Source organism: Saimiri boliviensis, chromosome 14 (assembly GCF_048565385.1).
Source record: "Saimiri boliviensis isolate mSaiBol1 chromosome 14, mSaiBol1.pri, whole genome shotgun sequence".
Classification (NCBI taxonomy): domain Eukaryota; kingdom Metazoa; phylum Chordata; class Mammalia; order Primates; family Cebidae; genus Saimiri; species Saimiri boliviensis.
In genome coordinates, this window is record NC_133462.1 from 45223362 (window position 1) to 45276703 (window position 53342).

Here is a 53342-nt window from a genome sequence, read left to right on the forward strand (position 1 = left end):
GGGAAGGCGGGTTGGGGGGACCAGGCTACAAAGGCCCTGTCTCCATGGGGCTGCTGATTCCGTTCATCAAGAACCCCCAGGAGGCCGGGTGCGGTGGCTCACGCCTGTAACCAAGCACTTTGGGAGGCCGAGGCGGGAGGATCACGAGGTCAGGAGTTTGAGACCAGCCTGGCCAACATGGTGAAACCCCCTCTCTACTAAAAATACAAAAATTAGTCGGCCGTGGTGGTGGGCACCTGTATTCCCCACTACTCGGGAGGTTGGGGCAGGAGAATCAATTGAACCAAGGAGGCGGAGGTTGCAGTGAGCTGAGACCGTGCCATTGCACTCCAGCCTGGGCAACAGAGAGAGACTCCGTCTCAAAACAAAACAAAACAAAATGAAAAAGAGCCCCGGGGATCTGAGACCCCACCCCGTGTCGCTGTCGCCCGTTTTTCCAGATAAGCAAACCGAGGCTCAGAGAACAATGTCTTCATAAATGGTGGGTGGCAGAGAGAGCATGGGAACCTGGGTTTATGTGACTTCTGCAGCTGTGGCCTCACGCAGGGACCCAGGTGAACCTCTCTGCCTCGGTTTCCCCTCCTGGCCACAGAGCTTCTAGAGCCGCAGCCGCAGGCTTGATGGATGATGCTAATAACAGCCGTGGGGGCTCGGGGACTAAGGTACCACCGTCATTAACACGTGGGCTGGGAGGGGAGTGGATATTGCAGACCATAACCGTAGCGCCTGGTGGGTGGGCGGAGGGGGCCGACAGCGGTTCGAGGGGCTGGCCCCCTCCTCATCGCAAGATCATAACAGGCTCCGTTTTTTTGTTTTGTTTTGTTTTGTTTTTTTGAGACGGAGTTTCGCTCTTGTTACCCAGGCTGGAGTGCAATGGTGCGATCTCGGCTCACCGCAACCTCCGCCTCCTGGGTTCAGGCAATTCTCCTGCCTCAGCCTCCTGAGTAGCTGGGATTACAGGCACACGCCACCATGCCCAGCTAATTTTTTGTATTTTTAGTAGAGACGGGGTTTCCCATGTTGACCAGGATGGTCTGGATCTCTTGACCTCGTGATCCACCCGCCTCGGCCTCCCAAAGTGCTGGGATTACAGGCTTGAGCCACAGGCTCTGGTTTTTGATGCTTAGAGGGCCACAAGGCCGCACAGCACTGGAACTGCCCACTCAGGGGCCCCCAGCTCTTCCTCAGCCAGGCTCAGGCGACTGGCAGGAGTCTGGAGTGGTCAGGCCGCCTCCCCTCCGACATCCAATGGACGCTAATGGGGTCCCGGCTGCGGGACCCAGGGCCTGGGCACCCCCGTACTCTGGCCTCATCTTACTTAGCTGCAAAATGGGTCTCAGACTGGGCGTGGTGACTCACGCCTGTAATCCCGGAACTTTGGGAGGCCGAGGCGGGAGGATCACTTGAGCTCAGGAGTTGGAGGCCAGCCTGGGCAACATGGAGAAACACATCTTTACAAAAATAAATGAATAAATAAAAAAAAATGAGCCGTGTGTGGCAGCTCACACGTGCAGTCTCAGCTACTCAGGAGGCTGAGGTGGGAAAATCGCCTGAGGCCGGGAGTTCAACCACCACTCTGGCAACACAGCAAGACCTCATCTCTACAAAAATTTAAAAAGTTAGGCTGCATGCCTGTGGTCCCAGCTGCTCGGAGGCTGAGATGGGAGGATTGCTTGAGGCTGGGAGGTCGATGCTGAGGTGGCCATGAGCGCACCATTGCACTCCAGCTTGGGCAACAGAGGGACACCCTGGCCTCAGAAAAAAAAAAAAGAAAAACAAATCACAGAAGCCCCAGGGGGCAGCCAGGTGGGGGCAGAGAAAGCCCAGTGAGTGATAAACTGGCCCCATGCCTCCCTCCTCTCTCCTGCCATCCATACTCCCTTTGGAGCGTGAGCTGGGGAGAGACAGGGATGGGGAACACTGTTGAAAGATGCTCACAGATTGTCTCTAGAAGCTTCTCACATGCTTGGGAGACAGACCCAGAAGGGACACCCCACAGCCTCTGCTGGGAGCCAGGACTTGAACCCGGGGCACAGCTGTAAGCCCCAAACCCTGGCGGGGCGGTGGAAGCTGGGGGAGAGGCCAGCTGGGGAGCACACAGCCTGGTGGAGTAGCGGGGGGGGGCTGTCCCTAATGACCCCCAGAAAGAAGAGTCCCCAGCCTCGTTCTCCCTGGGCTGCCCCACATGCAATTCCAGACCTGGTGGGGCTCACGCTGGGTCACACCAGTGACCCGCGGGGCCAGGGAGCAGCCTCAGTTTCCCCCTCCGCACTGGGAAGGGTGTCTCCTGCGGCTCAGCGCCCCTCCCCTCAACCCTTCGTTCACTAGGGGAAGTCAGGAGCTGTCGGGTGGGCAGGCCCCTGGGAGGCCTGGGCAGGGTCTCTCCCTCTCTCGGGCTGTCGAGGGAGGGGTCTGGTCTGAGATGTTCCAGCTTCAAGCCCAGAGCAGATGACTCTGTAGTTCTAGCCTCAGAAGCCACCGTCCAAGCCCCAGAATGTGCAGGGACCGACGAACGGGGAGTGGCTGGCTGTGGTTTCTGCTCCCCCAGGCGACCCTGCAGGAGGGCCCCGAGCTTGCCAGGCCTGGTGTCCCACGCCTGCGATCCCAGCATTTTAGGAAGCCAAGGCAGGAGGATCCCTTGAACCCAGGAGTTTGAGACCAGCCTGAATTTGAGACCAGCCCAGGCAATATCGCAAGACTCCAGCTCTACAAATAATCAAAAATTAGTCAGGTACGGTGGGGCGCACCTGTGGTTCTAGCTACTTGGGAGGCTGAGGCAGGAGGATCGCTTGAGCCCAAGAAGTCAAGACTGCAGTGAGCCAGAATCACGTCACTGCATTCCAGCCTGGACAACAGAACAAGACCCTGTCTCAAAAAGAAGAGCCTGGAGCTTCTGGCGCCTCCCAGGCAGCCTCAGGCTCCACAGCACCCCCCACTGAGTCCACCCCCATTCCCAGCCTCCAGTCCCGCCCCAAAGCCTCCCGTGGCTACCCCGCCCACCTCCTTGGCCCAACCCTGAGGATGCCCCTAACTTAGGCCCCTGACCACCCCTCACCCCACCTTCAATAAAGGCTGGGTGGGCTAGGCATGGGGGTTCACACCTTATTTATCCCAGCACTTTGGGAGGCTGAGGAGGGCGGATCATGAGGTCAGGAGATGGAGGCCATCCTGGCCAACACAGAAAAACCCCGTCTCTACTGAAAATACAAAAAACTAGCTGGGTGTGTTGGTGGGTCCCAGCTACTCGGGAGGCTGAGACCCAAGAATCACTTGAACCCGGCAGGGGGCTCAGAGGTTGCAGTGAGCCAAGATTGCGCCATTGCACTCCAGCCTGGGCAACAGAGTGAGACTCTATCTCAAAATAAATAAATATATACATACATAAAATAAATGCTGAAAAGAAAAGAAGAAAAAGCAAGGAGAAAGGTTGGGTGCACGCTTACATCAGGAGTCGGGAGGCCTCCTGCGGGAAGACCCTATAAAGAGGTGGGGTTCGGCCGGGCGTGGTGGCTCACTCCTGGAATCCCAGCTCTTTGGGAGGCTGAGGTGGGCGGATCACCCGAGATCGGGAGACGGAGACCATCCTGGTTAATACAGCGAAACCCCGTCTCTACTAAAATTAGAAAAAGTTAGCTGGGCGTGGTGGCGCATACCTGTAATCCCAGCTACTCGGGAGGCTGAGGCAGGAGAATGGCTTGAACCCGGCGGAGGATGCAGGGAGCAGAGATCGCGCCACTGCACTCCAGCCTGGGGCGACAAGAGTGAAACTCCGTCTCAAAAAATAATGACAATAATAAAAGCGGTGGGGAGACCCTGGAGGAGACTCAGGAAGTGTGTGCCAGGCAGAGGCACTGCCAGGGCAAAGAAGGAGCACCTGTGAGGGAGAAGAGTTCTGGGGAAGAAGCAGGTGTCCGGGGCAGGTTGAGGGAACGGAGGACAGAGTGTGGCCTCTTCAAATTGTGTTGAGGGCTTTTCTTCTTCTTTTTTATTATTTATTATTATTATTATTATTTTAAGAGATGGGGTTTCACCGTGTTGGCTAGGCTGGTCTCAAACTCCTGACCTCGTGATCCACTCACCTCGGCCTCCCAAAGTACTAGGATTACAGGCGTGAGCCACCACACCCAGCCTATTTTGTTTTTTTATATATTTTCATTATTTGTGTGTGGGAGGGGCGTCTCTTATCACTGCCACGTGACTGTTGCAAGGTAGGGTGATCTCCGTTCGGTCTCTTTTTTTTTTTTTTTTTTTTGAGACGGAGTCTCGATTTGTCTCCCAGGCTGCAGTGCAGTGACTTGATTTCGGCTCACTGCAGCCTCTGCCTCCTGGGTTCAGGCGATTCTCCTGCCTCAGCCTTCTGAGTAGCTGGGACTACAGGTGCCCGCCACCACGCCTGGCCAATTTTTGTACTTTTTAGTAGAGACAGAATTTCACCATATTGGCCAGGCTGGTCTTGAACTCCTGACCTCGTGATCCACCCACCTCGGCCTCCCAAAGTGCTGGGATTACAGGCCTGAGCTCCCGTGCCTGCCTTTTGTTTGAGACAGGATCTAGGCTGTTACCCAGGCTAGAGTGCAGTGGCGTGATCATGGCTCACTGCAGCCTCGACTTCTGGGCTCAAAGGATCTTCCCACCTGGGCCTTCCGAGTAGTTGGGACCACAGGTACAAGCCAGCATGCTAATTTTTAAATTTTTATTTTGCCAAGATGGGGATTTCACTGTGCTGCCCAGGCTGGTCTTAAACCCCTGGGCCACAGCAATCCACATGCGTCAGGCTTCAAAAGTGCTGGGATTACAGGCAGGAGCCACCGTGCCCAGCCTCCATTCAGTGTTGAGGGTGAAAAATGAGACCCCACTTCTTCTCTTTCCTTTTTTTTTTTTTTTTTGTTTCGAAGTTTCGCTCTTGTTACCCAGGCTGGAGTGCAATGGCGCGATCTCGGCTCACCGCAACCTCTGCCTCCTGGGTTCAGGCAATTCTCCTGCCTCAGCCTCCTGAGTAGCTGGGATTACAGGCACGCGCCACCATGCCCAGCTAGTTTTTTGTATTTTTAATAGAGACGGGGTTTCACCATGTTGACCAGGATGGTCTTGATCACTCGACCTCGTGATCCACCCGCCTCGGCCTCCCAAAGTGCTGGGATTACAGGCGTGAGCCACCGCGCCCGGCTTCTCTTTCCTTTTCTTTTCTTTGAGACGGAGTTTCGCTCTTGTTGCCCAGGCTGGAGTGCACTGGTACGACCTTAGCTCACCGAAACCTCCAACTCTCCGGTTTAAGCAATTCTCCTGCCTCAGCCTCCTAAGTAGCCGGGATTACAGGTGTGTGCCACGACGCCAGGCTAATTTTGTATTTTTAGTAGCGATGGGGTTTCTCCATGTTGGTCAGGCTGGTCTTGAACTCCTGACCAGAGGGTGGGGACCAATGGGTTTTTTCCTCAAATGCAGGTATAGACAGGGACACCAAGGCTCAGGGGTGAGGGCTGGGGGCTGTGTCCTCCAAACCGAGATGGCCAAGGTCTGGGGGAGGCACAGCCCTGCCCCGGGGAATTGCGGAGGTGGGGGCCTGGCATGGCTCCACCCCTGTCCGCACTCAGGGTTTTGGGCGCCTCAGGCCTCCTTTCCCCTGCCAGCCTCCTCCCACCCCCTGCCAGCCTCCTCCCACCCCCTGCCAGCCTCCTCCCACCCCCTGCCCGAGGCGGTACTGAGGCGGCAGTAATGGCCGGCAGGAGGGAGATGGCTTCTCTCAGGAACCTCGGGGCGGAAAGGGCTCTGCACGGGCCCTGAATACCGATGGCTCTCCAGGGCTGGTGGGAGCTGGCGTTGGGTCTTGCTGGGGCTGGGGTTGGGGCCCAGGGGTCATTGGCTTGCCCAGGGAGCCCCCACACCCAGCAGGGACATCCCAGCACAGCCCCTGGAGCAAGGGGCCAGTCTGCACCTTGAGGCGGCCACTGGGCCAGGAACCCGGGTCTGACTAGGGTCTGTCGAGGGAGCAGAGGCAAGCTCCTGAGAGGCTGGGGCCCAAAACCCATGTGTCTGGGGGCACGGGTGCCCAAGAACTATGCGTGCTTGCGTGCTCATGCGTTTGTGTGTGGCCAGTGACACGGTCCCAGGAGACTCGCTGCTCTGGGCCCGGTGCTGGTTCCGGTGATGACCAGGACAGAACGGCCCCTGCCCTTAGGGGCTACAGCCTGGGGAGGAGACTGGCAAGGAAAGAGTCACAAAGGGCACCACGGCGGACTGCGCATGGCCGGAAGCTCAGGCGACATCTGAGCTGAGTCCGAAGGGGCTGCAGCGTGCAATAGAGGCTCCCCAGGCTGGGAACAGCACGTGCAAAGGCCCGGAGGCAGCAGCTCAGCCATGCTTCCTGTGTTTACACAAAGTCACCTTTGAGGCTGGGCGCGGGGGCTCACATCTGCATTCCCAGCACTTTCAGAGGCTGAGGCAGATGGATCACTTAAGACAGGAGTTTGAGACCAGCCTGGCCAACATGGAGAAACACTATCTCTACCAACAAAACAAAAATTAGCCGGGCGCGGTGGCTTAAGCCTGTAATCCCAGCACTTTGGGAGGCCGAGGCGGGTGGATCACGAGGTCGAGAGATCGAGAACATCCTGGTCAACATGGTGAAACTCCGTCTCTACTAAAAGTGCAAAAAATTAGCAGGGCATGGTGGCACGTGCCTGTAATCCCAGCTACTTAGTAGGAGGCTGAGACAGGAGAATTGCCTGAGCTCAGGAGGCGGAGGTTGCGGTGAGCCGAGATCGCGCCATTGCACTCCAGCCTGGGTAACAAGAGCGAAATTCTGCCTCAAAAAAAAAAAAAAAAAAAAAATTAGCTGGGTGAGTTGGCACACACCTGTAATCCCAGTTACTCAGAAGGCTGAGGCAGGAGGATCGCTTGAGCCCAGGAGGCGGTAGAGGTTTTGGGGAGCCAAGATCCAGTCTGGGCGACAGAGCGAGACCCCATCTCCAAAAAACACAAAAACAAAACCCAAAAAACAAAGTCACCTTTTGCATTGAAACTTTGTTTCATAAATAAGAAAGCTGTTACAATATGCCTGCGGTGCCAGCTACTCTGAGGCTGCAGGAGGCAAATCGCTTGAGCTGGGGAGCCAGAGGCTTCAGTGAGCCGTGATGGCACCAGTGTACTCCAGCCTGGGCGACACCGCGAGACCCCAGCTCTAATAAATAAATACATAAATAACACACAGTTAAAAAACAAATCTGAAAAAAAAGTGTTGTGGCTGGGCGGGGTGGTTCACTTCTGTAATCCCAAGAACTTTGGCTTTTACATTGTTCTTCTTTTTTTGAGACAGTCTCTGAAAATGGGGAGACTTCAGAGGGTAAGCTACCATGTTAGCAAACCCACACTCTGGGAGGCCAGGGTGGGAGGATCGCTTGAGCCCAAGAGTTTGAGACCAGCCAGATAATACAGCAAGACCTCACCTCTATAAAAAAACACAGTAACAAATATGGAGTTTCACGGAGTTTCGCTCTTGTTACCCAGGCTGGAGTGCAATGGCGCGATCTCGGCTCACTGCAACCTCCGCCTCCTGGGTTCAGGCAATTCTCCTGCCTCAGCCTCCTGAGTAGCTGGGATTACAGGCACGTGCCACCATGCCCAGCTAATTTTTTTTTTTTTTTGTATTTTTAGTAGAGACGGGGTTTCACCATGTTGACCAGGATGGTCTTGATCTCTCGACCTCGTGATCCACCCGCCTCGGCCTCCCAAAGTGCTGGGATTACAGGCTTGAGCCACCACGCCCGGCCTAATTTTTTGTATTTTTAGTAGAGACGGGGTTTCACCTTGTTGACCAGGATGGTCTCGATCTCTTGACCTCGTGATCCACCCACCTCGGCCTCCCAAAGTGCTGAGATTACAGGCTTGAGCCACCACGCCTGGCCATATTTTTTAATTGTCATAATAGCTAAGGGCTGGGTGTGGTGGCTCACGCCTGTAATCCCAGCACTTTGGGAGGCCAAGGCAGGCAGATCACCTGAGGTTGAGAGTTTGAGACCACCCTGACCAACATGGAGAAACCCCGATTCTACTAAAAATACAAACATTAGCTGGGCATGGTGGTGCGCGCCCGTAGTCCCAGCTACTCGGGAGGCTGAGGCAGGAGAATTGCCTGAACCCAGGAGGCAGAGGTTGTGGTGAGCTGAGATCGCGCCACTGCACTCCAGCCTGGGTAACAAGAGCGAAACTCCGTCTCAAAAAAAAAAAAAATTGTCATAATAGCTAAAAAGTGGAGGCTACCTGAGCGTCCACGGACAGATGACTGGACAAACAGCGTAGTCCCTCCACGCTCCAGAACACGACTCAGCCATGAAAAGGAATAAGGCTCAGACACAGGCCACGGTGTGGATGCATCCTGTGGACGTCACGCTCCATGAGAGACGCCACATACAAAAGGCCACACAGGGAGCGACTCCATTTCTATGAAACGTCCAGGACAGACCCATCCACACAGACAGGAGGGGAAGCGTCGGTGCCGGGGGGTTGGGGAGGGGATGAGGAGTGACGGCTGATGGGGACGAGGCTTCCTTTGGGGCTGATGGAATGTTCTGGAATCAGACCAAGCTGATGGCTGTGCGCGTCTCTGAATGCACTAAAATCCATGCAATCGCACTTAAAATGGATAGACACTATTGTGTGTCTGTCACAGCGTCACAGTCAGCCACTGGGATGCCTCCTGTGATCCGATTTCATTCTGTCCCTGGTCCCCTCCGTCCCTGTGGTCACCTTGCAATGTTTGGGTTGGGCGTCTCGGGGTGAGTGGGCTGGGGGGACCCTCACCCCTCTCTGAGCCTTGGGGTCCTCTGTGGTAGGGGGGACGATGGGGCCTCCCCCACGGTGCTCAGCACGGTGGCCGGCCGACCCTCTGTGCGTCCACCCGGCGCTGGGCAGGGGCGGGCTGGGGCATACACAGGGGTCTTTGTGCCTGGCCTGCCTCATTAGGAGGCGGCCCCTGTCACCAGGCCCAGTGCAGCTGCATTAATTAGCTGGGAGCACTCCCGCTTGGCTAATTGTGCTGGAAACGCCGTCGACAGCACGGGTGGGATGTGGCTGCCATCGTCCAGACGCAAAGACCTCAATCCCCCTGGGCCAGGTCACCTGCTGGGTCACCCCCAGTTTTTCTGTGCCTCAGTTTCTTCAATCGGGGCAGGCCTGGCGTGACGGCCCCTGGGACCCCAGAACTTACCGATGTGCCTTTTGCAAGGTGAAAAGGTTAGGAGATGGCAGAGCCTCTGCCCTGGCCTGGGGCAGGTGGGGAAACTGAGTCACACATGAAGGCAGAGCTCGCCAGTGGAGGTTTCACAAGATTCAATTGAATCCTGAGGCCCAGGAATTCCACCTGCTCAGCCAGTGGCATCTCTGGAGCCAGCCACACACAAGCCCTGTCTCCTCCCTCCATCTTCCCAGCGGCCCCTCCCAGCTGTAGGTGGGCCAGCCCTCCTTCCCAGAGAGGGACACAGAGGCCCACAGATGGCTATGAAGGATACAGGCCCCACAAAAGGCTCGATTCTCCTGCCTCAGCATCTTGAGTAGCTGGGCTGACAGATCTGTGCCTGACCTGGCTTTTTTTTTTTTTTTTTTTTGGATTTTTAGGAGAGACAGCGTTTCACCATGTTGGCCAGGCTGGTTTCAAACTCCTGACCTCAAGCGATCCGCCCGCCTCAGCCTCCCAAAGTGCTGGAACCACAGGCGTGAACCACCTCCAAATTAGGAATTCTAAACTCTTTCACGTAGGGGCAAGGCCCCCACAGACAGACACACACATTTGAGGTTTACGCTCATTTTATTATAAAAAAATACAGAATCCAAAGTTGATTGTGATGGGAAGAGGGGAGGCCCGGTTGCCAGCTCCAGGCCTGGCAACGCGGCCCGCCCCGCCGACCCCCTACAAAAGCCCTCTGCCCACCCCCACCACCAGGCGTGCCTGAGCCGCGGGCTGGCGGCCGTACACAATATATATTTATATATACTATATATAAAACACAGAGTCAGGAAAGGCGGGTAGAAATATGAAATCCGTATAAATGTGTTGCTTCCTTCATTAAAGTGTCTTCGGGGAGGGGGTGGTGGTGGTTGTTTTTTTTTGGTAGTGGTTTCCTCCCTTTTGTCCTTTTTTCTTTTTCTTAGAAACATTATCAGGTCACAGAGTCGAGGGAGGGGCTCTGACAGACGAAACGAGCTTATTGCAAAGTGCAGCTTCTACTCTAAAAGTCCACCCCACCCCCCCCACCAAAATAAAAGACCCCCTATGAAGGGCAGAAAAAAACATAGACGGTCCAGTCCATCCTCAGGAATACATGAAAAATAAGATCACAGTATGCACTTGCTGGCTCTATTTACAGGAATCGAAGGTCTTCTCAGCCTCAGGGAGGACCGTGAGAGGTGGGAGGGATGGGAAGGGGGGTGTTTGACTCGGTGAAAGCGGTTTCTAAGACGTGGGGGGCTGTGATTCCGAGGGGCGCTGGGGTAAAACAGTGGCCAGGAGGAAATTACCAGCAGGACGGGGGCGGGCGATGGGGTGTGAGGTCCCCCCAGCCACAATCAGGGGCCCTCACCATGCACCCCTTCCGGCTCAGACTCACCCAACCTGGAGCGACTGGGGGCTCCGTGGTGGGCTGCAGCCAGAGCCCTGTAAGTGGGGTGCAGGGCAGAGAGGAGCAGCTGTGTCCCTCATCCCGTGTTCCAAGTTCCGAGTTCCCCTCCCCCAGGCTGGGGCACAGGGCCCTCGCACCCCTGAACGGCAGGCAGGGAATAAATTAAATTAAAAACTCAAGTGTTTTTGATCCAACCATGAAAAATACACTAAAAAAAAAAAAAAAAAATCGCCAAGAGGTTCCCAGGTTCTCCGTCGTCCCAGAAGAGATGGCTTGGCCCGGGGCTGCAGTGACACCCCAGCCCCTCGGGCCTCGGGGGGGCTCTTGGTCATCCCCTCCCTGAGGGCTGGTCCTGGGGCGGGTGGCCGGCCCCTGCCCGGCGGGGGCAGCACCAGTCGAGGGAGAAGCAGTGTCTCTATTTGGTCTCGGAGGCTGGGGCCAGAGGGCCAGTCTGGAGGGCCGAGGTCAGGCGGTCCAGGAGGGGCCGTCCAGCAGGGCCGGCGTCCTGCGGGGCCGGGACTAGGAGCCCAGGAGGGTCCAGAGCACAGGGACGGTGCTGAGGAAGAGGCGGCAGCCGCCCAGGCTGCTGCACGAGTTATTGCTGGTGAAGATGGGCTCAGGAGCCTCGTACAGGGTCTCATCTGGGGGTGGTAGAGACAGCTCGGTCAGCGGCAGCCCAGCCTCGGGGTGCACATCTGCACAAGGGGCTCAGCACCCAACCCGGCAGGCCCTCCGCTCCCTTCTGCTGGCACCCCCGATGCCCACTCTCCAGGGAATGGCACGTGGCCTTGAGTGGGGACCTGGCTGAGGAATTCAACCTTCACTCTTTTGTTTTTTTGAGACGGAGTTTCGCTCTTGTTACCCAGGCTGGAGTGCAATGGCGCGATCTTGGCTCACCACAACCTCCGCCTCCCGGGTTCAGGCAATTCTCCTGCCTCAGCCTCCTGAGTAGCTGGGATTACAGGCACGCGCCACCATGCCCAGCTAATTTTTTGTATTTTTAGTAGAGACGGGGTTTCACCATGTTGACCAGGATGGTCTCGATCTCTTGACCTCATGATCCACCCGCCTCGGCCTCCTAAAGTGCTGGGATTACAGGCTTGAGCCACCGCGCCTGGCCTCTACCTTCACTCTTAACTTTGACTTTGTTTGTATTATTTTGTTTTCTTTCCTCTCTCTCTTTTTAGACGCAGCCTTGCTGCATTGCCCAGGGTGGAGTGCACTGACATGAACTTGGCTCACCACAGCCTCTACTTCCTGGATTCAAGCAATTCTCCTGCCTCAGCCTCCTGCGTAGCTGGGATTACAGGCACCCACTACCGTGCCCAGCTAATTTTTGTATTTTTAGTAGAGACGGGGTTTTGCCACGTTGGTCAGGCTGGTCTCGAACTCCTGACCTCAGGTGATCCACCCGCCTCAGCCTCCCAAAGTGCTGGGATGACAGGCGTGAGCCACCGTGCCGGGTCTGTTTTGTGTTTTAGAGATGGAGTCTTACTCTGTCGCCCAGGCTGGAGTGCAGTGGCTGCATCTTGGCTCCCTGCAGCCTCAGCCTCCTGGGCTCGAGCAATTCTCCCACCGCAGCCTCCCAGTGTGCTGGGACAACAGGTGTAAGCCACTGCGTTCAGTCAACCTTCACTCTCAAAGGTCTGACATGTTTGCAAGACAGGGAAACTGAGGCTGGGGCAGGGCAGGGCAAGATGGGGAAACTCAATGCGCCCCGTCCCAGCTCTTCTGAACACTCACTGGTTCTGTGGGTTTAGGACACAGGGTGGGGGCTGGGATCCTGCCCGTGCCCCTGAGCACTTACTGGTCGGCCGCACATACACCTTCAGTCGCAGGCAGGGCCGGTCCACAGCATTGGGAGGCGTGGCAGCTAGAAGAGAGGGGATGGGATGAGTGGGAAAGTGGCTCTTGGTACCTGAGACCCCCTGGAGCTGTACGCCCTTCTCTACCTTGGTGAATCAACTGGACCCCAGGTGGAAAGCCACCCATAAAACTCCTAATGGTACATCAAAGCCCCAGACACAATGCCCTCTGTTTCCCAGCAGTCTCCTGGACATTCCCCCTACCCTTACCCCTCCCTCTGCCCAATTCAGACCCCAGAGCCTAGGGGTGTCTGCATTTTTGTTCTGCTGTGCCTCACCTGAGGACAGCACAGGGCAAGCTCAGAAAATGAATAAAAATATATTTGGTTTCAACCGATCAGCAAAGAGGTGACTTATTAATAGTCAAATGATTGACCTGGGTTCGAATCCCTGCCCTCTGAGAACCCACAGACCAGTCACTCCCTCTGTCTCTGGTCCTTGCCTGGCAACACAGCAGAGTCTCTGGGAAAGAGTTTTTTTTTCTTTTCTTTTTCTTTTTTTTTTTTTTTTGAGACGGAGTTTCGCTCTTGTCACCCAGGCTGGAGTGCAATGGCACGATCTCGGCTCACCGCAACCTCCGCCTCCTGGGTTCAGGCAATTCTCCTGCCTCAGCCTCCTGCGTAGCTGGGATTACAGGCATGTGCCACCATGCCCAGCTAATTTTTTGTATTTTTAGTAGAAACGGGGTTTCACCATGTTGACCAGGATGGTCTCGATCTCTTGACCTCGTGATCCACCCGCCTCGGCCTCCCAAAGTGCAGGCTTGAGCCACCGCGCCCGGCCTTCTATTTTTTTTTTTTTTTTTTTTTTGCATGTGATGGAACGTTGTTGCCCAGGCTAGAGTACAGTGGCACGATCTCAGTTCACTGCAACCTCTGCCTCCTGGATTAAAATGATTCTCCTAACTCAGCCTCCCCAGTAGCTGGGATTACAGATGTGTGCCGCCATGCCCAGCTGATTTTTGTATTTTTAGTAGAGACAGGGTTTCACCATGTTGACCAGGCTGGTTTTGAACTCCTGACCTCAGGTGATCTGCCCGACTCAGCCTCCCAAAGTGCTGGGATGACAGGCGTGAGCCACCTCACCAGGCCTGGAAAGATTATTTCTATCTGGACCAAAATTCCAGCATCACTGACCCTGCTTCTGGGCCCACAGACGTGTTCTGGACTGTCGCGGGGGCAGAGTCAGAAGATGGGGAGAAGAACGTGAGAAGCCAGGGACGCTGGGCTGTGCACACGCGTGGACAATTAAACAGGGTCCACATACGCACGCACATGGACGTGGTCTTGCTGTCCCTGTGGAGCCCAGGGCCCCCGCCAGCCTGGCTCTCGCGGCCGCCACCCCTGCCCGCCCCTGGAAGCCCCTCACACTGGAAGATGAAGATAAAAAGCATATAATAAAAATAACGTTCATCACAGAGATAGGATGAATAATTACAATAATTATCTTTATGAAACTGCCGTCTCAGAAAGAAAAATGTAATTTTTCTTATATTATGGGGTCTTGATTTAAACACCTTCCTCCCCTCCTCCACCCAATTCTTCCCTGAATTAAAGGGAAAAATCCAAGTAGAGCAGAGAAAGGAGGCAGTGGGGCCTTGGAAAGCGTCATTTCACACAGCGGAAGTGGCTGTCCAGGCACTGGCCCCCTTGCAGCCTAGGGGCACAGACTCTAGCTTCCTCACCCCAATCCCCATCCCTCAGGCCCTGAGATGCCGAAAAACCAGCGTCCCCATGCCATGGGGATCCCTCAGCCTCAGCGCCACGGTGGAAGTCATGAGTGTGACAAGCTCATCCCCATTTCGAGTGGGCAGTGCCTGGACCCCACATTCCCGGCCAAGGTCACAGACATCATGGTCAAGCAGGAGGGGAACTCCAGCTGGCACTGCTGTGTTCCCCACCTGCCGTTGGCCTTTCATGGGGAGGAAAAAGCCAGCTTGGGACCCCCTGATGAGCAGCAGGAAATGGGCAGCCTCCATTAGCCAGGCCCACCCAGCCCAGGCCACCATGGGGCCCCACAGATGTGAATGTCCCCAAGGCTGCCAATACCCAGCCTTCAGATGAAGACCCCATGGTCCTCAGAGAGTCTCAGCCTGGCATGGGCCCCAGGGATATGGGGGGGTGGGTGCAGGAGAACCCGGAGACCCCTACCCAGTCTGGGTGTGGGTGGTACTGCAGGGGCTCTGCCCTCATGCTGTGGATTTTTCTTCTTTTGAGACAGGGTCTTGCTCTGCCGCCCAGGCTAAAGTGCGGTGGACCGACCAGAGTTCACAGACTACAGGCAGCCCTCCCACCTCAGCCCCCCGGAAAAGCTGGGACCACAGGCCCGGCTCATCGTTTTTATGTTTTGTTTTGTTTTGTTTTGTTTTGTTTTTTTGAGACGGAGTTTCGTTCTTGTTACCCAGGCTGGAGTGCAATGGCGCGATCTCGGCTCACCGCAACCTCCGCCTCCCGGGTTCAGGCAATTCTCCTGCCTCAGCCTCCTGAGTAGCTGGGATTACACGCATGTGCCACTATGCCCAGCTAATTTTTTGTATTTTTAGTAGAGACGGGGTTTCACCATGTTGACCAGGACGGTCTCGATCTCTTGACCTTGTGATCCACCCGCCCCGGCCTCCCAAGGTGCTGGGATTACAGGCTTGAGCCACTGTGCCCGGCCCGTTTTTATGTTTTTATAGAGATGGGTCTCCCTGTGCTGGCCAGGCTGGTCTCAAACTCCCGGCCTCAAGTGATCCCCTTGCCTCAGCCACCCAAAGTGCTGGGATTGCAGGGGTAAGCCCCAGCACCCAGCCTAGCTGTGGCTTCCACCTCCCTCCCTCCCCTGCTGGGCTCTGGATGCCTGAGTTTACCTTCTCAATGTGCTGGGGCCCTGGCACCCTGGTCTTGGTGTCAGGAGGCTGAGGGAGGTCTATTGGTTCTGCCGCCAAGTGGTCTGACCTGGAGGCCCGAGGTCACACTGGTGCAGCCTCAGCCTCCCTCCGAGCCTCAGTTTCCCCATCTGCACCGAGGGACGAGTACAGTCCTGGCCGCCCCGGCTGGCTGGGAGGATGGCGGGTTTGTTTCGCCCTTGACACCTGGGGGTAAGGTGGCCAGCGCTGGCCCCGCCCCACTCTGCGCCCCGCCCGACCGTGCCCTACTCCGCTGCCCCGCCCACTCAGCGGCCCGCCCGGATGCTCCGCCCACCCCGACCCACCCGCCCCGGCCCCACACCTTGGCCCCGCCCACTTCCCGACCCCACCTGAGGCCCCGCCCACTCAATGCCTCAGCCGCCCGTCCTACTCCGTGGTCCCGCCCACACCTCGGCCCCACCCCACTGCCCCACCCACTCCGCGGCCCCGCCCACACCCCCGTCCCACGCCCCGGCCCTGCCCACTAAATGCACCAGCCGCCCGTCCCACTCCGTGGCCCCGCCCGCGGCCCTGCCCACACCCCCCGACTCCAGCAAGAGGCCCCGCCCACTCAATGCCCCAGACGCCCCTGTCCCACTCCGCGGCCCCTCCCGCCGGGCCCCGCCGCTGCCCGACCCACTCACAGATGTAGTAGTACTCGTGGCCCGCCCACACGCACGGCCCCTCCCCGCGGCCCCGCCCATCCCGCCGGGCCCCGCCCACATCCCGGCCCACTCACAGATGTAGTTCTTGTGGCCCGCCCACACCCAGGCCCCGCCCATACCCGAGGCCCCGCCCACACCCCGCCCACTCACAGATATAGTAATACTCGTGGCCCGTCCACACCCCGCCCACTCATCAGTGTAGTGGCCCCACCCCGCGGCCCCGCCCCGCCCACACCTCGGCCCCGCCCACACCCCGCCCACTCATGTAGTAGTACTCATAGCCCCACCCCGCGGCCCCGCGGCCCCGCGCCGCCCACACCCCGCCCACTCACAGATGTAGTAGTACTCGTGGCCCCGCCCCTCCTACACCCCGGCCCCGCCCACACACCGCCCACTCACAGATGTAGTACTCGTGGCCCCACCCCCGCGGCCCAGCCCCGCCCACATCCCGCCCACTCACAGACGTAGTAGTACTCGTGGCCCCGCGCCCTCCCACACCCCGGCCCCACCCACATCCCGCCCACTCACAGATGTAGTAGTACTCGTGGCCCGGCCGGAACTCGAAGCCCAGGGAGAAGGGCGTGAAGAGCTGGAACTTCTCCGAGAACTTGAGCGGGCCCCCGGGCGCGGCGGGACGGTTGCACTCCCAGCGCTTGAAGCCGCGCTGGCGGTGGTCGCAGGAGGCGTGGCCCTCGCCGTTGACCATGTACAGCACGTAGTGCTCCATGCGCTCGGCCGGCGGCAGCGGCGCCCCGTAGTGCGGGCAGTAGATGTCCAGGTAGTCGTTGATGCTCACCTCCACCGTGTAGCCCCCGCCGTCGTCCCCCGCGCCTGCGTGGAACCTGCGGGGACCGGGCGGCCAGCAGTCAGCGCCGGGAACGGGGGACGGGTCAGGGTGCGCGGGGAGGGTCAGGGGACAGGGGTTGGGGGACAGGTCAGGGTGCGCGGGGAGAGTCGGGGACGGGGGCGGGGGACGGGTCAGGGTGCGCGGGGAGGGTCAGGGGACAGGGGATGGGGGACGGGTCAGGGTGCGCGGGGAGGGTCAGGGGACAGGGGGACGGGGGACGGGTCAGGGTGAGTGGGGAGGGTCAGGGGACAGGGGGACAGGGGACGGGTCAGGGTGCGCGGGGAAGGTCAGGGGACAGGGGGTCGGCGGACGGGTCAGGGTGTGCGGGGAGGGTCAGGGGACAGGGGCCCTCGGCTGACCTCTATCCTCACAGAGGCCAGGTCAGGGTGCGCGGGGAGGACCAGGGTCAGGGGACAGGTGCACGGGGAAAGTCAGGCTGGGGACTGGGGGAGGCATCAGTTCTCGAGGTGGACTCGGCTGGGGCCCCGAATGGGGACTCCGGTCAGCAGGTGGAGACGCACACCCTGCTCGTGGCGGGCCCCTAGGTTGGGAGCCCACAGTCTCTTATCTGGCACTGCCCCCCACCTTGTGCCTTGGGCAAGGTGGCTGTCCAGGCGGGTAACATCTGGACCCCTGTGTGCAAAGGGCTTGTGGGGGGTTCCTGACTCCGGGCCTCTGCACAAGCTGTCCCTCCACCAGGAATTCCCTCTCCAGAAACTTAACATCTACCTAACATGCTTCACATCTGTACCACCTCCTCCAGGCAGCCCCGAGGCCTGCTTTGCCTAATGCACTCTTGCCTGTTTAGAAGGACCAGGGCACCGTGGGGGATAGAGGCAGCATGTTATGCTCGCTCTGGGGCAAACTCTTCCCCTACCCTGGCCTCAGTTTCCCCAAAGAGAACGGGGCTTGGCATGAAGAATGCCTCCACCTTCCCCTCTCTCAGCCCTTCAGATTTCAACCTGCCACCCAGCTCAAAGGCATCCTGGGTTCCACACCCAGCTCCGTCCCCACCGTGACCCCGTGAGCCCCAAGCCACCTCCTCGAATCCGGAACCTTGAAACCTCCCAAGCTCCAGAATCCGGCAGCCTTTTGGCCTCCTGGGTTCCTGCATTCCTGACACCTCAGCTCCCTAGCCCTGCCTCCAGGCGTTTGCCCTGAGGTCGGAGATGAAGCCCACAGGCCCCTTCCTCCAGGGAGCCCCCCTGACCCGGCCTCTGTGAGGATAGAGGTCAGCCGAGGGACGGACCAGTGGCTCACTGCCTCGGGCAATGGCAGCAGGAGCCCTTAGATCTCCCGGCTGTGGTCCCCAGGGTCCCTGTCATGTAACGGGCGGCCCGGCCAAGCAGGGCACCAGGGGGCCCCTGAAAAGGGCTTATTAGCACATAAAAGATCTGAGCAGGGAGGGATGGGGTCCCCCACACCGTTCCTGCCTCCTCCCTCCCTGCACAGGTGGGGAAACTGAGGCCCCACCAGAGTTGGCAGCATGTGGAACGCAGGCTACTCCAATCCCGGCCCTGGCACTCCCTCTGAGCTGGGCACAGTCGCCACCACCCTGGCCTGCAGAGGGGAGCCCGCCGGGGGGCCCCATGCCGGGTGTACTAATTGGCACAGCAGCCTTGTGATTATCAGATGGCAGCAGCCCAGCCCCGTGCCACCCCGAGATGCTGCGCCAGGCAGGGCCGAGGGTTCCAGGGTCTCCAGGGGTGAGAAGGGGCAGGCAGGCCTGCTCACTTGTGCCTCAGTTTCCCAAATGGGAAATCTGACATGAAGATCTCCAGAACAAAGAATTTCTTTTTTCTTTTCTTTTTTTTTTTTTTTTTTTTGAGACCAAATTTCGCTCTTGTTCGCCCAGGCTGGAGTGCAATGGCACGGTCTCGGCTCACTGAAACCTCTGCTTCCCGGGTTCAAGCAATTCTTCTGCCTCAGCCTCTCGAGTAGCTGGGATCACAGGTGTGTGCCACCATGCCTAGCTAATTTTGTATTTCAGTAGAGATGGAGTTTCACCACGTTTGCCAGGCTGGTCTAGAACTCCTGACCTCAGGTGATCCGCCCACCTCAGCCTCCGAAAGTGCTGGGATTACAGGCGTGAGCCACTGCACCCAGTCCAGAGCAAAGAATTTCAAGGCAGGAGTCGGAAGTGGGGAAGTCACCCTTCCCTACCTGGCTGGATTCATCCAGGGACAGAGAGCTCACCCAGCCTCCTCCATCATCACCCCTGTGAGCCCAGACAGAGGGCGGGGGGAGGACGTGTGGCAGGGAACTCTCCCCTGGGCGCCAGGCTTGAGGGGCAGGGGCCCATCCGGGACCTCAAGCCTTGCAGTTCTGGGCTTGGGTCTGGATTTGAGTCCAGAAGGGTCCCGGGGCCCGCTCTCTTCTCAGGCTCCCTTTCCCAACCGTGCGGGTGGACGGTCCTCCCAGCTGTTGGATACTCGGGGTGTGTCCACACAGATGTTGGGGGCAGCCCTCAGACAGGCTCAGGCAGGGACGAGCTTGGCCTCAGCCCACCCTTCAGGCTGCCCCACTGGCTGCACAGGCGTCTCATTGACCCGCTGGCCCCTTGGGCACGGTCGATGCAGAAACTGCTCCAGCCTTTTTGAAAAGTCATTTTCGTTCCTACCCAGCCTGAGCGAAAGCCCATTGATCAGGCTGTTGATGGCAGCCAAGGCCCAGCTCCCGCCTGGGACTGTCCACACCCAGGCTGCCCCGCAAGGGAGGCCTCCGTGGGGGAACCACAGGGAGCCCTGGGCTCCCCACTGCCCTCTGGCCTCAGTTTCCCCGCCTGTCCTGGCCATGATGCCTAGGGAGCCACATTCAGCCCCCCAAAAAGAACCTGGCTCCTAGCAGGATGCTTCTGGAGACACAGCGGCCTCGAAAGGTTGGCCCGTAGCACCAGCCCTGTCCCTCCAACGCCAGCCTCTTGCTTCCCAGACAGTGCCTGCCTCCTTTCCCTGAGTCTGACACCACAATTTCTCTCCTCCCATTCTGCCTTCGGTAAAACATCAGAGACCGAGGCTTCTGTGTGGGCTGAGCCGCCGGGTGCCCAAGCCTCTGCAGACTGCAGTGAGGGTCCAGCAGGGCCCAGCCTCCCCACATCCCAAGCTAGCTCTTCTGAATGCAAATCAGACCCTATAACACGTCGGCAGTGGCTCGAACCCCTCCATCCACTCCTGATCTCAGAATAAAATCCACACCCCTCCCAGCCTGTGAGGTCCATCCGCCCCACCCTCCTTGTCCTCCTCCACCCAACACACTTCCCTTCCGGCCACACCAGCCTCCTGCTGCCCCTGTTCCCACCCACACCCTTTGCATGTGCTGTTCCCACTGCCCGCAATGCTGTTCACTGTGCCCTGCCGAATACCTCACCTATTCCTCTACAGGGTTTGCTGTCTGAAAATCCGATTCTGAGGTTGACCGCCTCTGTCCCTTCCCCAGGACCCTGCAATGGCCCCTGCAGACAGTGGCACTTGATATATGTTTCTTGTCTGAATGAGTGAATTAAAAAGGGCAAGAGAGGCCGGGCGCGGGGGCTCACGCCTGTAATCCCAGCACTTTGGGAGGCCGAGGCGGGTGGATCACGAGGTCAGGAGATCGAGACCGTCCTCGTCAACATGGTGAAACCCCGTCTCTACTAAAAATACAAAAAAATTAGCTGGGCATGGCGGCGCGTGCCTGTAATCCCAGCTACTCAGGAGGCTGAGGCAGGAGAATTGCCTGAACCCAGAAGGCGGAGGTTGCGGTGAGCCGAGATCGCGCCATTGCACTCCAGCCTGGGTAACAAGAGCGAAACTCCGTCTCAAAAAAAAAAAAAAAAAAAAAAGGTCAAGAGGCGAGGACTTTGCGGTGCCGGAGTTGTGGGGAGCAGCCCCCAGGTGTGTGTGAGAGGCAGGTCCCAGGGGAACCCCGTCCCCAGCTCTGGCTGCCGGAATGGGGCCACGTTTTTCCCTTTGCATCTCTAAAATAGCGGCAGCCGTGCCGTGTTGGCATTCCCCGTTCCAAGTTGGCGGGTGAGCAGCGGCGGGCGCCTTGCCCCTGTTCAGGGTGGTGCCTGCTGCGGGGGGAAGGGGCCCCCACCCCAAAACCGCGCCTGGGGAGAGGCAGACAAAGCCTTCACTTCCTCCGTGAGTGACGAAGCCTCGGTATGCAAATCCTCCCTAGGAGCCGCAGAGAGACTGAAATTCTCACTAAGGGGTTAATGACTGATTTGGGATTTTTCCCAGACAGAGCGGTGGCAGATTTTACTCCTCCAGGTCCCCTCTGGCGGGCCACACCTTCCCCACCACGCTTGCTCAACCTGCCGGAGCCAAAGTCCACACCTCCAGGCAGCCCTCCAGGCCCCAGGCCAAGCCTCACCCGGCAGAGCTCCCCTCCTGCTCACTGGCCTCTGAGGCTGTCACCCCTTCCAGCTAGCGGCCTGGAGCTAATTAGCTCCAATCCGGCAACTGTCAAGTCATTAGACGCTAATAGCTAAGCCACTAATTAGGAATCTCACCCAAAACTGGGGTGGGGGTGGGCTGGGCAGCCTTCCATGAATGGAAACTGAGGCAGTGGTGTGGCTGGCAGCCAGGACCCTGTGGGTGGGCAGGTGGGTGCCCCCACCGGTCCCCATCTCTCTTCCATGGTTGAGACACCCAGGGAGGCCCAGGCCGGCCAGAGGAGCCGGCAGCCCGGGTCCTGAGGCCCGGCGTAGGGCTGAGGCCACCTGTCCCCTCCTGCGGCCCCAACCAAGACCTACTGGGATGACAGCACCCACCCCAGCACCCACACCTGGCTCCCCAGGGCACGAAGAGACGTCTCCCCTGACTGAGGGCTGGTGCTCTTCCTCCTGCCCAGGACCCGGGTGGGGCCTGAAGGCAAGTTAGTCCCCAGCATAGTGCAGGGTCTGCCTGAGAAAGGACAAATATGGCCTTGCGGTGCAGGAGGGTAAACTGAGGTAGGGCCCTAGAAATGAAGCAAAAGAGGAAATAAGCAAGTGGAGGGAAAGATGGGCTGGGCAGGGTCGGCCCCGCATGGGCCTTTGACACTATGGGTGTGGGGACAGAGTACTCTGGGGACAGAGTGCAGCAGGCACAGCTGGCATTGGCTACCCACCGCCCCACCCCTCCCAGGGCTGTGCCTGGCTCCCCCAAGGCCAGCCCCAGGTGGGGACGCCCTGGACTATGCCCGATTTCCGGGTGGCCTTGGGGGAATCACCATCTCTCAGTGCCTCTGCTGCTCTGTCTGTGAAGTGGGGGCCCCCGACCCACAAGGCAGGGGGGCAGGTGAGGGGGAAACAGAGCTGAGGGGGCCGCCGCTGAGTCTCCCGGCCAGACTCCACGACAACCCATTCCAGGATCAGGCATGGCACGAGCCCCGCACCAGGGCCAGCTCGGCCACAGAGTTCAAACGGCTGCTTGAGGTTCAAAAACCCCACCGGGCGTCTGCTCCTCCTCGGGCTCCCGGCTGAGTGTCTGGGGCGGCAGCACCGTGGGCACAGGGACAGGAGCGGCTCAGCCCCTCCCTGAGCAGGGGACAAAGCCCAGCTCTTCCTGGGGACCCATCAGCAAAAGAGGCCATTCCCACACACAGGACTGCGGGGCGAGGATGGCGGCGTCTCGGTTCCCGAGGAGAGAAGCCGTGTCCCCGAGGAACACGCGGCCACCGGAGCAGGACCCTCGCGTATGACAAGGAAACCGCCAGCTCCACAGAAACGCTGCCACCCAAACCCCCATGAATGCATGACCCGCTGCCTCCGCTGTGACCCCGAGGGACCCACGTAGGGCCGGTCCCCTGCCGACCTTCGGAGACATCAGCCCGGAGACAGGGAGAGGTCAAACCCCGCTGCTCTCACGGACCCCGCCGTGGAGCCCCCTTCCCTCACTGCAGCCTGAGCCTCCCAGGAAGGCCCTCAGTGGAGGCGGAAGGCCTGGGCACCCATCGCACCCCAGGACACCCAGAGACCCTGGCGCCTTGGGCGCGAACATCCACCACCACAGGAGCTGCCTCGGATCCCACCATGGGGAGAGGACACTAAACCCCTGGGACCACCCCTGGGCCTTTGCCCGTCCACACCAGGCCCTATTGGCTAGCTGCACCCCCCTGCCGGGCTCCCAGTCACCCCCACTCCACGGAGAAGGCCTGGGGGCTCCCAGCTGCCAAGCCACCCGCCCGACATCATGCCCAGGCCTCCCAGACCCCTGAGTCTGAGTCCAGCCACCCCATGACCTCCAGGACCCCAGCCTTGGGGCCTCGAATCCCCTAGCCCACGGCCCGGCCCTCCTCGCCCCCCAAAGCCGAGCGGACCAGCTTCTCTCAAACAAAACAAAAAACCCTCATGCAGCAAAACACGGCATCGCCCCCTTCAAAGCTGGCTCCCCCAGAGACCGAGGGATGCCTCGGAGCCACGAGGGACAGGACACCCATTCACCTCTGCCCTCTGCCGGGCATGGCTCCCCCCTCGGGGACCAGGACCCCACGTAGGTCGCCATTTTCCATCTGGTGTTTGAAGGGAGCCCAGCTGCTGCCCATACCCAAGGGTCCGTGGGGCATCCCAGGAGGGTGGCCAAAGCCCAGAGATGCCCAGGGTGGGCACCTGCCCACCCAGTACCCCAACCCAGGTCCACGTGGGCTGCAGATTTTCAATCAGAAGGTTGGGACTCCCGGGCACCCCAGGCCCTGCACCCACCCCATTCTGAGGCTCGCTGGCTGTCTGCACACAGGCCCCGGTCCTGTCCCCAGGAAAGGACGGGAGGGAGGGCCAGCAGTGGAGACGCCGGTGTGGATGGTGCTGGGCCACCACTGCTCCCATATTGCAGGCCCTAGGACGGCCAGAGCTGCCCCCCAGGCAGACACACTTACACGCACCCGACACAGACATGCACACTCGCCTGCATTCCACGCACAGACAAAACGCATGCATGCCACATACAGACAGGCGCAGGGCCTCGGACCCTGCAGATGCTCCGTGCATGGGCACACTGACACACACGCGTGCACATCACATGTAATCACAGAACAGACATGTAAACGCACCCGAGCTGTGCCCTGCAGGTTCACGCAGCCTTCCACCACACAGACACGTGTGTGCACCCCACATACAGACAGGCACCGCCCACGACATGTGTGTGCCATGCAGAACATGCCAGCCACATGCAGCCACGTGCAGCCACGTGCAGCCACATGTACAGCCACAACCTGCAGCAGGCTGCCACTCTAGCGCCCACCTGCGCCGCCCACGCGAACAAACACAAGCAGCCGTGGACATGGGCAGGCAGTGCCATGGCCAGGCCAGATGAGGACAGCCAGGCCAGGTCCAAGCCCCAAATGCCTTATCTCAATGTGGCCCAGCTGGAGATAGGCCCAGAGATGCCCAGTGGCCAGCTCAGGGGTGCCCAGCCCAGGTTGGGGCCAGGTCGGACAGACGCTGTGCAGTCAGCAGTGGAGGCGGTGGGGCTGGCTGGCCAGACCACCCAACGGGGCCCCACCTTATAGCGGCCCAGAGAGGTGGGTGCCAGGCCCCCTGGGTGACTTCTGCTGCGGGTGCAGGCAACGCCTCTCACAGCAGGGAGGGTGTGATGTGGAGACAGACCATGTGGTCATCGCTGGGCACAGGTGCCAGGCAGAGGGGCAGAAGGGGTGGCCGGCGATGCTGTGGCGCTGTCCAGACCTGCGGGTCCCATCGAGCTCACGGTCCCGTGGTGCCCAAGCAGCTGTCTGCCCCCGGAGGCGCAGTCTCCCAGCCCCTTCTCCCAGTGCCTTTCTGCATGCCCCTCTCAAAGACTCAGGGTCCCTGACTTTCCTACACACCTGCCCAACCCCATCATCCCTCCCCAGCCAGCCCAGCCTCACGCCTTAGGGCTGCTGGCCGACGCCGCTCCTCTCCGCAGGCTGATGTCCCCTCCACGGAGTCCCCTTGGATACGGAGGCCCAGCACCATCCCCTGCCATGCCTGCCACCCCTGCCACCCAGGCACGGGTCCTGAGCAGGTGCCCCCGGACACCGGATCTGAGGGCTACAGGGATCCCGATGTCGGCGATGAAGCCAGGATTCTGGCCGATCTCGGCTTCCCAGGCAAGGCACTGACCCAGCCCTGGGCCACACTGCTGGGTGTCGGCTCGGTCCCCAGCAATCCTGGACACCCCAGGCAGGAGAGGAAGGAGGACGAAGCCCGAGATGCCCAGGCCGGCTCTGCGGACCGGCAAGGCCATCTCCTCAGGCGGTGGTCTGAGCTGGGCTGTCAGGTCAGACCTGGAGCAACAGGAGGTGACTGGTGGCTGGCCCAAGCCAGGCGCTGGGGAGGCCACTTCCTTCCCCTGGCTGGGGGTCCTGCCCGCAGCCCGAAGCCCTGGCGCAGGTGGGGCAGCAGGGCGGCCCTGGTGACCCCCTTTCTCCCCGGCTCCCGGGTCCTCGTGTGTTTGGCGTTTGCTAGAACAAAGGACAGGCCACGCTGGGGATGGAGATTCCGCAGCTGAAACCAAAAACTTGGGCCGGGGAAGCACTGCCCGCTGGGCTCCCCGCACGGCCAGCGACAGCCTTAATCAAACCCACATGTGACCAGCACAGTGGGCGGCACGGGGACCGGCTCTGAGGTGAGCCAGCCGTCCCCCAGCAGCCCGGGGTCCTTGCCCTCAGCCCCCAGGGGCCTGACCCCGAGGCGGTCAATCCTGGTGGGGGGTGGGCCTGTGCCCGCTCCCCACCCCCAAGGCGGAACACGGGCCGCCCTTGTCCCCGAGCCTGCCTCAAAGAGGTCCCTTCATGCAACTTTGCTCCCGGGGACTGGGGACAGCAGGAGGCAGCCGGGACAAGGAGGGATGGTGGGCCCTGGAGGGCGGCAGGGTCGGCACAGGAAGTGGCTGGAAAATGGAGAGTAAGTGACCAGTGGCAGAGGAGTGAGCAAGCCCCCTCGGACCCCCACGTGCAGCTCTGCCCGCCTTGGGGAGACCATGACACCCTGAATGCTGGGCTGGCTGAGTCCTGAGCCCCAGGGCCTGCAAAGGTCCCACGGGACCCCTAGGCAAGCAGCACGGGGATGGCTCCGAGGGTTCTGGCAACGTCCAGGCCATGGCCAGGCCCCAACAAACTTTTCTTGCCCTGACCAACGGGGGCTTCCCCTGTCCCCCCCACTGTGCCTGGCCCGGACCTGGCTCAAAACATGGGGGCCTGCGGCAGGCGGGTGGGGCATCCTGGCCGGGCGTGGCGGGCAGGGCACCAGGCCACCTGGGTCCCGCCCCGACTCACCCCCTCGCATGACCTTGAGCCGGCTCCTCATCCCTTCTGCACCTCAGTTTCCCGGTCAGCACCGAGAGGATGGGATTGCACTCCAGCCCACTGCGCCTCCCGGGACTGACTCCCAGCTCCCGGGCCCCTCAGTCTCCTTTCAGAGCTGGGCCCTTGGCCCCCTGGAGTGAAGCAGATGCTGGGTCCCGAGGGAGGGACACTCCAACTTCCCCAAGTTCATCTGGGGACCTGCGGGCAGGACGCACCCACAGATCCCTCGCCCCGAGGGCCACAGTCCCCACCACGGTGCCAAGGTCCCCGGGGATCCCCACCAAATGCGACACCAAGGAGACTCCCCAGAGAGGCGCGTGGATCAGGGGACCCCCAAGTCCAGGCCGGCAACTCAGGGGCTGCCCGGCATCGGAGGGTGCCAGAGGGGTTCCCCAAACTCCAGGAGACGTCGGCACTCTGGGGCATGTGGGGCGAACGTCCCCCAAGTCCGCAGGGGAGTGGGGGACCCCAGGGGAGACAGGCGCGGAAACGGCGAGTCCCCCAAACTCCGGGGGGCCGGAACTCCCTGGGGGCTCCCGCGGGAACCCGGCGGGACGGCATCCCGGCGGCGGTGCGCGCGGGGGGTGCCCGGACCTCGGGGGCGCGAGGCCGGGCGCGGCGTGGGGGGCGTCGGGGGTCCCCGGGCGCCCCCCGCGCGCGGCCGCGCTCACCTGGGGTTGCTGCGGTTCCAGTAGACGGCGTAGCGGTCCGAGTTGGCGCGGGCGGCGTCCTCGGCGCGCGCGAAGGGCGGCGGCGGCGGCAGCGGCAGCAGCAGTAGCAGCAGCAGCGGCAGCAGCGGGCGCTGCGCGGGCGCCATGGCCCCGGTCCGGCCGCCGCGCTCGCTCTCCCGGCCGCCGCCTGCCAGCCGTCTCCGCCTCCTCCGCCGCCGCCGCCGAGCGGGCGGGCGCAGGGCGGGCGGGAGGAGGGCGCGGCGGCGCTTGGAGATCCCCGGCCGCCCCCGCCTCCGCGCGCGCGACCTCGGGCGCCGAGAAGTCAGGCGGCGGCGGGGCGGGGCGCCGGAGGCGCCGGGGCGCGGGACCCGGCCGCGCGGACTCTCGGAGCGCGGGCCGGGGAGGAGCCCCGGCTCCGGCCTTTGTCCCGCCCGAACGCCGGGAGGGCCGCGGGCGCCCCCTCCCGCCGTGCCCCGGCCGCGCGGGGACTGGGCGGGGGTCTCCAGCCTCCGCCCGCCCCGCGCCCCCGCCCCGGCCCCCCCAGTGGCAGGCTCATCCGCGCTCGCGGGGCCGCCGCCTCCCCCGGGTCCTGCCCCGGCGACCCCCGTTCCGCGCGCCCACCGCGGGCCTCTGCGGGGCGCGCACCGGGTCTCCGAGGGGCGGGGGCGCATCCCACCTCCCGCGCCTCCACGCGCTCCACCCGGCCGGCCTGGCCCCGAGCCCCTGGCCCTCCCACCTGCCCGGTGCCAGCACGACCCGCAGCCTCACCAACCCCGACGCACACGTCCCGCGTCGGGCTTCGCCGACTCCAGCCTCCCGGAGGGTGCCGGGGCAGAGTTTTGGAGCGGCCCCAGCTGACGTCCAAAGCTGCCGGGGCCGCGGCCTCTCTGGGGCCCTCCTGGGAGTCGCTTCCCCTGTCCGGCCCTGCGCTGTTCCCTGGGGACCTGGGCGCTGAGGGTGCCGGGCACATAGTGGGTGGGCCGGTGTTGAGTCTGAGCGGCTGCGGACGAGATCGAAGCAGCCCAGAGCGAAGCCCAGGCCGACAGAGGATCAGTCTTCACGCAGGAATCCTGCAGGCTGCGGAGGACGGAAGACGGTGCCCGGGCAAAGGCCGGGGGTCTGATCCGTTCGAGGAACCGAGTGATCACTCCTCCCCGGAGGCCGACGCAGGCAGAGCACTGGGGACCCGGCCTCTATTTTTTTCCCCCCAATATATAAATAGAGACAGGGTCTGGCCATATTGGCCAGCTGGACTTGAAGTCCTGGGCTCAGGTGATCCTCCCACCTGGGCCTCCCAAAGTGCCGGGACTGTAGGCATGAGCCACTGCACCTGGCCTGCCCTGTTTTGCCTTTTTTCATGCCACAACCTCCCTCACCAGCCTCTGCGCTTGTGGAGGGTACGCTGTCACCAAGTGCCTGCTGGACTCTGCCAGTGCTGCCCAGGCACGTCGGACCTTTCTGGGTTGGTTACATTCACCAGGGCCAGTGCAGGAGAGAGAACCCAGTGCAGGAGGCTTGGACCAGAAGGCCCCTATGTGGGGGTGGGGAGGCTCACCCAAACTCCTTGCAGGGACAGTAAGAGCCGAGGTGGGCAAGCTGACCTGTGCCCCAGCGAGGTGTGGTGGGCACGGGACCCAGCACCGCCACATGGCTGAGACGCTGAGGGCTCTGTCATGTGTCTCCCGCCACGTCCCCAAGGGCCACACCATCCGACCTTTGTTCAGGCTGAATCCTGTTGGGAAGTCCACTTTTTCTTCCTGGTAGAATCCTGCTCTTCCAGGCCGGGCGCGGTGGCTCATGCCTGTAATCCCAGCACTTTGGGAGGCCGAGGCAGGTGGATCATGAGGTCAAGAGATCGAGACCATCCTGGTCAACATGGTGAAACCCCGTCTCTACTAAAAATTCAAAAATTAGCTGGGCATGGTGGCGCACGCCTGTAGTCCCAGCCACTCGGGAGGCTGAGGCAGAGAATTGCTTGAACCCAGGAGATGGAGGTTGCAGTGAGCCGAGATCGCGCCATTGCATTCCAGCCTGGGTAACAAGAGTGAAACTCCGTCTCAAAAAAAGAAAAAAAAAAAAAAAAAAAGAATCCTGCTCTTCCAGGAAGATCTGTTCCCCCCACCCCCAGCGCGCTAGTGTCCCTGCCAGGACCAGGCTCTCAGTCCTCTGCCCTCCAGGGAGCTCAGCCCATCTGTTCTAAGCTCCGGCCCTCGTCCCCTGACCCCAGTAGACATCCCTGGTTGAAGGCCCAGGGCGGGCCAGGTGTCTTCAGTGGAGGGTGGGAACCTGCTCAAGGTAGTGGCTGAGGCAGGCCCGAGTCCCCTGCCAGGACCTCTGTGCAGACTCTCTTGGCTCCCCTGGAGTGAGGGCCTGGGGTTCTAGCCACACAGGGCTCTTCCGGCCCGGGCGGGCTGGACAAGCATCTGGGCTGCTCGGTCTGGTCGGGCTCTTTGGGCGAGCAGGGGCAGCCGCTCCCGGAGGCGAGCACCTTCAGAGCAGAGGTGTGATGGCTGCACCCAAGCACGGGACCAGGGGCGACAAACCTGGGGTCTTGGCGTTCCCGGCCCCAGCGTGCCACCTGGCAAAGGTGGGAGTTCTAGAAGCTTCCCTCCGCCCTGGGACCAGAAGCCCCTTCCTGCCTCAAGGAATCTCGTGGGCGAGGAGGGGTGGGCCGGGGTCGGGAGGAGGGGGGTGTCTCTTCTCACACCAGGACTGGTACCTGCACAGGTGCAAGCTGGAGGGAGCCACCTCCGCCCAGGCATGGCGGGGCCACCGAGGCGAGAGCTGCTGCCACCGCCACCACTGAGCGGATTTGAGCAGAAGCTCCGTTTTCCTTCTGTTCTTGTCTCTCTCTCAAGGTCAGAGCCCAAGCAGGGACGGGAACAAAGGCGGTGCGTCCCCCATTCAACCTCCCCGCGCCCGCTGGCCGCTCCTAGAGGAAGGGCCTGGGGAGGGCAGGGGAGGGCACAGCAGCTCCGAGGCCTGGCCCCAAGCCAGGCTGCCCTGGGGAACCCCTGCCCAACCAGGGGGCTGCTGGGGGGGCACAAGAAGCCCTGTCCCCTCCCGGGGCTGGGGGCTGTCCCAGCTTTGGCATCGGCCACAGCCAGAGATCCCTCTAGAGTAAGCTTCCTGTGGAGCCAAGGATCCGAGGTCAGGCTCACTCTGGGGACAGGGGTCAGCCAAGGTCAGGGGTTATCCAGGGTTGCCGTCAGCCCCAGGTCCGGAGCCAGGACAGGGCTGGATGGGCTGTGGTCCTGTCCCCTGCTCGGCCCTTCTGGGCCCCGAGTCTGCCCCAGACTCGGGAATGGGCTTGTCCAGCCCAAGCACAGCGCTGGCCCCCAGCCTGTGCCCGGCGCTCTCTGCCCACAGGGCCCGGCGGCAGGGCGTGGGATCAGCGGCCCGCAGCCCCTCGGCCTTCAAAGGCCGGGACACCAGGAGGAAGCTAAAAATATGCGGGGAGAAATTTCTCATTACAGAATAAATTGGACTCAATCCGCTGCCTGCCCTACTGCCAGCAGCTTTCAGAAGCCCCATCTCAGCCAGGCAAGGGTCAGGCGGCGGGGTCACGGGGTGCGGGGGCCTGGGCAGGTCTCGGGCTCCACTCTGGGTGGGAGCCTGACCTCTGTCCATCCCCCGACCTGCCAAGTTCAGACCCAGGCTCTGCACCTAGCCCCAGGGGTCAGATCACTGACCCTGAAAGTAAAAATGTATCCCTCTCTCCCGCCAGTAACGTTGAAACCCCCACCCCCGTCCAAGTCCAGCCAGGACCCTGAAACCTCAGCCTGGACCCAAGACTCCTGCAGCGCCTGTGTCAGTGGAGGAAAGGAACAGGTATAAAGCCGTGTTTCCCAGTTCACGCTCCTGCCTTCACTCCCTCCTCCCCTCCTCCCTCCTCCCCTCCCTCCTCCCTTCACTCCCTCCTCCTCTCCTCCCTTAACTCTCTCCTCCCCTCCCTCCTCCCTCCTCCCCTCCTCCCTCCTCCCTTCACACCCTCCTCCCCTCCCTCCTCCTCCCCTTCCAACTCTCTCTTCTGCCTTAATACCCCCTCCTCCTTCCTCTCTTCTTTCACATCTTCTTGCCCTTCCCACCCCTCCCCTCCTTCCTCCCTTCACTCCCTCCTCCCTTCACACCCTCCTCTCCTCCCTTCACTCCTTCTTCCCCTCCATCCCTTCAGTCCTTCCCTTCACACCTTTCCCATTCCTCCTCCCTCCCTCTTTACTCTCCCTTCACTCCCTCCTTCCTTCCCTCCTCCCCTCCCTCCTCCCTTCACTCCCTCCTCCCTTCACACCTTCCTCCCCTCCCTCCTCCCTTCATTCTCTCCTCCTCCCCTTCCAACTCTCTCTTCCGCCTTAATACCCCTCCTCCTTCCTCTCCTTTCACATCTTCCTGCCCTCCCCACCCCTCCCCTCCCTTCTCCCTCCTTCCCGTCCCCTCCTCCTCCCCCTCCCTCCTTTCTCTATCTTCAGAACCCTCCTCTCCCTCCTCCTCTTCCTCCTCCCCTTCCACCTTCCTCCCATCCCTCCTCTCCGTTCACAGCCTTCTCCTTCCCACTCTCCTCCCCCCTCCTCCCCGTCCCCCTTCCCCTTTGTCTCTCCCTCATCCCACCTAACACAGGCCCGTCCGCCAGTGTCCAGACACCACCAGCGTCCAGAACTTCCCAAGACGAAGAGAACGTTCCCGCCCCGCACCCGTCGTCGCTGTCCCAAGCTGGGGCCTCTGGCTCCCCGTGGTGACTGAGGCCCTGGACTTCGGATCTCCAGTTTCTGCTGTTGTTGTTTTGAGATGGAGTCTCCCTGTGTCGCCCACGCTGGAGTGCAGTGGTGTGATCTCGGCTCACTGCAATCTCTGCCTCCTGGGTTGGAGCCATTCCCCTGCCTCTGCCTCCTGAGTAGCTGGGATTACAGGCACGTGCCACCACGCCCAGATAATTTTTTGTGTTTTTAGTAGAGACAGGGTTTCACCATGTTGACCAGGATGGTCTCGATCTCTCGACCTCGTGATCCACCCGCCTCGGCCTCCCAAAGTGCTGGGATTACAGGCTTGAGCCACCGCGCCCGGCCGTATGTATATATTTTTAAGTAGAGACGGGGTTTCACCATCTTGGCCACGCCGGTCTTGAACTCCTGACCTCGTGATCCACCTGTCTTGGCCTCCCAAAGTGCTGGGATTACAGGCGTGAGCCACCGCGCCCGGCCCGGACCTACAGTTTTATGTAACTGAAGTAATGTGAATAGCCACGTGTGGCTTCGTGTCCCACAGCAAAGCACTGGGTGCTTCTCAGAGGCTAGCTGGCCTGGGAGGGGAGGTCAGTGGCCTCCATGTGGGGGCAGTGATGGCTCAGGTCCCCCACACAGGAGATGGGGACCTGTGGTGAGATCCCTGGAGGTGGGGGATCAAGGGTATGGGGGTCTCAGCGCCCCCGGCAGGGGCACAGTGCCCTCCCTTGCCTGCCAACCCCAAGTGACTGTGATTGGCCCATGGGGCCCCCTCCCTGGGACACCCTGGCATCAGGAGCCCCATCTTCGTCTCCCCAGGAGACGCCAGCGAACGTCAGGCTCCACAAGGAACCCGACACGTCTAGCCCTCGAGGCCACTTCCCCAGCACCCACCGGTCCCCATTTCACAGACGGAGAGGCTGGGCTCTGAGTCCTCCCCTCTCCAGCCTGGGCCGGACCCGCTGCTGAAGCAGAGATCCCAACCCAGACGCCCAGCCAGGGGCCAGGTACCCCGCTTGTCCAGTGGGCTGGGCAAGGGGCAGGGGTGGGGCTGTGGGCCTGAGACACTCCCCTCCCCAGGCATGGGGTCAGGATCCGAGCAGGTCACACCTGTGTGTGACCCCGTGTCCCGAGGGGCTGTGTGCATCCTGTATGTGCGGCTGTGTGGACTGTGGTGCGTCTACACGGCCGTGTTCTGTTTATGCCCGTGTGTCTCTGCCTGGGGGAGGTGGAGACCGCCGCTGCCCGCCCCCCCATTTCCGAGGCACCCGCACACACACGCACTCCCACAGGCGCCCAGGCCAGGCGCCGGCCAGGACCTCGGACCTTTCATCTCTGGCTGACAGTCCCCTCTCCGGCTCTTAGCCCAGGAGAACCCCCGGCTAACAGTGCATTAACCTTGGGGGGCTGCCAATTACTCCACACCAACGCGGGCGCAGCCCGGCTGATGGGCCCTGACAGGCAGAGGGGACCAGGGGGCAGAGCCCCTCTCCCTGCCAGAGGGGGCGGCGGCGGCTGGGCTGGGGGCTGCGGCGTGTTCCGACTCCGGATGGCAGCGCGCAAGTCTCTCCTGACCTCATTAGAGTAATTAATGTGCCTTTTGAAGCCGGAGAAGCGCTCAGAGCTGTGGGATGGGGTGGCGGCGGGGGGCGCAGATCACAAGGTGGGGGCCGGGGCCGGTGTCTCCGCGCCTGTTGAAAGCTCATCCCAGAGGGTCAAACGTGGAGACAGAGACAAAGTGAAGGAGGCAGATGGAGACACGCAGATGGGAGAGTTTGGAGACAGACACAAAAAGGCCGGGCAGACGGAAAACAGCACGGCCTGGGCTTTAGGTGAGACCCACACGTGGCCAGGCCGAGCCACGCCGCCCTCCCCACCTGCAGCATCTGGGGCCTCCCTTGGGCTCAGACCTCAGTTTGGGGGTTGCTTCCCCAACCTTCGCTGAAGGATTCCCCTGAAGAACAGGCTGGAGGCCGGGCGCGGTGGCTCAAGCCTGTAATCCCAGCACTTTGGGAGGCCGAGGCGGGTGGATCACGAGGTCGAGAGATCGAGACCGTCCTGGTCAACATGGTGAAACCCCGTCTCTACTAAAAATGCAAAACATTAGCTGGGCATGGTGGCACGTGCCTGTAATCCCAGCTACTCAGGAGGCTGAGGCAGGAGAATTGCCTGAACCCAGGAGGCGGAGGTTGCGGTGAGCCGAGATCGCGCCATTGCACTCCAGCCTGGGTAACAAGAGCGAAACTCCGTCTCAAAAAAAAAAAAAACCAAAACCAAAAACAGGCTGGGTGAGCAATCACAGAGGACTTCCTGGAGGCGGCAGCTGAGGCTGGGCACTGGACAGGGAAGGAGAAATGTGAGCAGAGTCTTGGCAAGGCATGGTCAGATGGAGATGCCCAAGAGAGCAGACGGTATGAGAATGAGGGGCCCTGGCCTGACAGGTGACAGCCTGGTCCCCAGCAGCCCCTCCCAAGCTTGGCGGCGGACAGGGTCGGTTGGCAGGGTTGTGCGACGCACCAGCCTGGGGTGCTGCCCAGCCCTCGTGGATGAGGGATGTGGTGGGCTCGGGAAGTGGGGTGAGACATGGGCCGTTACGGACTGCGGACTGGGCGGCACAAGGCTGCCACCTGGTGGCGACTCCTCCTCCTGACAGGGCAGTGGCGGCTCCGGCCAGACTGCCCAGGAAGAGACCCCGGGCTGTGGGTACCCACACGCCTCGGTCCGAGGCCAACCTCATGGGCAACGGGGTGACAGGCCAGAAGTGGGCTCTGCCCGGACACAGCCCCCCGCAGGAACAAAACACCAGGGAAGCCCATTCAGCACCTTGCCGGGGATGCGGTCTCAGGCCGGTGGGTCCACAGGGGACTGATTGGGGAGGGGTGGCCGGCAGGAGGGCTTAGGCCACAGGGAGCTCCAGCCTCCCACAGCACAGCTTGGGGGCTCCCCGGAATCATTGCCAGAGGTATTTGTGAGGTGAAGTGGGGTTCCTCCGGAAGGGGGGCCCATGAGACCCAGACTGAAGATGGCATAGAGGAGGGGCCCGGGGGCCAGGGGCTTTGACGGATGACTAGGAGTTCTCTCTAGGGGTACAGGTGCCGACAGGCAGGGCCTCATCCCAGGCAGCTGGAGACAGGTCCCCCTCCTGCCTACCACATGGGTTCCTCACGTGGAGGCAAGGCTGGGGACCCAAGCATGGCTGCAGATGGGGAACTGAGTCCGGCTGGAGCCCCCTCCACTGCCCCGCAACTGACTGACCCGGTGTAGACGGGTCTGGGGTGGCGAGGTCAGGACCAGCGGCAGACATGGCTGTTTATTGTTCCAGTCCGGCGGGAAAGTGTTCCAACACAGGTCCCTTGGGTTACCTGCCCACCCAGTCTTGGCTCAGGGCTGCCATGTCCCCGAGGAGGCTGGGGAGAGGCACAAGTCACAGTCAGGCAAGGCGGCCTCAGAGTCCTGGGCAGTGGCTCTCAGGGCCCCTCCTGTCTTCACCGGGACCCTCAGTCAGGCTGGGGTGGCAGCTGGGAGGCGAGGCTGTGCAGTGTGGCAGCGGGTGCAGGCTGCGGCAGGAGGGCGGGCTGCACAGGGTCCGAAAGGACTCTCAAGCTGGCACTGGGTGAGGCTGGCACTGGGTGGGGCCGGCCCGGAGGTCCGAAGGAGAAGCGGTGGGGCGGGGGTTGCTGGGCACTGGTGGGCCCTGGCTCCTGTCCTTCCCTCGTGGAAAGGCTGCCTCCCTGGCTCAGCATCTGGAAGCGGGGGGTGCAAGGGTGAGAGGTGAGGAGCGAAGGGCCCGCCTGTCGTCGGGCAGAGGCTCACACAGGTCAGGCAGCAGTAGGCAGCAGTGGGCAGCCTGTCCAGGACCCTCCCCTGGCTTCCTGGGCCCTGCTCAGCTGCCCACCTCGGGGAAGGGCCCCCAGCCAGGAGGTGGAAGAAACCTGGGAGGGGTTCCCAGGATGGAGTCAGACCTTGGGGAGGGATCGCAATCTCTCCCTCCCTGGGGGCTCGAAAGTCAGACGCCAGCCTGTCCCTTGGTCTCCCAGCCTCCAGGCCTGCCACACGCCAGCAGGCCACGGTCGCCACAGAAACCGCACTGCAGCACAAAAGACCCACCCTTCCCTGCCTAGGACCCGGCCAGTACGCGGCCCCTGCCTCTACACCCACGCCTACCCCAGTCCCACCAGACACCTGGGAGGCCGCAGCCTCTGTCCTCCTGCTTCCTCAGCTCCGTTACACAACAGGGACAGGCCCTCCTACCCTGCCCGCTCCGAAGCAGCCTATGGTCATTTCTGCACCTGACTTGGACCCCGTCCGTCAGGGAGGGGCCCCGAGCGAGCACCCACTACCCTAAGCTGCTTTCCTCATTTCTTTTTTTTTTTTTTGAGACGGAGTTTCGCTCTTGTCACCCAGGCTGGAGTGCAATGGCGCGATCTCGGCTCACCGCAACCTCCGCCTCCTGGGTTCAGGCAATTCTCCTGCCTCAGCCTCCTGAGTAGCTGGGATGACAGACACGCGCCACCGTGCCCAGCTGATTTTTTGCATTTTTTAATAAAGATGGGGTTTTGCCACGTTGACTGGGCTGGTCTCGGACTCCTGACCTCAGGTGAGTCACCCGCCTCAACCTCCCCAAATGCTGGGATTATAGGCGTGAGCCACTGCACCCGGCCCCTCATTTCTTAAAGTAGCAAGAAATGAGGCTGGGTGTGCTAGTTCATGCCTGTAGTCGCAGCACTTTGGGAGGCCAAGAAGAGAGGCTCACTTAAGTCCAAGAGTTAAGAGACCAACCTGGACAACAGAGCAAGATCCTATCTCTAATTAAAGAAAAAACACTAGGCAGCTGGGCATGGTGGCTCATAGCTGTAATCCCAGCACTCCGGGAGGCTGAGATGGGTGAATCACCTGAGGTCAGGAGTTCGAGACCAGCCTGGCCAACACGGTGAAACCCCGTCTCTACTAAAAATATCCAAAATTAGCCAAGCATAGTGGTGGGCACCTGTAATCCCAGCTACTCAGGAGACTGAGGAGGGAGAATCGCTTGAACCCAGGAGGCGGAGGATATGGTGAGCCGAGATCACACCATTGCACTCCAGCCTGGGCAACAAGAACAAAATTCCATCTCAAAAAAAAAAAAAAAGAAAAAGAAAATAATAATAGGGTGGGTGCGGTAGCTCACTCCTGTAACCCCAGCACTTTGGGAAGCTGAGATGGGTGAATCACCTGAGGTCAGGAGTTCGAGACCAGCCTGGACAACATGGTGAAACCCCGTCTCTACTAAAAATACAAATACTAGCTGGGTGTGGTGACAGGTGCCTGTAATCCCAGCTACTTGGGAGGCTGAGGCGGGAGAACTACTTGAACCCGGGAGGTGGAGGTTGTGGTGAGCCAAGATGGCAACACTGGACTCTGGGCTGGGCGACAGTGAGACTTTGTCTCAAAAAAACCCCAAAAACTTAATTTTTTTTTTTTAAAAAAAGGCTGGGTGCGATAGCTCACACCTGTAATCTCAGCTCTTTGGGAGGCCGAGGCAGGCAGATCACTTGAGGTCAGGAGTTCGAGACCAGCCAAGCCAACATGTTGAAACCCCATTTCTCCTAAATACAAAAAATTAGCCAGGCATGGTGGCTGGTGCCTGTAATCCCAGCTACTTGGGAGACGAGGCAGAGGCTCCAGTGAGCCAGGATCTAGCACTGCACTCCAGCCTGGGAGACAGAGCGAGACTCCGTCTCAAAAACAAATAAATAAATTAAAATTTAAACAAACAAACAAAAGGTAGTAAATGGAGGCCGGGAGAAGTGATGAGCCCTGCCCAGGGGGCCGCAGCCTGACCACCGGGTCGGTCAGCTGCAATCGTAGGAACCACCCCATCACTTGGCGGAGTCCCCAGATCCCCCCGAGTCTCCAGTCCAGCCGGCCCACCAAGGTTCCAGAGCCAGGGAAGGGTTGCACACCATCTCAGATTCTGAGATTCAAAGACCGTCTCCTCATTGCTGTCCAGCGAGGCCGTCTCGGTGGGGTCCTCGGTGTTGGCCAGGAGGCCGTATCGCCTCCGCTGAGGCTTCTTCAACCTGCAAGTAGGTCCAGGCACCCTCAGTGGGCCCTCCCTGCCAACCCTGCCGCCTCCTTCCCTCAGGACCCTCATTGGCCTCCTCTACCGGACTCCCCCAGCCCTGCTGCAGACCCCCTGGTCTTGCTGTGCCTGTTTCTTTCATGTCTTAATCGCCAAATGACTACCAGTCACTCCCATGGCAGTGACAGTGAGCAGTCACGTCCCCAGCATGCCCTACCATCTCTCCTGTGCCAGGACCCCAAGAGAGGCACGAGGACATCACTCCCGTTGCACTCATGAAAAGAGTGAGGCTCATACAGTGAGGAGACTTTGCCCAAGACAACAAAATGGAAAGCTGTCTCATCCCCAAGCTTCCGGCGGCCGAAGCAGCCAGGGAGGCAGGGAGGGCCCGGACACAGCTTCCACTTGAAGGGGTGTGGAGCACAGGGGAGGCTCTACACAGGGCCCCTAAAATGCAACACAGCCAGGCGCAGTGGCTCACATGTATAACGTCAACACTTTGGGAGGCCGACAAAGGAGGATCGCTCGAGCCCAGGAGTTCGAGACCAACCTGGGCAACATGGCGAGACACCATCGCTACAAAAAAAAGTTATTAAAAAAATGCAGCTTGCCGGGCGCGGTGGCTCAAGCCTTTAATCCCAGCACTTTGGGAGGCCGAGGCGGGTGGATCACGAGGTCGAGAGATCGAGACCATCCTGGTCAACATGGTGAAACCCCGTCTCTACTAAAAGTGCAAAAAAAATTAGCTGGGCATGGTGGCACGTGCCTGTAATCCCAGCTACTCAGGAAGCTGAGGCAGGAGAATTGCCTGAGCCCAGGAGGAGGAGGTTGCGGTGAGCCGAGATTGCGCCATTGCACTCCAGCCTGGGTAACAAGAGCGAAACTCCGTCTCAAAAAAAAAAAAAAAAAAAATGCAGCTTGACAATGCCACGGTGGTGATGGGCAAAAGGGGTAAGGTCCTCGGTGTGTGATAAAAGCCCACCCAGGAGAAGCAGCCACAATGGCTAGTCAGGAGCCCGGAAGAGACTGGGGCCATAGGCCAGGGAAGCCGGGGTGGCCTCAAAAGGCAACAGCCCAGAGACTGTCTACAGCTGGGGCCCCTGTGAGGGTCTGGGGACGCAGCCGCACCTCCCCGGCTGTGGGACCACCCAAAGCGGAAACAACGCCGACCCTGGCGACGGCTGAGCTTCAGTGGGTAGAAGCACAGAAGAATCTGGATACCCGGAAGGGCCCTGGCCGCAGGCGGGAAAAGGAGAGCAGCGGCTGACAAGGAACCAAGAGGGACTCCTCGCCCCGCCAGGGCCTGACCCTTGCCCGGCACGCTCTGGCAGCGGTGGCCTCATCTGGAAAACCCACGAATTAAGAGGCTGCAGCGCTTGGCAACCGGGAGCCCAGCCACAGGTTAAAGAGCGAGCGAGTCACGTGGACTCTACCCCACCCACACCCACTCCAGCAGGGAGGGAGGGCCCGCCCCGCACGTGACACAAGGGGCGCGCGCTGATTGGCCGCGGCTGGGCGACCGCTCTGCGTGCGCCTGACGCACCTGAACTCCCGGATGAGGAAGTAGAGCACGGCAAGGCCGCAGAAGCCCATGACCACGTAGAGGGAGCGCAGCAGCGCTGAGCCCGACGTTCCCGGCGGACGCGCGTGCGTGCTGTTGTGCGGGCCGCCAGGCTGGCTCCCGTTCGTCACGGCCGGTGCCGGCGACAGTGTGGCCTGCGCGGGCGGCGGCGGCGAGGCCTCCTTGGCACCGCACGGCAGCGCCGCCAGCAGCAGCACCGGCAGAAGCAGCAGCAGAGGCAGCGGCAACACGCTCGGCCCCATGGCCTGGTGGAAGTGCCCCGCCCCTACGCGAGGCTGTCAGTCAGGCATGCGGGGACGGTGCCGGCCAATGGGGCGCAGGGGCGGAGCCTGACGCCCGGCCCCGCCCCCTTCCCGCCTCAGCCGGGCGCACCGGAGCGCTACCCAGAGTGCCCCGCGCGCCGGCCGCGGACCCCGCCCGTGGGAGCCCCGGCAGGGCACGGCGGGCAGAACCCGCGAACGCCAGCCCGGCGCGGGGCGCGGCCTCCGAGGATAGAGGGTTGGCGGGGAGGACGCCGGCCTCAGGAACTCGGGCTGCTCCTCCCCGCCCCTTCTCCGGGCCTCACACACACTCGGACCGCTTCGGCGGCGCCCCCTTCCCCAGCCTGCCGCAGGTGCCCCGGGGCTCCGCCCGAGACGGGGTTTGACGGCACCTGCGCGGCCGCCGCTCCCCAAAGGCCGAGTGCGCCTCGGAACCCCCACCGCGCGGCAGTCGTCTCCACGCCGCGAACCCCCCCGTGGCCAGCCCCGCGCGGTCTTCCCTGCCGGCTGCAGCTCGTGGCTCGTGCACTGAACCACAGGCTTCTCTCCCTGTGGCCCAGCTCCGACCCCGACGGCCCTCCCTAGACCACAGACTCGTCTTTCTGGGTGCACACGTAGCCCTTTATTCAAATCCGATTTTCACAGGGCTCCGCCGTTGTGGGCAAGGTCTGGCCGCCCCGAAAGCCGCCAGCGCCCCGCAGCCGGTCCTCCAGGAGCGATCTCAGGCCTGGGGCCTGCACCTTTCGGGCTAAGCGCCGCCTGGAACGGGCAGGAAGGGAGAACAGACGCGCGCTCCAGCCGGCGTACCAGGCGCTCTAGGGAGGTGCTGCCCTGCACCCAGGTGCGGGACAGCAGGACTCGCTGGAACGACCAGGCGCCGCCCGGGACAGGGCTCAGCCCACATCCCACTGTTCCCGAAAGCACTTACAAGGGACAGACCTCCGGGTCAAGCGGCTGCCTCCAGCTGTTCCAGGTGAAGTCCCTCCTGGGACAGTGACCCCAGAGGTCATCGCTGATCTCAGGCCACCCTTCCCCGAGTCCTGGCCGTGCCCCTTCAACCTGCCAAAGCAAAGCAGCGTTACTCCCGATGTCCTCCACGGGGCTCACAGCTGCCCCTCCCAGCCTCCCCGGAAACATCCACAGCTCCTAGGAAGGTCTCAGGCTAGTCACGGGGCTGTGACCTCAGGCTCCGTCACGGGCCAGCGTGCCCGGGGCAGGCCTGCACCTTGGGGACGCAGCCAGAGCCAGCTGCCTGCATGGGATGGAGCTGTGTGGGCCAGTGCGGGCTCTGGAAAAAACTAATGGCGGCAACAGACATCAGAGAAAGCTACAGTTAAGAGCATGACTTAAGAGGTCTGGAAAAGAAGGTCAATTGATGAGCAAAAAATCCAAAAGGCGGGGGGCGTTCACTGGTCTCCAATCCTGCTTAAGGGACCTCATCTGAGCCAGGCACGACTGGGCCCAGGCTGTGCTGGCTGCACGCGGGGAGTATAATGGCAGGGCCGGACTTTAGTTCCACCTTAATTTTTTAAAAACAGGAAAAACAAAAAGCAGTCACAGGAACATTCCCCGGGCACATGACTTTCAATGAGCTCTCGACAAGAGGGATGTGGACACGAGCGGAAGGAGTTACCTCGAATTACAGGGCTATTTCCACATATGAGCTAGCCAAGGGAGCAGCTTGCGTCTCAGAGGGTTCTGTTGGGCGCACAACACTTCTGTCCTCCGAGGGCTGCAGCTTCCATAGGCTAGCAGAGAACGCTCAGAACTCGTGAAGCAACAGCAGAACTAGCTAGGTCGCCCTGGGATGCCACGTGCCTCCGCTCTCTGGCCTGCTTCTAGACTGAGGCAGTCCAGGCCAGCGTCGGGCGCACGTCCACTGTCCCTGCTAAGCTGCCCGCAGAGTCCAGCCCTCTGGCCACCACTGCCAGAAGCCTCCCGGGTCTGCCCTTTGGCCTGAGCTACCCGCTCCCGTCCCCCGCCTGACTCCCCTACCCTGACCAGCGCCAGTCTGCTGTGCCTCCCTCATCTAGCTCTCTGCAGGCCCCACAGAGTGCCTGCAGCCCCGCTGCTCCTCCGCCTTCTCCCTTCTCTCTGCTCAGGTCTGGCTGCAGGAGCCTGCAGCGGAGTGTGTTGTGCAATGCAAGGGAATTGTCAGAGCAAGGTTCATTTCACACGGTCTTTTAATCGGCTTCGTAAAGCCAAAGAAAACTGCGTACAAGAATTCCTCAGCCACTGCAAATACAACATCGATGGAGTATGTGCACGTCTTCCAGTAAAAAAGGACAATATAAATAAACATCTTCAAGAACCTCTCAAACACGTTTGCACGTCTATCCTGGGTGCACAGCAGATGAGCGCACGGGCTGGGGCTCCAGGGCAGCTGCTGCCGCGCCTGCCAGGGTCCTACCACGCTACACTCAGAAACGTCACACGGAGTTGGAAAAAAGCCACAGCTTGCTCAGCTTCCGACAAAGATCGGATTCACAGTCCGTTCGATCTCAGAGAGGAGTGAATGGGGCACCCACTTCATGGGGCCAACCCCAGTAACAAAGAAAAAAAGGCAACGCAACCAAAAAACCAAAAACTAAAAAAAACGAAACTCCACACAACCCCCGACGACTTTTTTGGAACTCATGGCTCGTGGTCAAAAGAAAAAAGTAAATCTGAAGTGCTCTTCAAAATGTTTTCAAAACCCTTAAAAACAGCACTTCCTTTAAAAAAAAAAAAAAAAAAAAAAAAGGTCTATAACGAGGCCATCCTGGGGTCAGAAGCGGTCGGGCTGGGTTTGACAAGATCAGAACCGAAATGACTACAAAAGTGGGAATACAAGGAGGTGCGTTTACTACACATTAACGTTCAGCGAAGCTCCCACAATCTTTAAATACACAGCCATTGGAAGGACGATCTTGAGCAGGAAGGGTTTTTACTCGTTGTGTGTAGCTGAGGACAAGAAGCAGGCACAGTGTAAAGGCACTGAAGCAACGAGAGGCAGCGTCACCCCAGAGGCCAGACCGGCCATGGCCTGCGGCCGGGGAGCAACCACCCCCCACAGCCGAGGGAGGCCGGCGGCGCACATGCACCTGCACCAACTGCCCGGCGGGCCCTCGCTCTCCCTTGCCTTTGGTCAGTCTCATTTGCTCTTGTGTCCTGCAGTAGAAATGGCTCTGAGAGGACAGATGCGTCCCCTATGGGCAAGCGCAGTGACAAGGTCTGAGTGTCCAGCCTAAGTCGCTTGGAGAGGGTGCCAGAGTGAACCGAGCTCCCACCGCAGGCCACAGCAGCGTGGCACCCTCGGAGTGTGACTTACCGTAACTGTCGTAGCTGTCTCTGTAGGACCCGCCTGAGCTCCGGTCACCGTAGCCGCTACTCTGACTCCGGCTGCAGGACACACAAGTGAGTGCTAGAGAGAACGTCTACTTCTGCTCTGCCCCAAGAGGCTGCACCGCCAGCCCGCAGGCCAGCCGTCCCTTCTAGGAACACAGCGAGGATTCTAGCAGGGCAGTCTTGGAAATCCAAAACCCCCACCAGCTGTGTCCCCCAGGCCCTCTAACTTCTGCGACTGTTCTTTTTTTTTTGGAGACTCTTGTTACCCAGGCTGGAGTGCAATGGCGCGATCTCGGCTCACCGCAATCTCCGCCTCCTGGGTTCAAGCAAGTCTCCTGCCTCAGCCTCCTAAGTAGCTGGGATTACAGGCACGCGCCACCATGCCCAGCTAATTTTTTGTATTTTTAGTAGAGACGGGGTTTCACCATGTTGACCAGGATGGTCTCGATCTTTTGACCTCGTGATCCACCCGCCTCGGCCTCCCAAAGTGCTGGGATTACAGGCTTGAGCCACCGCGCCCGGCCGACTTCTGCGACTGTTCTAAGCAGTCCCCTCTCCTCCCAGCCTGGGCCCCCTCCTGCTTCTGCTCCTTACGCAGCCAGCTTCCTCAGGCCTCCCAGGGACCTAGGCCTGAAGCTGGCCACCCCACAGCCACCCCTGTGCCCAGGCTGACTCGACCCTCACCCCGCCCCGCAGCCGCCCGTGCCCAGGCTGACTCCCCCCTCACCTGCTATAGTAGTCTCTGGAGCCTCCGTAGCCCCCACTCCTGGACTCAAACCGGTTCCCCCCATAGCCTCGGTCCCCTCCTCCTGCACATAACAGGAAGGAAAAATGAGTACCAGCTCCCACGAGCAGTGCCTCACAGCGTCCCCAAAGGGCCCGTTCATGACACTCACCTCTAGAGAACCCACGGCCCCGTCCTCGGCCCCCGCGGAAGAAGCCCCGGCCCCCGGCAGAGCCGCCACGGTACCCCCGAGATCGGCTGTCTGGCGACTTGCCCGCCTGGTCCACTCGGATCTGCCGCCCGTCTACAGACTGGAGACCAGAGGGTGGCACAGGTTAGCAGGTGGGTGCCCCATCCTCAGGCCGGGCTCCCGCTCAGCACCCTGATCCTCACCTTCCCGTTCATGGCCATCATGGCATCCTTGGCATCATCGATGTTCTCAAAGGTGACAAACCCAAATCCCCGAGATCTCTGGGTCTCCCTGTCTTTCACAACCACCACTGTGCAGGACAAAGAGATCTGCAGTCAGCACCCAGCTGTCCCTACAGGTAGGGAGGAGTACAAGCCACCCTGGGCCACTGGCCCAGCACCAGCCTCACCTTCAGAAATCTGTCCATATTTTGAGAAGACCTGCTCCAGCGACTGTTCATTGGTGTCAAAACTCAGTCCTCCAACGAAAAGCTTGCCTTCATCTGATGCCATGGCGGCCTGTGGCAGACACCAATGAAATCCTCAGCAGGGGTCCTCTCACCACCTCTCCCCTCTTCCTATTTTATATAAATGACATAAATTCTTTGCTGGACATATTACAAAATCACTTTTCTTTTCATTATCCCCAACCCATACCTAGGACTTTTTTTTTTTTTTTTTGGTGGGGGCGGTGGGGGCGGGGGGAGTCTAGCTGTCACCCAGGCTGCCGTGCAGTGGTGCAATCATGGGTCACCGCAGCCTCCACCTCCTCCTGGGCTCAGGCAATCCTCCTACCTCAGCCTACCAAGAAACTGGGACTGCAGGTGTGCACCACCACGATTGGCTATTTTTTTGTTCTTAAATTTATTTTTGTAGAGATGAGGTCTCACGATGTTGCCCAGGCTGTCTGAAACACCTGGGCTCCAGCAATCCTCCCGGCTTGGCAACCCAAAGGTTTGGGATTACAGGCATGAGCCACCACACCAAGCCCCCTAGGACTTCTTAATTAAAATTGGTTTACCACACTGAATCCAGTGATTCTCAGCCCCACCCTCCCCCCAGACTGAAGGCAGGCCACACCCAGTTCCACAGTCCTCCCCATGGGCAGGACCTCTGGAGTCTCCCTTCCCCAACAGCCTTCCAGTTGTGCCCTGGGCAGGACTGCACCCTCAGCTTCTCCCCTTTCGGAACTGGTGCCAACTCCTACCCTAACCAGCCGATGTGCTGCTGGATCAGAGGGTGCTTCTGTTCACTGTAAAACGCCTCCTGAGACTGGTGGGCTGGCTGTCAGAGAGACTGCCCCGTCCTGGGGGACACCTCGGGTCAAGGACTGACTTTTATAAACAGGGCCTCAGCCGAGAATGGGGAAGGAATGGCCCCGGAATGAGGCAGGGTTTCCCGGCAGGGTAATTAGCATTTAAGAGAACTGGCTATTTAAGGGGGCGGTCAGTGCTGACACAGAGGAAATATTCATTGGCTGGGAATGATCACCACCCAGTGGCTCTGAGAACTAGACTTGAAAGTCTGGCACGGGGGTGTGTGCCAACTTGGACCAAACTTTGGGGGCAAAGCACGACATGGCAGACGGGGAACCGCACTAGAACGGGGCACGCCTAGCCAGAATTTGCTAAGGCATCCTTTCCCTCATTCAATCACAAATAGGAAAGGAAGGAAACTGCGGCTCGGGAAGCAAAAGCGTTGGTCAGTGGATACCTCCAACGCCACGGCCGAAAACTGGCCTGGAGCCTGGGCTCACCACGTGGCCCCGCCCCCGCCGCGTGCGCATGCGCCCCGCTAGCACCCTGCGCCACTCCATCCGGGAACTCGGCGCTCCCGCCATTTCGCTGGGCGCAGCCTCGGGTTCGCGGCCGCCATTTTGCGGCAGCAACCCGGTCACCGGCGGCCCGGGCCGGCGGGGAGAGGCCCTCTGGCCACTGCTCGGCCCAATCTCCCGCTGCCCCTCGCCGCCGGCGGGGCGGACGCCACCCCGGGCCCGCCCCGGCACCGCCCCCTCCCAGGGGCGTGCCGCTGCGGCCCCGCCTCGCCTGGCCGCCGCAGGCCGCCCGCCGCCCCGAGCTCCTCTGAGCCGGTGCCGCCAGGGCCCTCACCACTGAGTCGGGCAGGTCCCTGACGCAAGCGGGAAGACGGCACACCACAACGACCTGAGCCTCCTAACGCGCAAGTGAGGGGGGGGCGCCCCGAAGCCCTGCCTTATATATGGCGCGGCCTGGCCCCGCCCCCGGGACCTCCTCAACCAATCACAGGCCGCGGCTGCGTCTTATATTCATAGACGGGGCGTGGTGTATCTTGGCTCCGCCCCCTCCTGCTTGCTGGTGTCGGGCGCGGCGATTGGCCACTTTTCCGGTCCGCAGCCCTCCGCCGGCGCTCGGGGAGGCGTGGCTGGCGCGCGGCGGGGCGGGGCTGACCCAGTTCCGCGTGCCCGCCCCCTTGCCTGCGGCGGGGAGCAAATGGGCCTCTAGCCCGGGTTCCGAACCTCCGGCCTCGTGGGAAGCGCTGGGTGTCACGGGGACCCCGACTTTGCCTGTGCTCCTGATGTCCTGACACGTCAACCTACCCAGATCCCCTACGCACCCAAGCCCGGGCTCTAAGACACCCCAACTTCATCTGAACCCCGATATCTGTCCTGATATTTTTTTTTTTTTCTTTTGAGACGGAGTTTCGCTCTTGTCACCCAGGCTGGAGTGCAATGGCGCGATCTCGGCTCACCGCAACCTCCGCCTCCTGGGTTCAGGCAATTCTCCTGCTTCAGCCTCCCGAGTAGCTGGGATTACAGGCACGGGCCACCATGCCCAGCTGATTTTTTTTTTTTTTTTTTTTTTGAGACGGAGTTTCACTCTTGTTACCCAGGCTGGAGTGCAATGGTGCGATCTCGGCTCACCGCAACCTCCGCCTCCTGGGTTCAGGCAATTCTCCTGCCTCAGCCTCCTGAGTAGCTGGGATTACAGGCACGCGCCACCATGCCCAGCTAATTTTTTGTATTTTTAGTAGAGACGGGGTTTCACCATGTTGACCAGGATGGTCTCGATCTCTTGACCTCTTGATCCACCCGCCTTGGCCTCCCAAAGTGCTGGGATTAACAGGCATGAGCCACCGCGCCCGGCCTTTTTTTTTTTTTGAGACAGAATCTCGCTCTGTTGCCCAGACTGGAGTCCAGTGATCTTGGCTCACTGCAACCATCGCCTCCCAGGTTCATGCAATTCTCCTGCTTCAACGTCCTGAGTAGCCGGCTAATTTTTGTATTTTTAGTAGAGACGGGGTTTCACCATGTTGGCTAGGATGGTCTCGATCTCTTGACCTCGTGATCCACCTGCCTCGGCCTTCCAGAGAGCTGGGATTACAGGCGTGAGCCACCGCGCCCGGTCCTGTCCTGATATTCTTACCAATCCAGCCGACGCCCCAGTTCTCCCGGCACCCAGCACTCCATTCCTGCCACCAACCCCATGCCCACCCAGACCGCAACAGAGAGTTCGCCCCATTCATGCAAACCCCAATATTCGAAATCATCATTCTTCCTACTTTGCCACAGTTTGATGCACCCCAACTTTACAAAACCCAGTTTGCCTACAGACTCCAACCCGGATCCAAGCCTGACTCCCACCGGAACCGCGACTTCACCGCCAGGCATGGTCCACACCCCCACACTCGCCACGCCGGATAGTGTCGTGCGTCCCTGCTGTCGGGTGCAGGCAAGACACCCCGAGTCCGCACTGCACCCCAGCACGCAGCCGGGCCCTCGGCCTCCCCTCCCACCGTGCTGCACACCCACGGTCCACTATGCCCCCCACGCGGGTCTTTCCCCTGCTTCCACAGGCCTCCGCTGCTGAGCAGCCTGGTTGGGGCGAGGGACAGTCTCAAAACCTCCGCCATCAGCGGAAAGCGGCTCTGCGAGGACCCTCAGTCCCTACTCTTGCCTCAAAGCTTCTGGGGGGCCCTCTGTGGCCACCACTTGCTCCTCGCCCAGACCTCACCTCATACCGTCGCCCTCCCCCGGCCCTGGTGGGAAAAGCTAATGTGCACCCCTGCCTCTCTGCCCCGGGAGGTCTTAGGAGGGCTGACCCTCTGCTGACAAGCTGTGGGGGAAATGAGGGTACAGAGCCCCCCGTTTTTCCGCTGACCCCAGGGAAATCCCAGCCCCACTCCCGGCCTCAGGCTCACTCCCACCCTCCACTGAATCGAGGGGACCCAGCAAACAGGGGTAGCCAGAGACACTGTCTGCAGTCACAAGGTCCCAGGGACCCCTCATGGGCTCAAGGACCCCCTCCCCCAGGCGGCAGCTGCGTGACTCATCGCCACCCCCTCTGCACCTCGGCCCCCCACACTACAGCCGCCCCACTCCCCGTCAGCAGTAGTCGGCTGCTGCGTCAGCCACTCACGCAGGGTGGTTATTAAAGGAGAGGAGAGAGACATCAGCGCCTGCCGTCCGTGCGGGAGGGGCCCCCCACCCACCGGAGCCCCAGACGCGGGCCGGGCGCGCCCAGCCCGGGAGCACCTCGGGCCCATTCTCTCTGATCTGCCCCCAGCCCCAGCGGTCAGGGTGGGAGGTTCACCGCCCCGGAGCAGCCCTTGGCAGGGCAGGGGTGTGGGGTGGAGGAGATGCCGTGTCGTCACAGCGGCCCCTGCAGAAGCCTTGAGGCCCCCCGCCCCCCATCATTCCCTGGTTCTGTGAGCCTCCGCCTTTTCCTGGTTTTGCAAACCACCGAGTTCATTCATTCATTCATTCTGCCAGCGCCTAGTCATTAGGCGCTTACTACGAGCCCGTTCCTGGGTGCGGGATCCGTGAATGCCCGCAGCCGTCCTGGGTTCCCAGGGTGGCGTCGCCGCGCGCCTGCGCGCACCTGCCCACACCTGCCGCTCTGCATCTGCTCGGAGCAGCCAGCCGGATCTCGGGTGTGGACCTGTGTCCATACCTGTGCCTCTGAGGTGACCCGCGTCTGCGTGCACCCGTGCCTCCCACGTGTCTCCCCAAAGCGACCCCGCGGCCCCGCTGGGGGTCCCAGGGGGGCTGGGACCTGGTCATCCACCCGCGATGGCCGCTGCCCACGCGGGACCCGAGCGACCGGGGCGCGCTGCCCGTTGCGGACACGAGGGGGCGCTGCGGCCTCGCTCGGTCCAAGGCGCTCGGGTCGGGCGCCCGGTGCCGCCCCTCCGCGCACATGCGCGCGGCGCGGCCTCGCGTGGGAGAGAGGGCTCCGCCGCCCGGGCCTGCGCCGCCCCTGCGCCCCGTCCTCGCGGGCCCGCTCTCGCGGGGCGAGGACGCAGCCTGTGTGTCAGCCCCGAGCCTCCCGCCGCCCCCGCGCCTCGGCCGCAGCGGAGGGGCTCAGAAGAGCCACCAGGCGCGGGGGTCAGCCGGGGTCCCTGGACTTGGTCCGCGCGCGCATCCGTCTTGGGCCGCGTGGGCCCAGCCACTAATCCGCCCCCTTTCTCGCCTGCGGTCTCGGAGAGGGCGCGCACCTCCTGCACCCGGATCCTCCTCCTGGCCCCCGCCCCGGTAGGGCGTCGCCATGGAGACGGGGGCGGGGCCGCCTCGCTCCCGCACCAACCCCTCCGCCCTCCCCGCGGGACGCTGGGTCCTCCCCCGACCCCGACTAATGACCGGGCGGGAGGCGGTAGAGAGCATCTAGGCCTGGAACGGGCGTGGCCGGGGATGAAAGGCGCGTGGGGTGGGGGGACCCCGGGGCCGCATAATTACCGCCCCCTCCTAGCCAGGCGGGGGCCGGGATCGTGCACCTGGCGGCCGCCCCGCGGGGGCGCGGAAATGGGACCGTCCTGGCAGAGGCTACAGCCGGCCCAGCTGGCCCCGGTCCGCGAGGCCCAGAGCCAGGATAGGGGACGCAGAGACCGGGTGTGCGGGTTGCCAGGTGTGGCGCACATGTGTGCCCGTGGGCAGAGGACTCGTGGGTACAGAGACGGAGACACGAGCATTACTAGAGACGCAAGCTTGTGTGGACACGAATGTGTGGCTCTGTGCACGTGCACACGGCGTGGTGTGTGCTGCAGGGACCCCAGGCCGGCCTGTCTCGGGGTGCAGGGCAGAAAGGGGCGCGCACGCAGTCTTGGAGGTGTGTGCACGGAGCCCCCGGCACCCGCGCGCATGCAAGGACACAGGAACCCGTCTGCGAGGCGCTGTGTGTGCACAGGAGGTGGGCGCTTGGACTCCGAAGCCTGCGCTTATCCGGATGTGGGTGCAGCGGGGTACAGGGCTGGGTGTGCGTGACTCGGATGTGCTGGGACCCACAGAGCATATGTGTCCATGCCTGGTGCTGTGACTCATGTCCCTGGGGTGGGCACACGTGCTGTGTGTCAGCGGGAGCCGCGCCTCCCAGGGCAGCCCAGAGGAAGGGTAAAACCTGCCTCTCCCCCTAGCTCTTACCTGAGCCCAGGGGTGGGATCTCAGGTCCCTTGGGAGACCCCCCAGACCTGAGATTCAGGGGCTGCTACACAGGAAAGCCAGACTGAGCTGCATCCCAGCCTCAGTTTCCCTTCTGTTCCTCGGATGTGGTCGCAGGGTGGGACGGCTTCCCTTCCCTATGACTCACCCTCTTCGCACAGGCCTGAGTCACAGCTCAGGAATGTGGAGGTTGGGAGGTCCTGTTTGTTCCTGCCTCAGCCAGGCCATCCCAGCAGCCCAAAGGCCAGGCCTGGGCCACAGAGGGACATCCCCGGCACATACATCGGCAACAGGCCACACACAGGTGCACACTCACGCCTCTGCTGCATACCTGCTGGACGCAGAGTCCCACACCATGCACTTGACGTCCAGAGATGGCAGCTCCTGCCAGCCACAGGCACACGAAGTAGACAGGCTTAGGATGGGACTGACCCAGACCTGTCTTGGAGTCACACACCTGTTTGCTCTTTCGGTACACGGAAAGAGGACAAAAGACACTGCAGACGCAGGTGACCCTTCTGCTGGGGCAAAGACCAGCTGGCAGATATGGTGGACCTGCAGTGATGTGCACCCATGCGTGTTGAGGATCGAGTGTCTGTGACATGCCCAAGTCCCTGTATGGTCCACGAACACCCTAAAGCTGACCAAAAGGCCGGGCATGGTGGCTCAGGCCTGTAATCCCAGGACTTAGAGAGGTTTGAGGCAGATGGATCATAAGGTCAGAAGCTCAAGACCAGCCCGACCGTTCAAGACCAACCTGACCAACATGGTGAAATCCCGTCTTAAAAAAAAAAAAAAAAAAAAAAAAAGCCAGGCGCGGTGGCTCAAGCCTGTAATCCTAGCACTTTGGGAGGCCGAGGCAGGTGGATCACGAGGTCACGAGGTCAAGAGATCGAGACCATCCTGGTCAACAGGGTGAAACCCCGTCTCTACTAACAATACAAAAAAAAATTAGCTGGGCGTGGTGGCGCATGCCTGTAATCCCAGCTACTCAGGAGGCTGAGGCAGGAGAATTGCCTGAACCCAGGAGGCGGAGGCTGCGGTGAGCCGAGATCGCGCCATTGCACTCCAGCCTGGGTAAGAAGAGCAAAACTCCGTCTCAAATTAAAAAAAAAAAGACCAGCCCGACCAACATGGTGAAACCCCGTCTTAAAAAAAAAAAAAAAAAAGTTGGCAGGGTGTGGTAGCTCAGGCCTGTAATCCAAGCACTTTGGAGGCCAAGGCCGGCAGATCATCTGAAGTCGGGAGTTCAAGACCAGCCTGACCAACATGGTGAAACTAAAAGTACAAAAGTGAGGCCGGGCACAGTGGCTCGTGCCTGGAATCCCAGCACTTTGGGAGGCTGAGGTGGGTGGATCACTTGAGGTCAGGAGTTTGAGACCAGCCTGACCAACATGGAGAAACCCTATCTCTACTAAAATTACAAAAATTAGTCGAGCGTGGTGGCTGGTGCCCGTAATCCCAGCTACTCAGGAGGCTGAGGCAGGAGAATCCCTTGAACCTGGGAGGTGGAGATTGTGGTGAGCTGAGATTGAGCCACTGCACTGCACTACAGCTTGGGCGACAGAGCGAGACTGTGTCTCAAAAAAAAAAAAACAAACACAAAAAGTTGACCAAAGTCTAGGCTTGCCTTCCTGGAGGCTGGGTAAAGGTGGGGGGGTCTGGAGCCTCCACCCTATGCAGCCTCAGATGTTGCTTAGCAAGAGCCCCTACCCTGGGGTAGGAGGAGGGACCCCCATGGGGGCCCAGGCCCCTCTCATGGGACTACAGGCCCTGTGTCTGACAGAGGCTGAAGAGCAGGGGTTTCCTACAAAGACAACCAGGCCCAGAGTGGCCTTACCTGGGGGGGGTGGAGGTTATCTCCGTGGCAACAGTGGAGTGAGACAAGTGGAGAGTGTCCCCTCCTCCCCCAGGCAGCTGCAGGAGCTTAGACCTATGGAGTGTGAAGACACCTATGTCGCACCTTGCTGGAGAGGCACCTGGCACCTGTCCACCCCAGCGTGCCTAGAGGGTTCCACATCCAGGTGGACACGGGCCTGGGGACACCTTTCCAGGCACCCATGGCTGCCCAGCCACAGTCTCTTGAGGGTCAGGGGCCCAGCTGCGAGGCAGGTGGTGTCCAGGACCCACTCTGGGCCTTTCTGCTTCATCTGAGAGGTAAGCTTCCCAGCAGTGCCTCCTAGGGTCAGAGGCTTATGGTGGGGTGCCTGGTAGGAAGTCGGCCGGGGCAGTTGGCAGTGAAAGACAAGCTCCCCACAGCGCTGGGGCTTGCTTTGCTGTTCTCTTCCTTGACGTGGCAGTCCACGCGGAATCATCCCGTATGCAGGCTGGGAGCTGGCTCATGCCTGTAATTCCAAGGCTTTCGTTTGAGTCCAGGAGTTTGATACCATCCTGGGCAACATAGCTACACCATGTTGTTACCAAAAAAAAAAAAAAAAAGCAAAAGTAGGAAGGCATAGTAGCACTCACCTGTGGGCCCGGGTACTCGGGGGCTGAGCCAGGAGGATTGCTTGAGCCCAGGAGTTCCAGCAAGCCTGCAGTGAGCTGTGAGCAAGAGTCACTGTGCTCCAGCCTGGGAAGACAGTGAGACCTTGTCTCTAAAATACTAATAATTGATGCCAGGCATGGTGGCTCACACCTGTAATCCCAGCGCTTAGGGAGGCCAAGACGGGCAGATCAACTTAGATCATGAGTTTGAGAACAGCCTGGACAACATGGGGAAACCCTGTCTCAACTAAAATTAGAAAAGTAAAGCTGGGCATGGTGGCTCATGCCCGTAATCTCAGCACTTTGGGAGTCCCAGGTAGGCCGATCGCCTGAGGTCAGAAGTTTGAGACCAGCCTGACCAACGTGCTGAAACCCCGTCTCTACTAAAAAAAAAAAATACAAAAATTAGCCAGGCGTGGTGGTGCATGCCTGTAATCCTAGCTACTTGGGAGGCTGAGGCAGGAGGATTGCTTGAACCCAAGAGGCTGCGGTGAGCTGAGATTGCGCCACTGCACTCCAGCCTGGGAAATGGAAGGAGACTTTTGTCTCAAGACAAAACAAAACAAAACAAAAAACCCATAAAATTAGCTAGGTGTGGTGCTTCGAGTCTGTCATCCAAGCTACTTGGGAGGCAGAGGTGGTAGTGAGCCGAGATCGTGCCACTGCACTCAAGCCTGGGTGACAAAGCGAGGCTCCATCTCAAAACAAAAACAAACAAAAGCAATAATTGTCCCGTATGCTAACTCTCCTGTTTGATTTGTATTTCCAACGTGAACAGAACAGAAAGGCTTTTGGAA

General features: G+C 60.7%; 3 protein-coding genes across 6 annotated transcripts; all 3 read right to left on the reverse strand.

The window, feature by feature from the left end:
* Nucleotides 1-9780: 9780 nt before the first annotated feature.
* Nucleotides 9781-27164, reverse strand: EFNA2 (ephrin A2). Its single transcript, XM_039466361.2, has 4 exons — nt 26792-27164; nt 16556-16869; nt 12418-12483; nt 9781-11251 (listed from the first exon to the last, which is right to left on the reverse strand). Exons 1-4 carry the CDS (start codon nt 26935-26937, stop codon nt 11130-11132), a joined length of 648 nt encoding a protein of 215 aa, XP_039322295.1. The 5' UTR covers nt 26938-27164; the 3' UTR covers nt 9781-11129.
* A 7626-nt stretch (nt 27165-34790) lies between these two features.
* On the reverse strand, nt 34791-39906 carry FAM174C (family with sequence similarity 174 member C). The gene is made up of 3 exons (XM_039465935.2): nt 39111-39906; nt 37449-37565; nt 34791-35249 (listed from the first exon to the last, which is right to left on the reverse strand). Coding segments are annotated over exons 1-3 (399 nt in total). The 5' UTR covers nt 39392-39906; the 3' UTR covers nt 34791-35248.
* A 102-nt stretch (nt 39907-40008) lies between these two features.
* Nucleotides 40009-45851, reverse strand: CIRBP (cold inducible RNA binding protein). 4 transcript variants are annotated; one of them, XR_005578527.2, is made up of 8 exons: nt 45758-45851; nt 44060-44168; nt 43854-43960; nt 43633-43771; nt 43464-43545; nt 42720-42790; nt 40338-40468; nt 40009-40168 (listed from the first exon to the last, which is right to left on the reverse strand). XR_005578527.2 is itself a non-coding variant. In XM_039465934.2 (7 exons), exons 2-7 carry the CDS (start codon nt 44160-44162, stop codon nt 42336-42338), a joined length of 519 nt encoding a protein of 172 aa, XP_039321868.1. In that variant the 5' UTR covers nt 44163-44168; nt 45758-45851; the 3' UTR covers nt 41575-42335. The 4 variants fall into 4 exon arrangements, 3 of the variants coding, with proteins under 3 accessions (XP_039321868.1, XP_074240984.1, XP_039321867.1); XM_039465934.2 differs by lacking the exons at nt 40009-40168; nt 40338-40468 and adding an exon at nt 41575-42352; XM_074384883.1 differs by lacking the exons at nt 40009-40168; nt 40338-40468 and adding an exon at nt 41575-42352 and having other exon boundaries at nt 44060-44227; nt 45758-45846.
* Between the last annotated feature and the right edge of the window lie 7491 nt (nt 45852-53342).

Excerpts from the sequence above, each read along its gene's own strand:
- EFNA2 (XM_039466361.2), bottom strand. The coding sequence starts at position 26,937 with ATGGCGCCCGCGCAGCGCCCGCTGCTGCCGCTGCTGCTGCTACTGCTG. Across the intron at positions 16,870-26,791 it reads TGGAACCGCAGCAACCCCAG|GTTCCACGCAGGCGCGGGGG; the intron begins GTGAGCGCGGCC and ends CGGTCCCCGCAG. Across the intron at positions 11,252-12,417 it reads GGTGTATGTGCGGCCGACCA|ATGAGACCCTGTACGAGGCT; the intron begins GTAAGTGCTCAG and ends TACCACCCCCAG.
- FAM174C (XM_039465935.2), bottom strand. The coding sequence starts at position 39,391 with ATGGGGCCGAGCGTGTTGCCGCTGCCTCTGCTGCTGCTTCTGCCGGTG. Across the intron at positions 37,566-39,110 it reads TTCCTCATCCGGGAGTTCAG|GTTGAAGAAGCCTCAGCGGA; the intron begins GTGCGTCAGGCG and ends ACCTACTTGCAG.
- CIRBP (XM_039465933.2), bottom strand. The coding sequence starts at position 44,162 with ATGGCATCAGATGAAGGCAAGCTTTTCGTTGGAGGACTGAGTTTTGAC. Across the intron at positions 43,961-44,059 it reads ATATGGACAGATTTCTGAAG|TGGTGGTTGTGAAAGACAGG; the intron begins GTGAGGCTGGTG and ends TGTCCTGCACAG. Across the intron at positions 43,546-43,632 it reads GGGCCGTGGGTTCTCTAGAG|GAGGAGGGGACCGAGGCTAT; the intron begins GTGAGTGTCATG and ends TGTTATGTGCAG.